This window comes from Ambystoma mexicanum, chromosome 4p (genome assembly GCF_040938575.1).
Source record: "Ambystoma mexicanum isolate Mex_15411 chromosome 4p, UKY_AmexF1_1, whole genome shotgun sequence".
NCBI classification, from domain to species: domain Eukaryota; kingdom Metazoa; phylum Chordata; class Amphibia; order Caudata; family Ambystomatidae; genus Ambystoma; species Ambystoma mexicanum.
In genome coordinates, this window is record NC_090927.1 from 149,364,916 (window position 1) to 149,437,004 (window position 72,089).

Consider the following 72,089-nt stretch of genomic DNA (forward strand, 5'->3'; position numbering starts at 1 on the left):
CATACGATTCTAATACGGGAGGTGGTCAAAAAAATTAGATACACGAAACAGAGATACTACGAAAAGGGAGATAGGGTCGGTACCCTCTTGGTACACAGGTTGAGGGGAAACAGAGCGGGTAGGACAATAGAGAAGATCAGAGACGATACTGGTAATACCCAAACAAAAACAAAGCCGATAGCCGAAGCCTTCGCAAACTTCTATAAGGCATTCTATACCAAACAGGAAGGCGAATCTTTGGATAGTATAAAAAGCTACCTAAAGGACCACCCACTCCCAAGGCTCACGGATCTAGAGAGGGAAACACTGGAAAAAGAGATAACCAGGGAAGAGGTGGAAGAGGCCATTAAGAAACTGAAGGTAGGCAAAACCCCGGGGGGTGATGGCTACACGGCTGATTTCTACAAACAGTACCAATCAGTGTTGATACAGCTGCTCACCAAACTCTTTAACCACATTAAATCTTCAGACACTATCCCCCCGACATTCCTGCAGGCCATAATCACGGTGATCCCTACGCCCGGTAAGGACCCAGCGGAGTGCGGCTTGTATAGGCCCATATCGCTACTAAATACGGACGCAAAGATCTTTACTAGGATCCTTGCAACCCGCTTAGAAAAATATCTTCCTCGATTGATCCACCCAGATCAAGTCGGTTTTGTGATGCATAGACAGGGGGCCGATAGCATGCACAAAACCCTACACATATTAAGTTCAAAGGAAGTTAGGGTGAAGGGCGCACTTCTTCTGTCCCTAGACGCAGAAAAGGCTTTCGATAGGGTAAGCTGGACTTTCATGGAAAATACCCTATCATCTCTGGGAATGGGACCCAAATGGCTAGGATGGATGAGAGCCCTTTACTCGCACCCCTCAGCAAAAATCACAGTGAACGGATGTGAATCCGAAGCCATCCCATTGGAAAGGGGCACAAGACAGGGGTGTCCACTCTCCCACCTTATATACACCCTAGTAATGGAGCCTTGGGCCATAGCCATCAGGGGAAACGATAAAATCCAGGGCGTTATTATGGGTAAAGCCAACTGTAAAATAACCCTCTTCGCGGACGATGTCCTGCTCTATCTCTGCAACCCCTCACAATCAGTTCCCGAGGTACTAGATAGCTTAGAACAATATGGGTCCCTCGCAGGTTACAAGATAAACCTAGATAAATCAGTGGCGTTTCCAGTGGGCCAACTTAACGACAAAGAGAAACAATATGTTGAGGGCCTCCCGTTTTGTAGGCAACCTGAGGGATTCTGCCACCTGGGGATCCAAATACCTTCGGATCTGACCGATCTTTTTAATGCAAACTACCCTCCCCTCTGGTTGGCGGTTAAGCGAGATTTGGAACGCTGGACGAAATCTGGCCTCTCGTGGATGGCGCGCCTTAACTCCATCAAGATGGTCATCCTCCCCAAATTTGTATACTTATTCCAAATGCTGCCGACTCAGATACCGAAGCCGTTCCTCCTAGAGATCAAGCGTACTCTTTTCCGCTACCTTTGGGCGGGAATATCCCACAGAATTGCATACGACACTCTGATAAGGCCCAAAGACGAGGGCGGAGTTAACTTTCCTGACCTGGACACGTACTATAAAGCCTCCCAGCTGCGAGTCCTAGTAGATCACTTGACAACGGGCCCTAAGAAACAGTGGGTAGAGCTGGACAATCTGCTCTTTTCCCCGGTCACGCTAGATGAATGGCTCTGGGTCCCGAAAGTTAGGATTCCAAAAAGGGTATTGAGACACCCAGTCCTAGAGGTGATATGGACTATATGGAAGGAAGGGGGCTATCTTAGGTGGCTCACAACGTGGCCTTCGCCCCTGAGTTGCATCTGGGCTCCCCCACTCTGGGAGGGTATCAATGAGCCACTGGCCTTCCAGCAGTGGTACGAGGCAGGTCTTTGTAGAGCCGGTCCGCTCTGGACGGATGGGGCGTTCATATCCTTGGAGGATCTGAAGGATGCCCTTGGCCTTCCCAATCTCTCCCCCTTTTGATACCTACAACTAAAGGGTGCCCTTACCAAAGGTAGATGGGGAGACACTCTCAGGAGGGAGCTAACAGACTTCGAGAAATGTATTATTACACACAAGGGAACGAAGGGGGCTATATCACGGCTCTACGGCTTTTTGCTGTTCTCCACCCCGCGAGACCCCCCATCCTCCCAGACACAGAAGGATCTAGGCACTCCCATAACGGAGAAAAGATGGACCAAGATATGTAGACAGGCCAGCCGCTCCACAGCCGCCCCCCAATACCGTCACCAGGCTCTAAAGCTAATCCATAGATGGAACTACCTCCCGCAAAGAATAGCCAGAATGAGAGCAGGTTATGATCCTCATTGTTGGAAATGCCACACAGAAATGGGGGACTATGTACACATGTGGTGGAAATGTCACGCTGCACAAACCTATTGGAGAGAAGTCCTCTCTTGGATAAAAGAGGTAGATGGAATGGATAGGACCTATCCCCCTGGCTAATATTGTTCGGCATCGAAGTTGAGGGGGGTCCAAAGGTGAAACACGACCACATGCTACACGTCATGCTAGTGGCGGCCAGATGTTGTTGGGCCCAAAAGAGGAAGTCGCCTCGAGCTCCGGGGGAGGGGGAATGGATTTCTAAAGTACGGGCGATTTATGATATGGAATTCTTGACCCACTTGATAGACGAATCCAAGTCCAACATTGAAGGCCTGTGGCTTCCATTCTTCGACAGATATGGGAGAACGGCCTGATAGACTATAACGAGCCCTGGACCGTCTATTAGATCTGGACACCGAGAGTTTGATCATCGTGAAATGACATGCTGAACCCTGCTGATATCGCTAATTAATGTATCATGGTGTGGGAGAGGGTGGGGGGTGGGAACGACGGGAGGGGGATGAAAAGTTGTGAACATTAATCTTTTGTTCTTTTTTTCTAAATGATGTAGCACTGTTTTATTCATGACATGATTATACAAACTCAATAAAACCAAATTTAAAAAAAGGACACGTTGCACAGTGCTGCCACAACTTTACTCACAAGAGTGTGAAAGAGATTGAGCAGGAGGGTGAAAGCTCTGAAGAGGTCCGCGATGAGGAGTGCTAGGGGGTGTGTTGGTCAGTCAGTGAGGTTGGGGCTCAAACCCTGATGGGTGGTAAACCTCATGCTGAGGTGCAGGTCAATGATGTGGGGCTGTTTAAGCTAATTGATTCAGGGTCAGATAACACCAGGATTGACAAGGACACCTGGCTTGTGAGGTTTTGTGGCATGCAACTACTTGAACACAAGGTCAGGGCCAATGTCTATGGTGCTACTAGGATTGGCCACTTTAGAGTTTAGACACTGACTGAGAAAATTGTAAAGAGAGGTGAGATTCCGGATTCTTGGCGATTTGCACATCTTATTCCTGTGTTCAGAAAGGTCAAAAGCGAGAACCCTGAGAACTACAGGCTTTTGTCATTGTGAGACGCTAATAACCAAATATGTTCGACTATTCTGTTGCGCAAGATTAACAGATGGGTGTTAAATAAGCAGATTATGAGCCAATTTTAAACTGGCTTCAGAATAGGGCTTTCTATGTCTATTACCATTCTAATAATCAACTCTCTAGTTAAAAGAGCAAGGAAAAATGCGCTACCCCTCTATATGCCCTTTCTGTTGACTTCTCAGTCACACTGACACCGCAGACATGTAAACTGTAGAGGAAATAAAAAGAAATGGGGGCACTTGTAATATATTGTATCCTTTTCAGCTACTTCAGCGAGAATGTGGCTAGAATTAATCTCAATGGAACAGGCAAATAATCTAGCCCTATCCCCATCAGAAGTGGAGTCAGACAAGGGTGCGTGTTGGCCCCTCTTCTGTTTAATCTGCCCCTGGCTGATATCCCTTTGGCGCTAACAGAGATCAACAATGTGCCCCCTAAATTGGGCCAAATGAAAATGGAATGGGTTGGATACGCTGACGACACTGTTATATTTGACCACACCTTCATATGTATTAGTCGCAGCACCCAGGCCACCCTGGATTATGCGGGAAAAAATGGCCTTACGGCAAATATGTCAAAGACAAAATGTCAAAACCAAGGGCAATGCGAATACCATACAGTGTAGGGAGGGAATGATTGAGAAGGGCAGGAGTACTGCTATTTCGGCTATGAGCTACAGAAGAAAAGACAAAAGGAGAGGAGATATTGTGATTCCTTGTACACAGTAGGAATTAATAAAGTTTTTATACAAAGGAAGCAATTGTCACCGTGAGACTTATGAAGCACAGAAACTTAATAACCCTACACATTGTTTTAGTCCCTCAATGAACACAAATACCTGACACCCTTTGGAGAGAAGAATCTACCAGAAGGATCCAGAACATGGGCATTTGCCACAATTCGGAAAGATACCAGGCACATGCACATTACATGTTTGGCAGAAACAGCCTGCAGAGATACAGTTACATTATCAGCCAATCACTGAATGAGTATAAAACAAAACTCACATTCCAAAGACAAGAATGTTTTGAAGAAGGAGAAGATGAATTCTGAGTGCAAGTTGCATAACAAGTATATTCCACAATGGGAAAACCATTAACCAAAGGATGCCTAGAACACATTTCCAACCTGTAAATATTGCCACCCAGGATAGTTTTACAGCTAGATAAGCTGTAAAGATGACCTCCTGCTTTAACTCTGTATGAAAGGGACTGGACATCCTCCAGACTGCCTTATGGAGCTCAAAGATTATGGGAGCCCAAGACACTGATAACAACCAAGGAAACAACGGCAGCATTCGGTTGAGAATCATAGACTACAGCTGGAAAGGGGGATCCATTAACAGGTCTTTGAAAACTGAAAGTAGGGATAGAGCCTACTGACATTTCCAGGGCCAACAAATAGCAGTAGAATTGTTGTGCCTTGCAACTTAGCCTGGAAAGAATGCTTGCTTTCAACTAGAAAGGATACATGATATTGCCTTCCCTGTACCAGTCGTGACAAAAGGCATACATCCTCTTGGCAACAAGGTCTCCTCTCCAAATGAATAGTGTTACGTTGGGACACAAAAAGTATCTGAAAAAAAGCCTCAAAGCCTCTGGGGCATGTTCAACTGTGACTGATGGAGCCTCCAGTTGCTTTTGACAACCCACTGTCAAGAGCACCTATATGTCACCAGAATCTGAGAGCACGGCATATACTCTCTATGCACCATTATGCAGTATTAAAGATAGAATTTCAAAACCAATATTGGTTAGGCCTACCAGAGAATGTGACTGTCCTTCCAGCTTGGTAATGTACCTGACTGCCTTCCTGTTGTCCATCACCACCACACAGTGAGAGAACTGATTTGAAAAGTACTTGATCCCAAAAAAACCTGCAAAGCATCCCCTGCCAATGTATGTGTTATTGCACACCTGACCGCCATTCCCTCAGACTTGTGTCTGAATATCATTGAAGATTAAGGGAGGAAGAGAACATTGTTCTTCCATTCCCTGTCTCCATGTGATTTATTATTATTCTCCTGCTTCTGTGGACAGTGGGACCCAGCTTTCATAAACCCAAGCTCTTTAATTTTGAACCTCTGAAGGACACTGTGATGGAGAGGTACCTGGATAAACCGCTTGAACGGAGACTGACAGAAGGCCTATATTACTGGCTAAGTGCCTGAGCAAAACCACTAACAGACAGGACACCCCCTGAGCTCTTTACATATGGAACTCAACATGCTTTGGTGTAGGCTAAGGAAGCATGGCTTGCAGTGTACCAAAAACAACAGAACCTGCATGCTTTGAGATGGAATCAGACCCGGTGTCTGCCATCTTAAGATAAAACCCAGGAACTGCAGAACCCTGATCATGAATTAAGCATGAACCTTAGAGATCTGCGCCGAATATATCTTCCACCGGCTATATCTATGGCCTTTTGCCCTTGACCATACGAAAGACTTCTGCTTGTCTGTTGGTAAAGCACCAATGAGCATATGAAAGACCTGATCAATATATGGTCTACCATATAGAACTTTAATTTCCCCAGATATATTGCTGGGTGATAACCTATGCCCTTTTTCACAAAGAAACTGTTGGTTTGACCCTCCCCCAGGTTTCTGACCACCTTTTACACTGATTTCATCAGAGGTAAGTCTTTGACCTCCCAGGACACCAGATGATGGTTTTCCCAGAAGAAAGAAGCAACAGTTTCAGTGTCCTACTAAACAGGAGTAGCTACACACTCCATCATGAACCCCCGAACTGCCTGGAGAACTCAGGAGTCCCAGCAAGGATATCAGTTTTTATTTTTTATAAAGAACTGTAATATCCGTTACCAAACCCTGCAAAGAAAGCTGAGGGAAACCACCTACCTTGGTTAAATCCTGTTGCATCTCCTGCACCTCTAAAGCCATGTGGTCTGTCGCCATGTGCACTTTGTGAGAGGAAGGATTGCCTGGGCTTTGTCACTGAGGGGTTGGTTGGCAGTCAATTCACCTCTGACTGGAGAGGCATAAAAGTGTTAATTATGGCAGCAACACGACCACTGCTGTGGCCGGCCCTGGAAGAGGGACATGTGATAAACATTAAACAAACTGATGGACTCTTGCTAAGGTGAACATGTTTCCTGGGCAATATATGTATTATTATTAAACAACCCTGCCTCCATCTCCATTTGCACTCTGCTGCTCATTTCTTCTGGATCTAAAGATTTGAAAAGGTAGGTGCTGGTCATGTGAGTCGAAGGATATCATTTAGAATAATATTTTAGGTGCTCTCATGCCTTCATGGGTTGCTGCAAAAGATATGAACGCCAAGGAAGAAGGGACGATGTACATCCTGTCATGCACCGTTCTCAATAGGGCTAAATACTAGACAAACACTGGCAGTGCTCATTACTAAAACAAAGACCATGGACATCATTATCAGAAAATCAGAACAGCTCTTGGAGGAGTATCTGCCCGGAATCCGATGTCTGAAACTCACATGTTCCTCATCAATGCCAAGAAACAGGTGTTGTAAAAACACAGCCGAAAGCGGTAAGTCCCTCCAGCTTCTGTTCTGAATAATGCAGAGGCAAGGAACAATACAACGCCTTTGAAACCTTATAAAAGTACTTGCGGGAAAATGTTCCCCTGAAGACCTATGGAAGAGCCCTCAACGAAGAAGTGACCGGTAAAGTAAAAGCAGTTAATGCAGCGGTGTGAACGGTGCCACGGTGCAGCACGTTCAGTTCCCTGAAGGAGACATCTGCACAAGGAGAGTGGTGTGCAAAGCAAACGCATTTAATGCTGCATTGTGAACAGTGTCCTAGTGCAGCCAGTTTTAATTCCCTTATGGAGATGCCTGACCTACCCAGAAGTCTAGTATAGCGATGCACCATTCGCCCAAAGTGACCTGGAAGTGAAAAGAGTTAATGCAGTTGGTGCAAATTGGTGGAAGTGACAATAGTGCAGTGTTGAGTGATATAGTATTTTGTCTCCTATCTTCCTGTGCAATGACTGAGTAAACAGAGCCAGATGGACGGTGGATGGGTAATGAATTCGGCACTCCATCAACTAACAATTTTCTTCAGCACTTGACAATTGAGGTTGCACTGCACTGCTTAGGACGACCTTTGGAATTACAGCAGCAAGGTTTTGCCTACATAGTCCATGCTCTGAATATTCTTGGAACTGCACATCTCCTGTTCACTGCCCATTTGATGTATGTGGCATTATTCTGGTCAATGTGAAAGATCGGCATAGACCAAAGATTGAGCATTATATAGTTGGCTATGACTTAAGAAGAAAATTACAAATAGGCCGGAAAAATCATCTAACATTACAAAGATCATAAATGCTGATAGAATGTTAGTTAAAATCCCAATTTCTAGAACCTGCAGCCCAAGGGGATGGATGCCTGAAGGCTGAGCTCCTGTACCTGCCTTCATCTTCCATCATTTTACTATAATGGCTGAAGATACTTCAGGACAATTACAACCATCTAAGAGACAGAAAGGAGAAGAGATCAGCTCTGAAAGCAGAGAAGATAAAATAATGGAAATGCTGATCAGAATGACTACAGGCATTGTTAACATTAAAACTTCTCTTGTGGCGTCTGAAGAAAGGGACAATATTGATGGAAAATGTGCTAACATAGTAAATCATCTAACAGTGGTGAGTGATGACTCCCAGAAAATGACTATTCAGATAAGGCAATTACAATCTCAAGTTGAAAAGCTGTCTCTCAAGTTCTATGAACAGAAACATTTCTTCAGGAGAAATAACATACGGGTTGCTGGATTTCCAGAAAATATTGAGCAAGGGTGCCCTGCAGAGTTCCTCGAGAGAGCATTGATTAAATTGCTCAATCTTGATCATAAGACCCCTCTGGAGATTGAAAGGGCACATCGTTCCTTGGGACCTAAACCGGCATCTGGACAAAGACCTTGTCACTTAATCATTATGTTTTCAAGGTTGCCGATTTGAGAATTGGTGCTGAGGAGGGCGAGAGAGAAAGGCGATTTATCACGGGGAACCCATAAAATTATGATTTTCGGGGATCTGAGTCGTGATGTCATGGAAAAAAGAAAGCTTTTACAGTTTCCAAAGAAAAAGCAAGGGGGAAGCATTTAAAGTATTACATGATCTACCCAGCTATATTGAGAGTTGTTCTTAATGGCACAGTGCACTCTTTCTCTGACCACAAAGGAGCTGAGGCATTCCACACAGACTTGGATCATCAACCTATGGAGGAGGGACCTAATCCAGCAACAGGATCAGTACCTATGGAAGAGCCCTCAACGAAGTGACCGGTAAAGTAAAAGCAGTTAATGCAGCGGTGTGAACGGTGCCACGGTGCAGCACGTTCAGTATAGTCAAAATACCGAAAACATAATCTCGAACTACCAAAATCTCGAAAAAAAAATATCGAAAATTAAAATATCGAAAATATATAAATCTCAATAAAAGGGTCAATATCTCGAATACTTATATGTCGAAAAAAAAAACCGAACGTGCATAAATAGAAATAAAGAAAAAATGAAATTAGCATTTTATGATGGGGGGGGTTCCCCCCCCAACCCACCCTCTGTCGACCACCCCCTTACTGTCAGGTACTGTTAGGATACAGTGACATATTCTGAGACATTAGGTCTGGGGAAAATTAGTATAGAAAGGTTTTTGGAAGTTATTATGAGTTTAATTTTAAAACAGCCAATTCTGCCCTTAACATTCATTGCAGTCTATGGAGAATGCCCCAAGCCAAGATGGAGGTCCTCAGTCTAAGTTCTGATTGGCTGGTGATTGTTTATAGGGAAGACAATGAACATTCTAAACTGCCTTTCATCGTCTTTGCCCAGCTGAGAGGTCGCGTATTAAGCTGCTCCTGCTTAACTTGTTCAGGGGTTTCAAGTTTCAAGCGGTCGAGCGGCTTATTTGGAAAAGCAAACAGGAATCTTTCGGAGATTCATTTTGGCACTGAACAGGAGTAAGAAGATTTCGAGTTATCCAAGAAGAAAAAGGTTTCAAAGACTCTTCACAAGATAAGTCCTTTTAAAACTCAAGACTCTTTCTATAATGTCATGGTAGAAGATTTAATCTGATTTTCAAGTTCATATGAAAAATATTTACTAAGAACTTTATTGCTGTTGCATGTTTGGCTTTGCTACGCTATGTTTTCTATCAAGCGCGTGGTTTTTCTGTTAACAGAAGCCTGCGCGTGAGAGTCTTCGCTTGAGTATCTAGCGCGAGCTCTTTGGTGTCGCGTGATACTCTTGTGCGTGTGTTTTTTCTACCCGCGGTTGGATTTCCGCGCGTGTGCATCTTGTTTTAAGCGCGTGTGGATTTTTCCCGCTTTTCCGACTTTAGCGCGTGTGCGTGTGATCGCATCTTGGACTAAGCGCGTGTGGATTTTTACCCGCGGTTTGTCGTCAGCGCGTGTGCTCGCATCTTGGACTAAGCGCGTGTGAATTTTTACCCGCGGTTTGTCGTCAGCGCGTGTGCTCGCATCTTGGACTAAGCGCGTGTGGATTTTTACCCGCGGTTTGTCGTCAGCGCGTGTGCTCGCATCTTGGACTAAGCGCGTGTGGATTTTTACCCGCAGTTTGTCGTCAGCGCGTGTGCTCGCATCTTGGACTAAGCGCGTGTGAATTTTTACCCGCGGTTTGTCGTCAGCGCGTGTGCTCGCATCTTGGACTAAGCGCGTGTGGATTTTTACCCGCGGTTTGTCGTCAGCGCGTGTGCTCGCATCTTGGACTAAGCGCGTGTGGATTTTTACCCGCGGTTTGTCGTCAGCGCGTGTGCTCGCATCTTGGACTAAGCGCGTGTGAATTTTTACCCGCGGTTTGTCGTCAGCGCGTGTGCTCGCATCTTGGACTAAGCGCGTGTGGATATTTCCCGCGGTTGAACTTCAGCGCGTGTGCGTGTTTTCGTTTAATCGCGTGTGGATTTTTTCCCGTGGTTTCGACTTAGCGCGTGTGAGTGTTTTCGCATTTTGGAAAAAGCGCGTGTGGTTTTTTCTCCTGCGGTTTAATCTACAGCGCTTCAACGATCTTCACTCAGTTTGGATCCCTATGCGAGTTCAAGAGATTTCCACGTGAGATTTTTGACGCAAGTTTCAAGAACTGTTTATTTAAGTAAAAACACTCTAAAAAGAAATTTATAAGAAGAAATATAAATACTTTCCAGAAACACTAGAACTTCCATTTACTTTTAATGAACTTAAGACTTTGTTCAAGCTTCTTGAGTTTAAAGAAGATTACCTGCAAAGTTAATTTCACATTCATGGACCTACTAAGAAGGCTGAATGATCGTTGAGATTCAAGTCAACTAGTAAGGAAGTCTAGTCAGCTTATCACTTCTCTGGGCATTTTGTAGAGAAGTTCCAGGTATGGTTTTTACTTTATTTGGTAAAGGATATTGATACTTAAGGTTAGTATAGTGCCTCATGAATAACAAGGTGTATTATATGTTTATGTTTTACCACAGGTGAAGAACCAGCTAGTCTTAGCTTCCAGCCTGGTGTTTGTTAATTTGTCCCTTCCCCCTTTCCCCTGGAAGTGAGGTAAACTGAGCAGTTTATAGTATCAGCTCAGAGTGCCACATTTTGGGTGGATTGTCGGGGGCTCAGCAGCTTCTGCAGACACCAGGATCTCAGCCTGACACTTACCCGGCACCCCTCTACCCCCACGCGCCCCCCCCACTGTACTGTCAACATACGTATTAGAATCAAAAGTTTAGAAGGGGTTAAATGATAGGTGAAAAGCAAGAGTAAAGAACCTTGTTCGGGAACCACGATTGGAATAACGATATTGCCAAACCGTCATTACCTGACAGGACGAGATTTGATGCTGTACTGCAGGAAATCGCTTGAGTTTACTTCGCAAAACACCAGGTAATATTTATAAAAAATTGAAGTGGAATAACAGTAAAAACAATGTTTACTTAGAGATATATGACAGAAAATGTTTCTTCTGTTTTTTTTTAGAATACAAAATGGAATTTATGACAACCCAAAAGGGAGGAAAACAGCTGGCATTAAATGGATACGTTTACCATAAGGAATATGAGAAGAATGAGCGTGTATACTGGAAATGCGCCGAATATAAAAGAAATAAATGCAGCGCTCGAGCTATTACTGAGGGAACAAATGTGCGCAGTAAAAACGAACATAATCATCTACCGGACCAATCTAATATAATAATAAAAAAACCCTCTCAGAGCTGAAAAGAAAGGCTGAAGAGAGTCTTGGGGAAACAAGTGGCTTTGTTGTGTCAAAGGTATGTGACCATTTACCAGCACATATCGCTGCACAGTTACCAGGTGAGAGGTTAATGCAACGGACAGTAAACAGAGCTAGACTACAAAAAGAAAATATGCCACCTGTACCAAGGCTTTTTGAAGACATTACAATCCCTGATGTATTTAAAACAACAAAAAATGGAGACATTTTTCACCAAGCAACAATTGATTTAAACCGCGAAAAAATATTAATATTTGCCACTGCAAGTAATTTCCACCATCTGACTAACAGTGAAAAATGGCAGAGTGATGCAACTTTTAAAATATGCCCACAGCCATTCCTCCAGTTTTATACTATTCATGGCACAGTAAAGGGCAAGACAATTCCACTTGTGTATACATTAATGCCGAAAAAGACTGAAGAGGCGTACAAAATCATTTTTAATAAAATAAAACAAACGATCCCTGAGGCAAACTCATGGATTACGAGACAGCACAAATCAACGGTTTTAAAACAATTTTCGAAAATACACGAATTCAAGGATGTTTTTTCCACTTCACACAGAGTGTATGGCGCAAAATGCAGAAGTTAGGTCTAAACACAAAATACACGGAGGACAGTTGCTACCAGTTTAATATTAAAAAACTTTTTGCATTAGCTTTTGTACAAATAGATTATGTAACAGAATTTTATGAACATTTAATTGACAGTACTTTTTACAAAAATCATGAGAAAGAATTTAGTGATCTTTTAGACTATTTTGAAAAATCATGGATTGGACAATTAACAAGAAGTGGCACCAGAAGAAGGCCAAAATACCCATTAAATTATTGGAATTGTTATCAGGCAACCCTAGAAAAAAATAACGCCCTGGAAGGATGGCACAGCAGGTTAAACAAACAATTTAACATCAATAACCCCACGTTGTGGCATTTTTTACGCGACTTGCAAGATGAAGAACAACACCAACAGTTTAAATTGGCACAAACCGTTTCCTTAACTAACCAGACACAAACGAGAAAAATATACAGAGACTATGATGGAAAACTGATACAATTAATAGAAGCTTTTGCCCCCCAAAATAAAGAAACCTTCTTAGACTCTATAGCGTTCAACTTGAAATGTTAAAAAATATCACTCACGTTTCAGATGAAGGTGCAGTCCATTGTGCCATGGCGGTATTGATTGCGAATAACACATCCTGGTGAAGCAAAATACAGGAACTGGAACGGCAATCCATTGGAAAAACACCCAAAAAAAACCATCAAATAAAGCAAAATACACAGCCAGGAAAAAATAACCAAGAAAAGAAAGTCCTCATGCGATTCAAAAAAGCTGATGCAAATCCAGAAAAAAAACACGTTGAGGGCATAATCCATAATCCAGCGACTGCAAGTAAATCCACTGCAAATCCATAATTCAACAAAAACGGGAAATCCTGTAGAAATCCACAGTCCATGTAATCCGCGTAAATCCAATTAAACAAAGTCAATCCAAGGAAAAATAAAAGAAAAATCCACGAAAATCCAGGAACAGCTTGAAGGAGACGTGACGTCCATCGAATCCAGGAAATCCTGTAGAAATCCACAGTCCATGTAATCGGAGTAAATCCAGTGAAAAAAAAGGCAATCCAAGTTAAAAAAAAAAAAAAAAATCCACGAATATCCAGGAACAGCTTGCAGGAGACGCGACCGCAGCAGAAACCGATTGAATATGAGCTTTAAAAATGGCGCTTACGTTTTACGTAGGACTACGTAACGTGGATTTAAATAAGTAAACATACACAAAGTTACAATATATACAACTGTTATTATTGATGCAATACCACCATCAAGCGGAAAGAAGATGTATTACATGTTGAAATTAAGTTTAACAAGAACTATCTGTAAGCTTATATTAATACATTTATATAAAAATATATTAAATACTGTTATATTACAATATTTTTCATATGGTGTATATTAAAAAAGTTATCGTTATTAATAAAATAACATGATTAATAAGTGTGGTTTTTAGCTACCTTTGTTAAAAATATGATTTTTACTTACCTTTGTAATTGAAATAAATTCGAGATTGCTTGAAAAATTTCGAGATTTTGACTTTCGAGATTTTTTATTTTCGGTATTATAAATTCGAGATTATATTTTTCGATATTTGGAAATTCGAGATTTTCACTGACCACCGTTACAAATCCAGGGACAATTGTATACATGTTTGTACAACCCCTCACTTCATGCTGTGCTAAAACTTTATGCAGCAAAATGAAAACTCTCTGATATCTGTGTAGAACTACTGGAAAGGATATCAAGAGAGATGGGATTTTATCAAAAACTGAATAGACAGAGAGATACATTCATGGTCTGGTTTGACGCCAGCTGAGCAAAGTAATCATATTGTATGTTGGTGCTGAATAGATATAATTATCTAATGTTCTACTTTGATTATACTACATTTCAATCCAACATACAAATGAACGCATTACGTGTTTCTGCTATTGGAGGGAGGGGGTGCTTTGATTATATACTTGAAATGTTTAGAAGATGGTACTATTAGTATTTTAGCTGTTGCCAATGCTAAATAAGCATGGATGTCATTTCATTGAGTAATTGTGTTAAGGCAGAGACAAATGTGCCTTCTTTAAATATGCTTTTGTACTCAAAGAGGTCTTGTTTTTCCTTGGTTGGAATTTGTAGCTGATTGGCATTGTTGTCTGGTGGAGCATATAGTGTGGGAGTGTTGGTATTTATAAACAATTTGGATATTTTCAAAATGTTCTCCGATTCATGAGGATATAATACATTGGACAGATCATTAGGTTCTGGGGGGTATTCTCTCAAGGGTAATGGCCCAGCTGGGGGACTTGTTGGATTTGAGAGTGCATGTTGTAAGGTTGCAAAGTTGGCAAAGTGGATTATCGACTTGGGGGTGCGGAGGGTATTGGGTTTTACTTATTTGGGTTATTCTGTGGGTGCTATTTGACTCTGTATAATGTCATGGATTTGTAATGGATGCTACATAGTATACTAATTATTGATATGTTGTGGGTTGATGTTGAAGAGGGTGGAGGAAGATGGATTAATGGGTATAGGCTTGTACATAAGTAGATATTGTTGGGGGTAATTAGAACGGGTTGAAGTTTATTTAACTTCTGATAGTTAGTGTTGTATCTATAGTTAGCCTTATTATTTTTGAACCTCACATTAGGGGATTACAGTACTTGAAGTATTTATAGTAATTATGGCAGGTACGACCAGTGCTTTAAGTGGGCCAGGGCCTGCCGGGGCCAGGCCCCGGCAGTCTCCAAAAAGTGAGGCTGAGCCGGGGCCCCCCAGCCCCACCACGCCATGGTAGGACGCATTATCCCGCTGCGGCCGCAGCCGCAACGAGAGATGCGCCCGCCAGTTTAACTCAGGCAAGCTGACAGAAGTGCCAGCCAGCCACAGCGTCGCTGTGATTGGCTGGCACATCCGTCAGTCTCTGTAACTTTCTCTGATGACCCCTCATCTGAGGGGCCATCAGAGGAAGCTACAGTCCCTTAGTTCCCCTCGCCAGGTCGCTGACCCTCAGCGAACCCGTGGGCTCCATGATCTAATATGTAGATTAGATCTCGGAGCCCGCGGGTTCGCAGAGAGTGAAAGACGCCTCGGGGTCAGTGCTCTGAGCAGAGATCACTGAGCCCGAGGCGCCTTTCTCCTTTGGCAAGGCTTTATAAAAGATGCCTTCAACTGTGTACGTTTAAGCCATCTTTTATACACGTAGAAATATTTCTATGTTTATAACAGATGGCTTGAATCGTACACAATTCAAAGCAACTTTTATAAAGCTTTGTCGACGGACAAAGCCACCTTGGGTTTTGTCCGTCCTCAACGCTTTATAAAAGATGCCTACGTTTCAAGCCGTCTTTTATAAACATAGACATATGTTACAAATGTCTATGTTTATAAAAGGCAGCTTGAAAAGTACACAAACCATAGTAAGGTAAGCACACAAGTGTGCGTAACTTACTATGGTGTGTGCACTTTCAAGCCACCTTTTATAAACATAGAAATATGTAACATTGCTATGAATATAAAAGAAGGCTTGAAAAGTACACACACCATAGTAGTACGCAAACAAATATATAAATGCTCAAATACATTTATATATTTGTTTGCGCACCTTACTATGATTTGTGCACTTTTAGGCCACGCCCACAATTTAGGCCAGGCCCACAATGGAGGCCACGCCTCCAAACGAGGGCCCCCCCTCAATTTCTTACCCCACTTAAAGCACTGGGTACGACCTTGGAGAGATTGTGTTGGAATGCCAGGTGTGTAAAGAAGTTTGGTGCTCATTATTACCTGAGGGATCACTTCAGGTTACAATTTGCTTTTATTATTTGTTTGATGTTCGTTTGTCTTGTCTTGTGGAAGTGTGTTTTGTATCTTTGTGTTTGTGTTGTATACTTGTGTTGACGGTTAACTTAGAGTTATTTGGATGGCGTTGTCATGTTTTCAAGTGCAGTAGTAGTTTATATTCTTGTAAAAGAGGTTGCAATGCTCATAAGTGAAGATTGGGATAGTTTTATGATTGTCAACTAATTCCGTTAGGTGTTATTGAATACTTGAGATAGACTGCGATGGGATTGAACGCCTTGACGGTAGTTACATGAAATGTTAAGGGTTTAAATTGTCCAAGGAAAAGAAGGAAATTAATGGCGAGATTGTGGAGGGCCAAGGTTCATATAATCCTTTTACACGAAACGCATTTGGAACATGACACCAGGCAGGGGTTGAATAATGCCAGATAAAATAAAGATCTTTCAAATTGCTATTCTACCAATTCTAAGGGAGTTAGATTTAATTCAGGAAAGGATTGCAATATAAAATTACAAAGGTGGGGATGGATGGAGATGATTTTTGCTGATGTGCTATATAAGGAAAAATGTATCACCTTAGGATGTGTGTATGGACCGTGCACGTCTGGCAAAAGCTTTTTATAATGTTTCAGAACTCTTGAACAGCATTAATGGTGAGACAGTTATTCTGGGAGGAGATTTTAATTGTGTTCGGGATTAGAAACTCGATAAGATTAGTTTGTGTAGGTACACTAATGGGAACACTTGTAAAGAATTGCATTTTTTCTTGAAAAATTCAGATTGGTTGATATATGGAGGGAACTGCATCCTTCGGAAAAGGAGTTTACATTCTTTTCTCCTGCACTTGACTCCTACTCTAGACTACATCATATACTGATCACAGAGACGTTAATGGACAGGACACTAGATGTCAATATTAGAGAGAGGGAAATCTCTGATCATGCGCTGGTTGATCTTTGTTTACAGCTGGATATGGAGGGTCCATCCTTTAGAAAATGGAGATTAAAGATGGGGATATTGGAAGAAAAAGATGTCTTAGAGGATCTAATTTTGCATATGACCCAGTTCTTTGAGATTGATGAGGGTTCTGCTAGCCAGAAGAATATATCGGACAGTTTTAAAGCCACAATAAGGGGTCATATGATTGATTGGACCTCCTGCCTTCGGAAGAAATCGATGAATGATCTGAATTTATTGGAGGCAGAATTGTCAAATGTACAGCAAACATATGCCCGATCAGGGAGAACTAGTGACAGGTCTGCAATGAATCTGGTACGGGAAAAATTTACAAACACTACCAACTTGATGACAGAACAGGGTTTATTTTTTACGCGACAAAAATATTGGGAGAATGGTGACAAGAGTGGCCAACTGTTGGCAAATAGGCTGAAGGATTTGAATGGGAGAACCTATGTAGAGAGTATTGAAGATGAGAATGATCGATTAGTATGGAAGAACGCTGAGATGTGTTCAGGATTCAGGAATTATTATAGGACTCTACATACGGAAGAGGAATCTATATCAAGGCAGGATTTGGAGTGTCTGTTTGAAAATGTTGATATTGCAAAATTAACATTGTTTGTTTATTTTACTTGTATAGCGCGCCTGACCCAGGAGTATTTGGGTGCTAGTTGATAAGAAGACGTTTACATGTTGCAAATCATACAGAATGGTACATACGACATGATACAGGCAGGAAATTCAATTAATGCAGTAGTCTGAGCATCAGTACAGTCAAGAAAGAGAATTTGGAACATGTATGCGCAGTCCGGGTGCATGGCTGAGAATACTAGAATGATACTAGAATTCTGGAAGTGGATATTGAGATTGAGGAGGTTTTATCGGCAATTGGGCAACTCTAGTTGAGAAAATCTCTTCGTTTAGATGGATTGCCTATAGAGTTTTATAGGTATATAAAGTTTGACACTTTTTTGGCCTCAATTTTATGTAGATTATTTAACTGTTTTTGCAAGGGAAGGGTTTGTGTCATTCGATGACTGAGGCCATGATCACAGTGATACCAAAAGAAGGGAGAGATGGTAAAAAAGGTACAAATTCTAGACCAATTTCTTTGTTAAATGTGGATGTCAAACTTTTTACAAAAATAATGGCAGATAGGCTAAGTGACAGTAATGGTAAAATCATACATAAATCTCAGGAGGGGTTTATGGAGGGAAGATTCGGATATGATAATATAAGGACGTTAGTGGATTTAATAAGTATTCACAGTAATGAATCGATTAACACTGCCTTGGTTTTTATGGATGCTGAGAAGGCATTCGACAGAGTGAATTGGGATTTTTGGGATTTTACAATGGAGGAAATGGGGTTTGGCAATAGATTTAGGAGAATGGTTCATTGTCTTCAGAGTTCAGCTAAGGCACGTGTTTGGGTTAATGGTGAATTATCGGATCCTTTTAGTCTTACTAGGGGGACGAGGCAGGGCTGTCCTTTGTCACCTTTTTTATTCAACATTGCCTTGGAAACCTTGGTAGCACTGATAAGGAATGAGCAGAGAATTTGTGGGCTAAAAATTGGGGCAAAAGAAGTGAAAGTACTCTCTTGCGATGATGATATGGTAGTGGTTCTCTCGGACCCTGAGAGTGGTAGCGCTGTTCTTGGGGAAGTACTTGAGGGAGTGGGTGCATTTTCAGGTTATAAAAACAACTGGGAAAAAACAGAGGTGTTCCCACTTTCGGCAGCCGTTAGGAGGGGTGACTTTGCAGACTGGAATTGTAATTGGTCTGAAAGGCATGTGAAATATTTGGGGATCTTCCTTACAAGAGATATAAGAATGATGGTTCATTTTAATTTGACGAAATTGTTAGAAACTCTCCGGAGGGATGTAAGAAAATGGTCGAGATTAGATGTGGGGATATGGGCAAGGATTAATACGATTAAGATGTTGCTTCTGCCAAAGGCTTTATATATTATGCAATCAATACCTCTTGCATTCTCTAAGAGACAACTTAAGGAAATTGATCGGGTTTTCTTAGATTTTCTCTGGGGTGAGAAAAAGGCTCCTAAGATTCCAAAGTTAATTTTACAAAGGGATACTAAAGAAGGGGGTTTTGGTTATCCAAATTTGGAAAAGTATTACAGGGATTTTATCTTGAAGAAGGCAGCCTTGTAAGTGATGGCAGAGACTGAACAGGAGCCAATCTAGTTAGCAATTGAGAGGGATGCTTTGTTACAATTTCGATTGGAAAATATGTTTTTTCTGTGGGGAAACTACCGAGGGGGTCTGCTAAGTTATTGACAGTTAAAATTAATAAAAGCATGATGTTATGGTGGTTGCTTAATTTTGATGGAAATGTGTTTTTGAACTATAAGTCATCTATTTGTAATAATCCTGCATTACAGATTGATAACAAGACATTGGGCTTCATTACGAGGTGTGCGGTAAGCGGTTAACTGCGACGGTAAGGATGCCGGTGCCGTTAACCCCTTACCACCGCATTACGAGGTCCATTAGAGGGAGCCACTATAGGACCAGGGAGCTAATAACGGGCCAGTTTTAACGGGCCCGTTATTAGCCCCCTCCACATTCCCATTGAGCCCTATCGGGGCTCGAATGGGGATGGGTATTTTGAATGAGGAATTACTGGGTCCTCCAAGGTTGGAATGACCCGGTAATTCCTCATTCAAGGAACCGGGACCCGAGTTTGGAGGCAGCCATGGCGCTAATAGCACCATGGCTACCTCCAAACTGGTAATGAGGCCCATGGTGTTGGCGTAGTTGGATTTCAAGGGGGATTTTGTCATTGGGGGATTTGATGCAGGACGGGAATTTCATGACTTTTCGGGAACTTTATACACTGTTCAGACTGGATGGAAAGGAGCAAAGTAGATATAAGGAACTAGTATGTCTTTTGGTCAGGGTATTTGGTATGTTGTCCAATCCGGTAGAGCAAGAGCCAACAGGATGGACCATATTTTGTCTATTACCACAAAATGTTTCTACGTATTTGATGCTTATGCAAGAGAATGATTCTCTTTTAGAATCATGGAATGTCCTGAAACGGAAATGGGATTCAGATTTGGGTTGTGCTATTACTGGTGAAGTCTGGAAATATGTATGGTGAACTGGACATAGTAGCAAAATGGATCTTAAACTACGAATTATCCATCAGAAAGTTTTGGGATGACTAGATTGGACGCCTGAATGCATGTGTGCCTTAGGGTTAGCAACTGATGATTTATGTTCGAGATGTGGGAAGGAAAAGGGGAGTTTACTAGATCAACCCAAACACACTGTCTAATTTTTCCCTAGATTTAAGCTCCAAAAAGCAGGCAACACAAGCTTCCCTGTGCTTGCCGCTAAACTTTGGAACTCACTACCAGCCGATCTCAGATCCAAACCCTCCTATCACAGATCCAGACATAGTGCCAAAACCTGGCTACTAGCCAAAGAAGACTAAACGCCAACCTATTACCGCACAAATGTATTTATTGCCTGCATAACCTGTACAACTTCAAATCTTGTAAATATGTTATAATGTGTTTATTATCAGCAACTGTGTTATAATGTCAAGACGTCTAGTATTGCTTACCTATTGACCTTGCATTACCTTGGCTACTTTGTAACCTTGCCAAGCGCCTGGATGCCCCAGGGCCAGGCGGCGCTATATAAATAATAAACTAAACTAAACTAAACATGTTATGGTATTGTGCCAGAGTAGTCACCTTCTGGTGTGAAGTACTTGACAAGTTAAATATGACCCTTTCCATTAAATTCCCAAAAAGGCTCTTACAGGTCTTGCTTTTAGCAAATATTGGGCGTTGTTTGATGGCTCGTTTATATGGTTCTTGGATAGATAGAATTTTGGTGATAGCAGTGAAGCAGATTAGGAAAGTATGGAAGACCAGAAAGAAGCCAACGGTGGAAGAATGGATTAATGATGTGGTGATACTATCTGATTTTGAATTAGTCATGTATAGGAGAAAGGGTAAAGAGGGGGCTTATTGGATTCTATGGAAATCTTTTATTGATTTATATGCTAATGGTGCATTAGATATATGACCGATTATTCTAAGTGATTGAATATTTGCACTAGTACTTATCGTATTTGTTGTAGTTAGTGTGTATGTTTAGAAGTTTGGATATATCTATTGTATAAGACTGGTTATTATTAGAATATGTGTTATGACTCCAATGCTTATATGTTTCTTTAATTTATGAATATCTCTTTATTGATTTTCTTGGGGTATGGTGATTTCTAATAGATGTATATGATCAGATATACTGTATTCTATGTTGATTTGGGTTTGTATTATATCTTACATCTACTTGTTTGAATAAGATAAATAACGATAACAACAAAACTAAGCCCGGTTTCTAAGAGGTATGCAGCAAATGATGTAGAAGAAAATGTTAGTGAGAATATAACACAGAAGTACCTCCAGCTATTGGAAACACTACAAATCATAGATAAAAGGGGAGCAATCATAGATAAAAGAGGAGCTTGGACTAAAATGAAGTCTCCATTGGCACATTGAAACACTTCATGAACTGGTGTCTCCCAACGAATAGAGAGAATAATCACATCAGTCTCTAAATTGGACAAAGAAGTCCTTTGGCACGCCTCCTCGAGACACACATACATTGTTTAGTGCTGAGCCACAAAATGGTGTGAGCACATTGGACAAATCAGCCACAACCCCACTCTGAGCCCTATACTTGGTGCTCCTATCATTAGTGAGGCTCTACGATAATATGAGTTCTGACCCAAAAACACAGCTACGCCATATGCAAAAGATCTATGACCATACTGGCTGCATCAAATTCTTTTGAGAGCTTTCACACAGGGACATGACCAAGAGAGTAAAGACTGCATTGTGGCTGAGAGAAGGGATCTGATATCTGATCGTTTCCTGATCGCCATATCCCAATAAGGTACATCTAAACAGAAGATAGGCCCTATTTTATCAATGGAGTCTATATCCATTGAGAACATTATTAGTCCACCTTGAGATGATTAGACTGTATGGATGTATGGGTTAACACTTAAGATCCAGGAATATATCAAGAATATTCAGGGATTGCTAAAAGCACCAAACCAGAAATTGTACATGAAGATAGTGTGATCCGAGAAGATGAAACTGATTCCTTTGGAATGCAGCAGCTCATGATCAGATAAGACAAGAGTGATAGGCTGTCAAAAATTCTATGCAAGGTCGGGAAAAAAGAAATAACATACCAGTTGATTTTAAAATAATAGCAATCATAAAATAATCTTAGAAGAATTCAATAAGGCCCTAAAAACCAGTTTGGTAAAAAACGGAAAAAGTATTAAGTACATAGAAGAAATATTAAAAACAAGAAAATTACTGAGGGAGGGTTAACACATGATATTCTCAAAGCAGACCCTGAGATATGGTCAACCTTGTTAGACGCAGGGCTTAAAAAGAAAATCCTGGCTCATGGAAATAGCCAACATTGTACCAATTTTAAAAAAAAAGAAATCGGAACAATCCATAGAACGTTCCCACACTAGCACCCTTGGATGTAGTTAGCAAATGTGGCGATTAAATCTGAGATACTTGCTAAATCCCTGACTAACTTCAGGAAGGGCACGGGACACAAATAAATCACCTGTAAATACATTTATTTAAGAATCAAGTGCTGAGTAGAGCTCTGTCTTCGCTATATGTAGCATACATGAATTTGTCTGTGGCCTTTGATATGGTTGACAGAAACTGGTTATGGAAAAAACTGTGTAGTTGGGGAAAAGACCAGGGACTTTTGAAATGAATCATATGGTATGGTATGATATGGTATTGTTTATTTATAAAGTGCTACACAGGCCTATATACACAGGCAGTTTCAAAGTGCTCAAGGAGGGTGGGAACACGGGGAAAAAACAACAGTCGCTCAGAGCCCTTGAAATTCTGAGACGATAACGGTCTTGACAGGCACAGTAGGTATCAAGAGACTGCAGCTATAACCCAGCCTGATGGGAGAAAGTGGGAAGCCAGTGTTTTGCCCGGGGAACCAACTGAAAGAGAGAAACATGGGGAGAGAAAGGGGATGGATAAAAAGGGGCATGGAAATCAAGGCAGTGTGGTTTGTTCGGGTGAGGTCAAGGGAGGAGAGCAAAGATCATCAGACCAGGCAGAGATAGAGCAGTGCAGAGGAGAGTGAGGGATGATTGATGAAAGAGTATGCAAGGTGAGGTATTCATTGGTGGGGGAAAGTGGTACTTAGGTGTGAGAGTATGTACAGGGTGAATGGGTGAGACTAACAGAGAGAGATTAGAGATGACTTACTCCATTACGGCATGCATATTGAACACATCATGGTTTTATCGCTATATCACCATGTTCAAGCACAGGAGCAATGAACAAAATGCGGCTTAAAAAGGAATATGATCTTTGGGATACACTTTGTCTGATAACAAAAAGGACAGACTATGCTTGCTCTCACGTTTAATATCAATGCATTGAATAGAGTGCATATCACCCCATCAAGTTCAGGGCACTTTACCAATGGTGTCAAGGTTAGATTACATATTTTGAGGAGGTGCAGTTGTTTACTTGCCCACCGATTAAGGACTGGGAGATATATGCCACAGAGAAAATATCTGGGGGATTGATGTACGAACCAGATGCAATCAAACAACAATCTGTGCATATTTTGTGCCACAGAGGAAAACAACGATGTTGGGGACTTTTCAGAATTCCTGGGCACTTTGACCTTACCAAAGCAAACAGAGGCTGAAAAGATAGCAATGGATGGAGAGATTTCGGCAGAAGGACTCAAGAGAGCTACCCACAGTCTAACGCGCAAGCCTGGAAAGTTTGCTATGCACAACCGTATATGCTTGATAGCATCTTTAAAGTATTGGCAGATAAATCGTCTAAGGATGAGGCCTGCTCCCGACGTCTTTGCAACATGCCACTATAGCGCTCCTGCTGAAAAAGGAGAAGATTCCTATGGGACTAGGCAGCAACAGACCTACTACTTTTATTAATACAGAGGGCAAGATTCTTGCAAAGACCATGGCAAGATATCTACAGCCGATTCTACAGAGGCTGGTGCACCCAAACCAGGCAGAGGATCTTGAAAGGAATACACTCAGCTGTTAACAGGAGGAGAATGATCCTGACGTTAACAGAATGATGGAAACTGGACACTGAGATAGCAGTTCTGTCATTCGACAGCAAAAAATGCATCTGATGGCATTAATAAGGGATTCCTGTTCCAAATGTTTAAAAGGATAGATTTTGGAAGCGGGTCCATGAAATGAGTCAAACTGCTATATGTGAATCCTATGACATCACTTCTGATGAATTGTGCGCGCTCTGAAAGACAGGAACTGGAGCGAGGAACTAGACAAATGTGCCCTCTTCCACCACTACCCTTTGTGTTGGCATTGGAACCCTTGGCAATCTCAATTAGGAATGATGACAGAATACTTGGAGTAAAGTTTGGCGGAATGGAACAGAAACTGTGGCTATTTGTGGATGATCACTTGCTGATTTTGTAAAATCTAGGTATTTCTATTCTAGCTTTGATAGTGAAGATTGAGCGTTTTGGGAGAGTCACAGGATTTACAGGCTATTTGTGGTTCGGTAACCTGTAACAAATCAAATCCTGTAGAGGACAGATTTTGATGGTGTCCATTGAAAATGAAATTTCTAGGGGTTTGGTTAACCAACAACCCAGAGCAAATGATGAAGGAAAACATGAAGATTGCAATGAAAGGATTGAAAGTAGACCTGGAAAGATGGACTGCATTGAACCTATAATTATGGGGCCAGGCTAATGCTCTGAAAATGATAACTGCACTTAGGATTAACTACATATTGAGCATGAGCCGCTCCCCCTGTTAAGAGCTCATTTAAAAGCATAGATACATTGATTCAGGAATTCATTTGGAAACACAAAACCCCGCCAGGATGAATCTATGGAAGCTACAGCTACCTTGTGACTAAGGAGGGATATATGTGCCGAAATTTGCCATATAACATTTGACATTCACGGCACGCGATATGCAGCCTTCTTTGGAATACTCCCCCGATGAATGGGCGAGAACAGAAGCAAACATGAGTGGCCCCCTGGAACCTGACAGCAAGGAAAGGGCATGGGAGTGAGACTTTCCCAGCGGGTGAATTTTTAAGAAACTGTTGCTTGAAAATATCCAAACTACTAGGACAAGATCTGTTTTGCCCTAGGAATACATTTCTAAGGTTCAACCCAGAAGTGAGGGTTAAGAATGAAATGCTGTTCTGGCCCGCCTGGTATTTAGAAGCTATGAAATGGATTTGTGATCTGATGGAAAATGAGGACTGAGTTCCCGTTAAAGGAATTTAAATCAGTCAACTCAGAGAGTGTAAATATGGTGAATACCAGGTTTTCAAAGCTGCTATGGACACAACGACCCCCATCATGGGAAGTGAGTTAGTGGACACTATACTAAAGTTAGGTCAAATGGCCTCAGCAGTATACAACCTCTTATGAAGAGAGTTGGGAGACCACATGCAGGAACATCTTCCAGAGGTCTTTGAGTTGGGGTGAATGGGCCAGACAGATTAATTACTAAACATAGTATATTGGACCATTGAGAGAATGCATAAGAGAGGATTACGTAAGTATGGTGTATATTGGGGATGCAGACATAGAGAAGGCACATTGGAATATATGTTGCTAGAATGTAGTGAGATATCTGGGGTGAGGTGGTGCAGGTGATGAATGAGGTGCTAAGGACCGATGTAGAGTATGAATGGTTATTTAGGGCAGCCTTGCTAGCTAAAAGGTTGATTCGGAGAGACTGGAAATCTAACCAAGAGAAGCTTAGTTTGTCCCAGACTGAGAGTCATACTGAAGCAACAAAAGACATGTACATTGTAGGAGGATATTTTGAGAAGATTCTTAGGTCTGGAGTAAGGTCACTCATTAACTTACAGGTGAACGTCATGGGAGATGCTGAGGAAGGAGGCGGAAGGGGCATGGTCTTAATATGGACTATTGTCTGTCTCAGAAGATTTTATCTTGTATTGGTTGTAAACTGATAAAAAATGCTGTCCAGGCGTCGCGTCCTGGATGCAGGAATGCAGACGCTGGATTCTTCCATTCGTTTCAGTTATGCCAGAGAGTGGTGGATTTATGGATGCATGATCTTCTAGATGTCCTCTACTGCTCTAATCAAACTATTGTACAGCCCTTTAGCACATTAACAAGGGCTCTTATAAAAATGTACCTAAGGACATTTATATACTGGTATCTGTGGCGTTACTATGAACCACGAAAAGTGTTAACCATGTGAAAGGGTCACTCTCCAGTGGAAGTGGCTTCAAGAACTAGTATGCAGCAACACGTGTGAAGAGACATATTATAAATATATTCCACTTTGCAATGGCCTTTTTCGTAAATGTAGGCTTTGTCGTTATTGGATGGTCTTTTCTGCACAATATCATCCCTATATGTTGCAAATTTGTATTGTTTAAAGCGACCAATAAAACGATTCCCCAATCCCACAACAAGGAAATTATTGAAGCTGCACAGTTTTTAGTTTTAGTTTATCCTTTGACCGACTACCATGCTGTGAACATTGTAAGTTGGTGTTGGTGTAAAAATAAAGAGACACAGTTCGAACTTTAAGTCTATGGGCCTCATTACGACCCTGGCGCTAATGGGTTAACGGCGCCGTAAAAGACTGCGGCGCCGTTAACCCATTAGCGCCTAATTACGAGATCCCTTTGCGGGACCCAACCTTAATGGCTGGTGTAGACCAGCCGTTAAAGTAGAGTCCTGCAAAGGGACTCTTGAGGTAAGTACGGTACCGCTATTTGCGGTACCGTACTTACCGCCGTCCCCATTCCCATTATGCCCTATGGGGCAAAAATGGGAATGGGGAAGGGCCATGGGGAAATGGGGAAATACCGCCCCGCCAACCTTGGAATGGGGCGGTATTTCCCCATTTCACCATGGCGGACACGTTACGATACCGGCACCAACCATGGTGCTAATAGCGCCATGGTTTAGCGCCGGTATCGTAATGAGGGCCAATGACTAAATAATCGTAATCTGCACAAAGAGAAAACCAGGCTTCCCCACTTAAACAAATGATGCCACTGTATGCAAATTACTCAAAGAAAGCGGGTTCTCATTTTCTTGAATGACAAAATTTATCATACATAAATCATTCTGTTAAGTGCGCACTGCACAGCAGCCCTCACTATGTATGGTTTAATAGACTACACTGCTTTTTCTGTTTTTATTTTAATGAATGTTACTTTACACTGCAGTGTGCTTCATAAACAATGAGAATATTGATAATGTATACAGTGCGCACACACAGGGTTATATTTCTCTTATCTTGCTCATGTTGTTGGAAATGGTGAGCCATGGTTCTCCCCTAACAGAAAAGTCAAATAAAGAACATACTCAGATGTTTTGTAGGTAAGGGGCTAGCCTCAGACAAAGGCATTAATCGCTTAAGGAGTCAGCCAGCACTATGTATTAAATACGCTTCCCACTCCCTGATAAGGAGCTGTAGCTATGGGGGCTCAGCAGGCTACCTAGCTCGTCAGTGGGCCAATGTGGCTGGGAACATTGATCTTGGTAGTGGGGGACACTTGCCTAGACCTGAGTCTTCCCAGCACTCTCTCTAACCATCCAAGATGTGCAGGTGCTGCTGGGTGCTCCCGCATATTTCTGCTAGAGGACTGTGGAAAGCTTACCAGTGCTTACATCAGGAGTTGTATTGATTTGTGGCTGCAGTTCTGGAGTGCATTAGCATGTGCCCTATACAAATGTAACACTTGCTTTCTAAAATATACAATACCGCCACAATTCTAGCGTGCACCACAAGTGCCTGTGCTATAAATGGTGGCGTGCTCTATGCACTAATATAGTGCCGCCTTGTGAGTGCCACACAAATGATCTCTGCTATGACATGCTGTTGTGGTGTATAACCAGTTGGCATAGACATATAACCAGTTGGCATACAACCAGTTGGAATCATCTGGCACATAACCAGTGGGGATTACTTTGTCCCAATATAAAGTAATTGATAGCTCTAAGATTACTGGATCAATTTAGGAATTTGTTTCAACGCAAACACTCATGAAGATCATACGTTGTTGATCAGTATCGATCTTTCTGTTCTATGTCCAATTTTTAGGATTTCTCTTTATTACACTATGTTTAAGTTGCATCATTGTTTTTTGGAAACATTATGGTCTGTCTTTGTTTGTAATTAATGTAAAATGTTTTGCACAAATTCGTAAATAGGTGTGTTCAATACAAGTTATTTATTTTCACAACCCCTCGTGTGTATGTGGGTTTTCCTTCTGGACTTGTTCCTTTTTGGGTTAAATATCTTTTCAAGATACATTCGATTAGTAAAACCAGTGAAGGTTCCTTGATTTTACAAATTGGTCATGCGTTATTCAATGACACACAATCAAGATGAACCCTTCCCAGTAGCAGTACTAGTTTCTGTGTATTATTATGCTGTTGTGGTGTAAACACTAGCGTAATGATGCCTTGTGAGTGCCCTGAGGGTGCACCAATTAAGTTTGTAGCAGGTAGGCTAGAGTAACGAATGGGTGCCCAGGTTTTTTCCTCACAGCAATCTCATTTAGTGCTGCCACGCGCTATAGAGTGTAAGACGCTTTACACAAGCCTTATGCAAAATGGCATTGTTGCTGTTCCACCCAGCAACATGAAGTTGGGCTAAGGGTCAGTGAGAGTATTTGAGAATGTTGGAATGGGTTGTTACCCTAATAGCAGTGCTGGCATTTCATGTATATAGTTGGTTCTCATGTTTAAAAGACTCATGTCTTTTCCGCTTTATGAACAATAAAGCAGCTGCTGCCACACAGGTTACGCTGTTTGTCATCTCTGTGGTAGAGTGTGTTCATTGCGTTATTTCCCTGCCCCCTCCATCTTGTGTGGGTTATTATCAGTGGGGTCATTGTTAGATGTTCTAACCCGTCTTTCAAAATGGTAGGTGGAGGCATTTTATTCACTTCATGTCCAAGAACTCAGGTGAGAGTTTCTTGTGCCCTTCTCTTGATCACCACCAGGCAAAGCTCCTCAATGGTCATGTGGCAACAACTATTGATATATCCAAAAGGAGCTATGCAAAATGGAGGCAGCGACTGACCTATCATGTTAGTAAAAACATCATTCTGGCATATTGTAAATGGTGCTGGTCATTAAGGGGAATGTAATACCCACTCCTGTCTACTGGTCGAGAGCTCAGAGAATATTAGGGAGCAAAGTCCCAGCCTTTATATCTGGCACCGTGAATAGCAGGGAGCGTTGAGCCCATTTCATATGACCACTGACTACCTACTGACAAGCAGTGCATGTGGAGTAGGGGTGACCCGGGCCAGATGGTAAGCCTGGCTATCATTAAATAGAAACCTGCAAAAGAAAGGTTTGTTGCCGAAAGAGAGCTTAAAGTGAGAAATGGAGATTAGCTCCAGTTTTCAAAGACACGTCCAGTTTTGATGAAGGTTCCCAAATTGTTAATTTCTTAAGCTGATAGTGGAGGGTGTCATCGGCAGTAGCAACAGAGGCCATCTCTGGGATTTCCTGGGCTGAGGCTCGGGGGACAGCGGGCAGAGGAGCTATTCCTGTTACATTCCATTATAAACGTCAAGCCTCATAGACCAGATGCTTTTTACGAATTAAACCGCAGACCTAGACGGAGGAACGTGCCACCTTTGAACATGGGCCCACCGAGTGGTGATGTACAGCTGTGTCTTCTGGCTGCAGTCAAGACATGTCAGGAAGAGAATGTCTGAACCTGTGACCCCAATGCCTGAGATTTAGGAGCCTAGTGCATTTGAACACCTTGTGTAGCAGGAGCTTGGATATCTCAACCTGGGATGTTTTTACCCAAGATTTTAGAGGAATTTGTGTTATCAGATTACTCGCAGAAAGCAACACCTGTGCCTGACATGCTGGAAGGAGAGCTTCTGGGAGCCCAGTTGAGTTGGCGACTGAGACGCACAATGTTTCCTGGACCCAGGTGGTGAAGGGAAAGGATCCCAAGTGTTGGGAGGCCACCCATTCTTCTTGAAGATGTATCCTTTGCGGCATGATAGCCATGCCCCCTGCAGTTGGTCACCATCTTTCTCAGCTCAGAACCTGCCCGTCTGGCACTACTGCCACTCCCTGAGCACTAGTGAGGGGCCCATGTATTTTAAGGTTTCTATGGATTTTGATGGTTTTGGATCTGGGTATCCACATATATTCCAGTTACGCTGAATATTGAATGTTGTTTACTAATGTGTGTTGTTTGGTGAGAAACAAACACTCCTAATATTGACCCCAGTTACCTTTGGAACCCATAGAATGTGGTTCAGATGTGCATTTAATTGGATAATGGATAAACGCCCCCCTCCAAAGACCTTTCACATGTTTTTTTGAAATAATTATGTATATATATTAATAAATATTTATATTTAAACGGGTAGTGTTGGAAACGTGAGGTGGCTTGGTATTCCATAAAAAAGTGCCAATTTCTGAAATGCAGAGTAAACATTTGCTTGCCAATTTGATGATCAATAAAGGCATGTTATTTGACTTAATGAACTCTAGTAACACACTAGTGTTACTTGTAATGATGGGAATTTTAAATAAAACTATATTATAGGTGTTTTAAAAGGGGTAATATAGAATGCTTTAATATATGGACAGTTTAAGAAGGGTGGCTTAAGGGAAGGGGCCATATGGTTTTGACTGGGAAAAAAAACAGAGGAGCAAAATGATGTAATACATGCAGTAGGATATGCTGACTTGGGCAATGAAAACTCATTGCTCAGGTTTATTCTGGTGATAATAAATGTACAACTGATGTTTTATGTCCTTCAATAACTTGAATGCATATATCCCCCATTGCAGCTAAAAGACTTTGCGACCAGGAAAAAGCTGTAGAAGGTTGGACTGCCCCAAACGGTACCTGGGAGGATTATTTATGATATGATAGGGCAGGGGTGGTTTCGAGATGAATCCCTTTGTGTAACCCCTTTTTGCAGATCATTGCTAGCTGTCATGTTGCAGGCTGCACTGTGACCATGAGATGAGCACAACAAAGGTCACCTACGCTCTTAATTAAATGAATGAAACGCCTCCACTTGTCAAGTTGCATGAGTGGGCGCAGACTTAAATAACTTCACACTATATAATGGGATCCCATATCTGCTGCTTGATTAACACCATTCGGAAGAGAATTCAGAAATAATGTCACCTTCCCGTCTTCCAGGAATGTCCTCTTCCCGCCTTCCAGGGCATGCTAAAAGGGACCATCACAACACTATTTTCTCAACAGGCTCACATAAAGCGCATTCCATACTTCAGTGCTTGATTGTGCCAAAAAGTGGATTGAGGAAAATCACCTGACCACTGACTTCCTCCTGTAGCCGGTATGTCACAAACCTCCATGGAGTGGCTGAGGAGAACTCACTAAGGGACACTACGATAGCGCTTAGAAGTTCAACACCATTCATGGAAGAGAGCATGTGAACGGCTCACACAAGGCTGCGCAATGAAATCATTTTTAAAACTACAATTCCCACCAAAGGGGACATGTTTGGCAGTCACAAGGATACAATGCTGACTATCAGACACATAAAAATCTATCTAGGCTCTCAACTTGAGCGGATAAAAACACAGCTGCTGAATAAATGCAGTTTGAGTCTGCTGTGTCTCATGAGTCAGCGGTAAGAAAAGCTCAAGTTACGGACCCCCTGAGAAAACAGAATATGGAGGATGGTTTTTTGGGGCACACAGACACCCAGCTCATTTAAAGGCAACAGAAACCTACTATTCATACCTTTTACACAGTTTAGATCTCTCCTAGACAGTTATGTGTCCAGTCAGCCTGTACAGTCATCACCTACAGTGCACTGGTGCCAGAGCTTCGCCAGGGGCTATACATGGGCTAAACCCCAAGCATTCTCCCTCTTGAAAGGCTACCAGGTGAACTGTAAGCCATACAATTCAGGTGTCTACCTGTATTGTATGTTAGAGGCTCTCTCCCACCTGGGGGAGGAAGCCTCAGGAGTCTTTCAAAGGAAAGCCCCTTAGTCCTGGTATAGATCAAATTTCCCCTTAACAGCAACTGTCTGTTGTCTTCAGCCTGCAGCCACCAACTGTCATCACAAGTGTTCTCTCAGCTCCAACTGTCAAATTCTGTCAATTCCAGTCCTCTGATTGGCTCCTAAGCCTGTCAATCACTCTGGAACCACCTCTATTACACAATTTCCTAGTACCACACTGCCCTCTTTGGTGGTGGTGCCTCACTGCAGTGCAGACAAGCTGACCAATGAAACCCCACTGATGTCACAGCCCAAGTCCAGGAAGTCAGGAATATTAACCCCATGTGAACCAGCCCACAGTTGCAAAAAGGAAAACATGCAGGAAAACTCATTTAAAACAGGCTGTGGTTGGCCCCAAAAGGTACTGGTGTATATGTGTCTGGCGATGAATCCTGCTTGGCTTAGTCTCTTTGGCTTGGAAGTAGGCCTGCATTACCCAATGATGCAACTTACACATTCCATCTGTAGCTATTAAGATCCAGGCTGTCAACCTTTCTGTGTATTGGGTGGAAGAGATTGTGTGTTTGCATGCATGTGAAACAGAAAGATAGACTGAGGGTGCTGTCATTTTAACATGTGAGGGGGCATGTACTTGCAGGAGAGTGAGAATGTATAATTGAAAGGTTGTGAGGTCAGGGATGCAACATGCCAGGTATGTCGAGAAGAAGTAGTGGAACAACATATCTTTTTATCAGTACATCAAGAATGCAAACCAGTCTATTCCAAACCTATTCATTCGGTTTCATAAAAGAGATCATGTTTTGCAATGTCATGCATATCTGAATATTCTTTCAGATCATTTAATGCTGAATAGAGACAGGTACCTTTAGGTCTGTTGTTCCCAATTTAAATTAATCAGTTCAACTAATAACCAAAAACAGCAACTATATTATTATTAATTGCTACATGTTCTAATTTATCTGCACAGTGTAATTTGTAAATAATAATGAAAAAACGTGAAAGAATGCATGGTGGACAAACAATATGCAACTGATTTTAATACTTTGAGGAACTTGACCTTCTTCCCAGGAGGAATGTACTAAGGGGCAATTCGAAACCACTGTGCTTCTTTTCGGCACCATTAGAAAATCGTATTTTGCAAGTGATTTTTAATTATACAATTGGTCATGCATTCATTGCTTGTTGGTGGAACCTGTGAGCTCTAATCTATGACAATCATGGTTTACTTCTTATAGAACTAGGCTGGGATCACGGAATCTGCAATGTTACCAGCCACTGCGGCTTTCTAGCACGTTAAAAAGCGAACACACGTTTTCTGCAAAAGCAAGCTTCTAAGACCGATTAACCACGTTTCAGCCTACCACTAAGTTAATTATTCTTACCTGTGCTCTTGTATTTCTAAACTAGTTTTGTTTCATTATGGGCTTTATTTCATAGCCATTGAAAGGAGGCCCCTCCCCTTTTAAAGTGCTACTCTCGCAGCTGATAAGTGCATCCCTTTTTACCGCGTTGAACTTGCATTTCTATTCCAGTTTCATCCTCTGCAATCATGGATATCATTCCATCCATATCGCAGAATCTTTTTTAACAGAAAGATGGCTTTCCCCCTCTTCCATTGTTCTCTTAAGTGTGATTGTGGTAGATGGCTACTCTATTTTTCAAATCACTCAATCTGGGATACAAGGAACTTGAATGGCATGCACTTTTGGCAGCCATGTATTACAATTACTGTGCAGTGCCTATCATTTGTTGGCAATACCAACACGACAGAAAGCAGCAGTCTGAATGAGCTCCATGCAAGCTGAATTCATGTAAGTATTTTTTCCCAATATATCCTCTACAGTCATCTCCCCCATTGTCTTAGCCATAGTGGTCATAGCAGTAATGGTACTGGCCCATAAAAAGCCTGACAATGAACAGAGCGGGAAAGAAGTGCATCATGGCCTACAACGCCGACGAAAACACCCATGGTAGGAGTGGAGTGCTGGAGAGAAGAAACCGCTGCAGATCTGACACGGAGAGACAGGAGGCAGGCGGGGGGCCTGCAGGGAGCTCAGGAGAAGCAATGACCACATGACATCACAAGTCCCTGGCCTACACAACTGACAGCAAGGAGGTTGGTGAGACCCAGAAACCGTTGTATAAAAATATAAGTACCAAACAAGTGGGAATGTGCATGCCATTTTGTGCAATCGGAGCTCGAAAAAGAGTAGATGATGCTCCCAAGGCAGAAATTACAAGAGAACACTCCAGGCTACAGGCCCTGATATATATTACATTTTCCACTCCACAGAGGTCACAATGACCAGAGATAATAGCATGGCCAAAATGCTATTTTTAGGATCTCACACAGGCTACAATGAAGATGGATTGTAATGATTTCCCAAAGTAGAGAAGTTCATAAGTGTCCACACAATCATATAACCAAATTATACGAACAGAAAAAAGAGACACTGCATAAACAAAAAACAATTAAAGACTTGCTTTCCGACGCATACATCATGGGTAAACCTGAGATACAAAGAGCTTACCAATACGAGGCGATGTTGATAAATAAGGCTCTCAAGAAAGCTAGAAAGCGCAATCTTGGCACATTACTCCATTGCCAAAAACCACCAGAAACGCAAACCACAATGCCTCACCTAAGACGATGAAACATTAGATAAACCGGCAGACAAACCCAAATGCTCCATGATGGGAGAAAGGGACCCGAGACCTAATTCAATGTTCGCCCTCATGAAGTCAATTACCAGGAATGTTTTAGCAATCAAAACAGAATTACAAGATATATGAGGAGACCTTGTCACCATCCATACAAGGCTAGATGAAGCATAAACAAAATCTCATGAGTGGAGGACAAAGCTAGTGTGAACAAAGATGGCAACCCTCCATTGCGTTAGCAGACTGTTTGGATGACCAAGAGTCTAAGGAACACAGGAACAACGTAAATATTCTTGTGATTCTCGAATGGGCCGAAGAGCAAAATATGAAACCTTTTGCACTTAAATTCATAACCTCAACGCAACAAATATAAATCAGTGGACATACAGAAATAGACAACGGCCACAGGCCTTAGCGCTACATCCAGATGCAGATAAACCGCCTGGGCCAGTTAATAGTTGTTTCCTAAGTTTCTCAGGTCAAAGAAAGTGTGTCGTAGTTGATGAGAGACCAAGGGGACATGGGGCATGGGACATAAGACTATATATCTTTCAAGACTTTGCCCCAGGTGTAATGGAAAAGAGACGAAAATCTGCACAGGTCAAGAAAATTCAATTTCAGAGAAAAATATGATTCTCTTGGGGATTTGCCACTGTACCCCTCAGATTTGGGCTACAATATAAAAGCATCACCAGTTCCTGACAGAGATCTTCCTGGAGAATATGAGAAAACCAAAAAAAAAAAGCAAAGTTAGGGCAATGGAACCATTAGACTACCACAGTGAGAATCTCACTGTTGCCTACCAACATTAAAAAAAAATTCAGGATGGGGAATGTGTATTCTCGCCAAAAGTGACAGCCACCTGATTGGGTGAGCGCCCTTCGCAGGGTGCAAAAAATTGATATCGCTCTCTTACAGGAAATGCATCTGTCAGAGATGCAAAGAACAGTTGGAGGGCAATCCCTATTTCCAAAAGAATGAGGTGGTGATCATGGTGAGCAGCTGCATAAACCTTCAAACGGAAAGAATAACCCAAGATCCTGAAGGGAGATACAACTTGGCTGAAGGCAAGAAAGCCTAAAAGTCAGTAAGACAATAACAATAATGTCAGCCTGTGGCCCAAATACAGAAAATGACACATTTTGTCAACTGTCACAGATAGCTTAATAACTTTGGGAGACTACAGAAAGTTCAAGGATCTTTTTAAAAATAACAACTATGGGTGTACCGAAATTCATCTACGAATTCTGGCGGAACATTAGATATTCGATTTTGCCCGAACACTTTCTTAATCATCACTTGATGATATGATATGGCATTTATAACCGCCTGTACACAAGTGTTTCGAGGCGCAACGAGGCAAGGGAGGGGGAACAAAGGGAAGACAGAAAAAACGATCCTACTAGGCCAGGTATCATTCAGATCGCACAAGTGCATGGGGAAGGAAAAAGGGAAAAAATGGGGAAGGAGAGGGGAAAGTGCAGTACATGGGATAGTAGATAACAAAGATAAATAAAAGGCCACTGGTGGCAAGTGCAAGGAAGTGCAGACATAAGTGCTAGTAGTGGGACAGTAGGGATACAAAAATCAGTCCCCAGTGCAGGGGTTGCCAGGGAGGCAGTGCAGGTGGGCAACTGGTGGGGCCTGGGCCAGAGAGTCAGAGGTGTGGCCAGGTACCCAGTGCCGTTTCAGCCAGGAATTTAGCAGGTGAGAGGGGGAGAGAAAGCAGAGGCAAAGAGGAAGGTTTTGAGGTGCTTCCGGAACCGAAGATGGTTCTCCTCAAGTTTCAGGGGAGCAGGAAGGCTGTTCCAGAGGGAGGCCCCGGCCGAATAGAGAGATCTACCACAACTCATTGCTTGGAGAAGCAACTGACCCTGAGGGAGTTGGATGCGGATGAGCGGAGTGCTCAAGAAGGAAGATATTTAGGAAGAGATAGTGGAGGGTATTGTGGCCCCAAGCCCCAGAAGGCGTTGTGGACAATACACAGGGTTTTGAACTTAATCCTCCTAGCCACTGGGAGCCAGTGAAGAGATTTCAGTCCTGGAGAGATACAATCCCTGGGCTTGAGGCCAAGGACAAGTCCGCAGTCCTGTTCTGGATCAGTTGCAGAGGGCAGAGAGTAGAGGCAGGCAGATTTAGATAGAGGCTGTTACAATAGTCCAGCTTAGAAAGAACCAGGGCTATGGAGACAGCAAGCTTCTGGGGGAAGGAAAGGAAAGGAAGTATACCTCTGAGGAGGTGCAGCTTGTAGTGTGACTTTTTAGAGACGTCAGAGATGTGAGGAGAGAAGGAGAGTGTGGAGTCGAAGATGACTGAGGTTTTTTGCTGTGCAGGTGGGAGCAGGAAGAGGGCCAAGAGAGGCCGGCCAGAGAGCTGCAGGGAAGGAGGGAGCGGGTGCGCCGATGAGTAGAATCTCATTCTTACTGGCATTAATGCAGATGTCATTGGCGGCACACCACTCATGGATGGCAGCCAGACAATCAGAGATGAGGGAAGGAGAGGAGGAGGCCGAGGGTAGCCTGGAAATGAGCTGGGTGTCATCCGCATAGCACTGAAAGTTGGGGCAAAGAGCGGCGATGCGGTGGGCAAGGAGTGCCAGGTATTGGTTGAAAAGCAAGGGAGAGAGGTTAGACCCCTGGGGGACACCACAGGTAGAGATAAAGATATTGGAGAGGAAGGACCCAAGTTGGACCTGGGAGGATCGGTCAGAGAGGAAAGAAGTCAGCCACGCCAGAGCCTGACAATTGATACCCAGGTTATCACGGAGACGGTTGAGCAGGATGGCATGATTGACCGTGTCAAAGGCAGAAAAGAGATCGAGCAGACGCAAGGGGTGTTGGAGTCAAGGTTGGAGAGCAGGTCTTCACGGATGTTCAGGAGATCAGTTTCCGTGCTTCTGGCAGCTCTGAAGCCAGACAGATGGTCATGAAGACAACCAAAAGATTCAGTGTGGAGATTAAGCTGGGTGATGGCCAGTTTCTCCAGGAGCTTGCCCAGAAAGGGAGTGATCGAGATTGGGCTCTAGTTAGCCGGGCCGGAGGGGTCGGCAGAGGGTTTTTTAAGAAGAGGGTGCACAAGGGAGTGCTTCAGGGGGATGGGAAGACTCCAGTGGCAAAGGACTGATTGCAGAAATCAGCCAGGGCAGGAGCAAGGGAGTTGATGTGGTCCTTGATAGTTTTGGAGGAACAGGGGTGAATCTGTTTCGACAAAACTTTCATAGATCGGACTTGTCTAGAAACCTCGTCTGCAGAGAAAAGGGGAAAGGCAGAGAAGGACAGAAGGGGGTGGCTGCAGAAGGGCCAGCGGAAGAGCAGGGAATGGAGGGAGGGAGGGGATAGGAGGAGAGTGAGTACAGGATGTCCTGAGTTTTAGAAATAAAGTGAGAAGCCAGTGCAGTGCAGAGGGCCTGGGAAGGGACAGGAGAGGTAGAGACTGCAGCAGGGTTGGCCAGTTCCTTGCAGATTTTAAAGAGTTCGGCCGAGTTGTTAGATGCCGCAGAGACGCGGGCTTCGATATGAGCTCTCTTCTTGGTGAGGACGGAGAGCCGGTATTGCCTTTGAAGCAGGCGGCAGGTCAGTTTGTCAGAGGATGAACATGAAGCACGCCATTTCCTTTTGGCCACCCTGCACTTGCGTTTTAGGGTGACAAGGTCTGAGTCATACCAGGAGTTACACTTGGCTTTGGGCGGATTCTCATGACATGGCAAGGATATCAAAAGTATCAGATATAGAAGAGTGGAGCGTGGATAGGGCTGTGTCAGGGTGAGAGTCAGCCAAAGGGGAAGGTGGGGGAGGGAAAGTGGCGGCGAAAGCCTCAACTGACACGCGTTTCATGGGTCGATGACCAAGAAGGTGGGTGGCAGTGATGGAGGTGGCTTGGCCTGAGGGGTAGGGAGTGTGAGGTGGGAAGATAGGAGAAAGTGATCCCTCCAGGAGAGAGGAGTGGAGAGAGGGTCGGAGAGGGGAAGGTCAGAGGAGATCAGAAAATCGAGAGTGTGCCCTGCAGAGTGAGTCGGGACAGATGCTGAATAGGTTCCCCTACAAAATACATTAAGTGCTGCTTTTACTGCATGCCTGGAATCATTCAGGCATGTCATGTTTATCCTATTAAAGGGTCATTAAACAAATGCTGCTGTCACTTTTTTTGATTGAGTACAGGCAGAGTAGAGGTGTGAAAGTGCAAAGAAAGTTGCTGCCCTTCATGTGCTGGTCAGACTTCCATCTGGTGGTTTACTGGGGAGGGGTGAGCTGAAGCAAAACTCTCAATATTTTGAATGTATTTATGGTCTTCCCTATATTTTGTAGTTGATAACCACTGCGACCAGCAGTTCATGAAATCCGTAATGTAAATATTTTCTGTAGGCACTTATTGATTTGCTCATGACCTGTGTGAGGAATCTGAAAGTTACAGGATCAAATCCAAAGAATATAGTTTAGTGGATTCAAATAGCTGTTGTAGAAATCTCAGTAAGTTTGAGACCCTCATGAAAAAAGGTCATGAGACAGTGTGCCTGCAGCAAAGAACGGTATTCAGCCTGCAGGCCAAGTTTAAAAAGCAAGTAAGACAGCTCAGTGGGAAGAGTGCCTGCGGCAGAGATCTGCGTATTATATCGAATCAAAGATGTGCATATTATATCGAAGCATAGGTTACAAATCCTGCACTCCAACTTATATTATACTCCAACAAATAAATAAATCCAACAAAAATGGTTTCTCCAAAAGAGAAGTTCTTGGATCCAGAGGGTCATTCCCTTCCCGTCTTATTTCATGAAGGATGGCAAAATGTCATCTCAAATAATGTTTCTTTGAAGGTGGGCAAGACTGTAACACCATCTCAAGTCTATCAAAAGTGTCTCTTTTACACAAATTGTGTTTCAAGGATGGCACAAGTTTCTTTCAGTTTCCTCTGATTCCCTGGTATACTCTCCTGCCAGGTATATCCATACAATGTCTCTTTCTTTCATACTCTTTGAGTGGACTCCCTGGTATACTTTCCTGCCAGGTATCCCTGTCTGGGTTCCACAGATCCCCTGGTGTATTCTCCTGGCAGGTATCTTTGCCCCAAAAGGCTCATTTCTGATATATGCCTTTTTGTCAGGTCTTCTTTCAATGGTCTCTTTATTTCTTAGTATAGCACAGTGGTACTCCTCTACTGTCTATACTTCATTGACTCTGAGTTTTAACTTAGCCCAAGCTTCCCTATATGCGCCTCTCACATATGAAGACATATTCAAGTTCTGTTTCTCAATTCAACTTCTTCACCAGTACTTATTTGATTATGACAATGCTTGCTTCAGCTTTCCCCATATGAACTTCTCATATATGGAGACTTGCACACTTCTTGTCTTTCAGCTTCTTCATTAACTTTCATCTGCTTATAATTACATTTGCTCCAGCTTTCCCCATACTGACATTTCAGGCATGAGGAATTGTCTCATGGTGTTCCCGTCCTCCTGCATGCGGCTGCAGCAAAGTCACAATGCGGGAATGGCATCCCCCGCTTGACAGGCTCGCTTTCAGCTCTTCCCCAGTCTCAATTCCACTCACCGGTTAAGTTGTTGTTTTTCTGTTCGACCGCATCCTGCACATCTTCTCCTCTGCTGCTGGTCCCCTTGCAGCTTCACCTTGGAGCCTGCCATGCTCCTCTGGGTCTCTCGCCACTCCGATGCGAGTTGCATAAAAGCAGCAGCATGGCAGCACCTGCCTGCTTCAGCCCGGTCTTTTCCCAAGCGTCTGCCTTCACCGGCTAATCTGCCTCTCGCTTTGCCCAAGCTGCGTCTCCTCTCTCCACACTTCTGATTGCCAGTAAAAACATCTTTAATGTCCCACACAGCTGATTCACCTTGCAACAAGAAGTCTGTACGTTTCGCTTAGGGTTTCTTTCAATACACTGTGACAATGCCTGCTTACATGCCGTGTCAGGGAAGCGAGGGAGTCCCTGGTGCTCACTCAAGTGTGTACAGACCCCCTCTTCAACCTATGATGATGAAGGTGAACACTGATGGGGGAAAGCTGCAGCAGGAGGCAGCAGAGGAAAGCCAACACGCATCAGCGGTTTGTACTTTGTCACAGCAACCAGCAGCCTAACACTGGCCCGAGAGAAATGCGTGCTGCAAAGTCTCCAGGGGTCTAAACGCCATTCAGAAAAAAGAGGCCTTATTAATGAGTCTCCCACCAGCATACCAGAGACTTTAAAATTGAAATGCCCATCAGAAGGCCTTATAAAACCTGAGAAAGTCTTTCACTTTCCTTACCAGAGATGTTTCCAGAAAAAGGGGCAGCGCTTACACACCCTTTTTGGAGACTCCCTAAGCACTTCCCCTGTCACACCCCATTGAAACAGGTAAGTGATTGTACAGGGTGAGTACCCAATCCTGGGACGGGGTGGGGTATTTAAGAAGGTGCATGTGACTGGTGTGGTGTGGGTTAGTTGTGTGAAGACAGGCAGTGGAGAAGGACGTCCAAGTACATGTAGTAATAGGAATAGGAGTGAGAAAGGAAGTCAGATTGAAGGGTGGAGGCCCCATGCTTAGAGACTGGCCTCAAGTGTTAAGTGCGTTATACAAAAATTAATTTGTTTCTTAATTGTATTAAAAAACGCGCATTTGTGTTGGTTATTCCTTGAGGACTGGAGAAGTGGCTAGGTTTGCTTGGTTGCTAACTGGAGAATATGAAAGCATCTTTAGTGAGGTCATAGCATCTTCATTTTGTTGCATTGAAGTCAATCTACTGACAGTGTGGTAAAATCAGCTGATAAGGGGATGGTCTAACACAGTTTTGGATTTCTTGGGACTGGTGTTATGTACTTATCTGTGTTTACCGTGCAGTTCTGCTAGTAAAAGTTTGCCAAACTAATCTCACCTTAAATTCGAATGCTGCATCTGTTTTCTCCTTACATCCAAGCCAGGGTGGGACCACTTAACCCCCCCTTCCCCTATCACAGACCAGCTGCAAGTAGAGGGGAGCTAGGCAAACTGCAAAAGAAAACTGATGTTATCCCTGTCTGCAACAGAAGAAAGACTAACCCTAGAGTGCTAACCTTTCATCGTTGTAACCCTCACATGGACAACAGACACTAATGTGATTTTTTAGTGACCCCTTTATATTTCAAACAGACACTTTGAACTTGAACTTTGCTTCTACAAAACTCCCTTTATTTTTGATATATCCTGGTGTGATTTTCTTCCCAGCGATCTGCACCGCCAGCCCACCCTCCTTGGACAGGATCATGGAGGTACCCTTAGGATGGAGTAATAGATCAGACCTCTTCCGCCCTTCCCAGTGCTAACTGCCCAGGAAGTGGGCCAGATGATGGCCCCGGTGGGTAGCCCATTCTCTCGGGTGGCTTTTGGCAATCTGCCACTTCTACTTCCCCTCTCACATATTACCTCTCACATCTCACATAGACGAATACATATATAATATATATAACTAAACATTCACACACAAATAAATACATAAGTGATGACATACATTTCATAACTATTTACTGTGGCAGTCAGTCACCCCCTGCATATTACCCCTATTGTTTCTCTTTAATAGAATGGGGGTGGGGCTTGCCACTCCTTGCTGTATCCCAGGGCTAGCTTGCCCCCTGGCAGTGTTCTCTCCACAGCAGGAACCTATGCACCACATAGGTGCAACAATCACTGCTGCCCAGCCCACGCATATTCGAATGTTCAATGACGTCCCCATGTCCTGGAGGGGAGTCGTACCCCCAAGCGAGCAGACTCCATGCTTTACAATATCTTCACTGCAGTCAGCCTGGCAGTTCAATATTTTGTTTTGCAGTGCTCTAGTGTTCTAGGGGGTGCTGCACTCACTGTTGTGCCCTGGACGCATCAGAATACTTCCTATGTGGAAAGTATTATGAGTGGGCCTCACCCAATGCATGACTGCATGTGTGGTGCAGGGGGATGGGCCTGCCACTATCCTCCCCTTGCTCTTGTGCACAGTCAAGCCTTCACCTAGGCCACCTTGATGTTGCAGTCCAAGGCTTCCAGATCTTCACCACCCTGCTCACCTGCCACTTGGTGGGGCAGACTATGACCAGCCCCCCAGTCAGCAACCTAAATAAGAAAATACATAAATATATAGGGTTTGCTGCGACCACTGCTGCTGGCCTGGTCAGTCAATATTTAGTGTGGGTGCTGCTACACTAGCCAGTGATGCATCACTCCGCTCCTTACAGGAAATGACTCTGAGACAGGATATTCCAGTTCAGGGTTTGCTCGATCAATATTTAGTGTGGGTGCCGCCACACTAACAAGTGGTGCATCGCCCTGCTCCTTATGGGACTCTGAGACAGGATATTCAAGTTCAGGGTCTACTCTTCAGGCACAGACGATCTGTTGCAGAATACTTGGTCCTGGTCCACAGCACTGGTCACTCCCGATGTTCCCTAGGAGTAGTTAGGGTAAAGAACTTCCTTCTCTCTTGGACAGCTCCTTCTTCACCTCCAGAAGGGGTCTTTGCAACTGTCACAAGGGAAGTCCAGGCAAGAATGTTCAGAATGTCTCTTCGGCCTTAAAGGATCCTTGAAGAACTGAGGGAATTCTAACAAAGGAGTCCGAGACTCTTACTTTTATGGGCACAAGTCATCAGGTGATTGGTCTAAAGCTAGCCTTCGTTATGAGATCAATTCCTGCTCCCGGCTGTAGTGGACTTTTACCTGTTGCACCCAAAGTGCTTTCCTCCAGAGGAAGTGGAGGAGATAGTAAAGGGAAAGAGAGACAGTGAGAAAAAAGATGGTGGAAGGCTTCTTCCACTGTCCAAAGCGCTCATGCCTATCCTACTCTCACTCCCTTCCCGCCTCCTGACACGAAATACGTTTGGATATGCAGCACCCTGGTGTGAGGCTTCTCCTTCTGAATGGATGTTCTCCTTTGAAACCTGGGCCCAGGACAGCTGCCTGCTGTCTCTGGAGGCAAGTACCTGCTCTACATCGCGCCTGAACACCAAAACTCCCAGCTTTCACATTGTGGTAACCATGTGATTGGTACTTTCTTTCTGAGGAGCTCCATCATGTGGACCGTTTTTTCAGCATAATTCTGACTATATTTTAAATATTCAGTCATGATAAGGTACTTAAGCTGATCCTTACAAGATGGGGACAGTGTTTACCTTGTGATCTCTACCAAGCTCTCTATCGGGCCTGATAAACATGCTGTCAATTGTTTGCCCGAGGTGTCCCTGCACCTTTATTTAACACTTGTTTTGTAGGACTCTCAATGCTGCATGTACCCGCACATCGTGTTCTTTTTTTCTCGTGTACCCCTCTAAAATGTCATCCTGAAAACCACTTACCTGTGGCACACCACCAAATAATCACTCAAGGGTTCTGTCTCCTCCATCACACATGCTTATTTCAACATATCTAGTTTTATCTTCTAAGCATCCTTGGCTAAAATAAGCACATTCCAAACTTTGGGCACTTTGAGCATGGCCCCTCACGTTAAATCGTTTTGTGGTAGAACCCCTTCAACTTGCCTAACTTATCACTGAATACCTGCATCTATGCCACCTTCCAAGACTCAGGGGACATACCCTTCATTTTACCAATACACAATATCGGTTCTCGCTTCCACCTGTGTAGTTTTACATTTCCAAAGCATGTTGTCCCTTCAATCCCAACACGCACGCACCCTTGAGAACCACGTACAATGTATCCCCTTAATAACGGGACTGGTGCATTATTTGAGCCCACTCTTAGCCAACCCACCTTATGGGAACCTGACCTTATTCACTGGGGTTTATGTTCGGGCCAGTACGGTGGAAACTGATTTATTACAGCTGCTTTCGTATAATTCTGGAGAAATCAGAATATATAGTGATGCTGAGCCAGAATCAATCAGCATGTACAGCTCCACTCACCCTCATGGTGTCCCGTGTGTGGGTTTTCTTAGGCTCCCCCACCATATGTGACCTCTTGCACACTTTTGAAGGACTATTCTATTGCTCTGACCCTCTCCAGCGCTTTTTCTAGCATGAGGTCCTTGTCAATTCAAAGACAAGACATTCCATTATTCTAGCATTGACAGTTTACATCATATTTATATTGTATTTGTCGCTAACACCAGTAAATCTACAGGAGGTGCTCAACAATCTTAAGGGCGTCACATATGAGTCTATTGATCCACCAGGCCTTTTCTCTCTCAGCAGAAGTGATATTGCTCAAGTTCTACATTAGCGCTTTGCCAAACCGCCTTTGCAGCTGGGTCAATGCTGCCACCAAAATAGCCCCACAAAATGTTGCTTGTTGCAGCTGAGGGAGCACTAGTAGGCTGGCTTCTTGATCTTAAACCTGAGCACACGTCTAATGGCCATGCAGGGCTGGCGTGTTTTGCTTCCCCAGCCTTGCATGACCCATTTGGGATGTGTCGGAACATATGGTGGGGAAAATCTTCATGAAAATGCGTTGGGAAATGCTTCTGTGCACTGTTGGTGACATTCATTATAATTTTACAAAATAACCAACAAGTACCTAATACATGCATTCATGTAATATCAGAGTTACAATTCCTTTCTGAACAATCAATGAATACACTAACACAACTTAGGAATTCTATGATACAGGCTTGTGCTATAATAACTCTAATATGGCACAATCCCCACTAACATACATTGTCCTTGGGCATAATACCCACAGAATACATTGAACAGTGAAACAACATTAAAAAAAAGAATAATCTGCTGTCTAATGCATCATTTTATCACATTATTCAAAATGTTTTTGTGGAGTGGGAACCCTTTTGGTTGGTTGGGACTCCCTCGCTATGTTCGGTCAGTCATGCATATTTGTGGAACACATTTACGCCCTTCCAATTAAAAATGTCACTAGACGCCACTGAAAACACCCACAGTCGCTGCCGCCTTGCAACAACTGACATATGTGAACTCACAGGGTTCTCTGATCAGAAGGCCAGTGATGTAACAAGGCCCGAGCAAACAATGGGGTCAGACGTTTGGCCCATGGTGACATTGCCCCAGCATGCCACTACAATACAAATGCACTGAAGGAATAACCTTGATGACTGGAGGAGGGATAACGTGAGAGGAGGAGTGGAAAATCCAAGAGGGAGAGTGAAGAGACATGTAGTCACAGAGGTATTTGAGGCAAAACCATGGATAGGTCTAAAGATAAGAAGCTTGGAGACTCATCTAGAGCTTAGAGACCATTCAATTGATAATGAATCCCATGAACTGTAATTTCTTTTGGGGTATAACGCTGATTCCTCCCAGTTTTTCAGAAGACAAAATGTTCAAATATATATTGCACAGTCCACACATGGTAGGTTGCATTGTATGTTTTGTAGGTGATTTATTTTTGTACTTATTTATTTATTTGGTAGGGTACTTGATCTGATGAATCCTTCGGAGCATGATATCCCAGAAAAGGCAACTGAAGAATAGGTCAATAAAATGTCTACAAGAAAAGATATGTGAGGGAATGTTGAAACCTAACTTAATTGTCTTCATGACAAAGATGGGATAAAAAGAATCACTCTTTTGCATATGTGTGTCTCCTTTACACCACCACCTCAGCAACATAAACAGCTTTGTATATAACCACATTGACAACTGCTTAGAGGTAAACCACCTAGAGGGGCCATGTAACCCCCTCTACGTCTCTAACCTTTTATACCACTGTTCACAAGTTCCACCTCTCCTCCATTCTTTATTTTTGTATTACTTTTTTAAAAATTATTATTAGCATTTGGTTTTACATTAGAAAACCTTAAGCTTTTATCATATCATCATGAACACAAAGAAAAGTAAAAAGATAAAAATTATACAGATTAAGAGATAACATTCCAACAATGGAAGAAAGTAGTAGACATCTAATAAGTACAAAAAACAACTTTCAAAAAGGCCAGACGGGCAAGTATAAGGGATACCCAATCCCCTAGTAGCAGTTCTAACCACCAATTCTCTAATGTTCTTGTTGTGTATTTCGCAAAAAATGTGCCCGGACATTTATTGCGATCTTGTTGTAGGTTAGAACAATGCATAGTTAGATGGACTAAGGTCTCTTTCTGGCCTTTACATAGCCTGCAAGTATAGTCTCTTAAATGTAATGCTTTCCTTGCTTCCAGCAGTTCTTTTGTTAACATTAAATTAATACGGAATCTCATGAAGTCCATTCTACATTTTGGACATGGAAATCGTTTTAAATAGCCTTGCAAGCAGCCTCTCGGACCATAGGCAAGATCTTTTTGGCCATGTATTTTGAACGTTCTTACCTTTTCTGTTGTTAAGATCCAATCTAAGTCAAAAACCTTTTTCTTAGTCTTTTCGGGTTGCATAATTAGCATTTCTTCTATCGTGCCCAGCTCTTCCAAAATTAATCTACAGGATGTACTCCAACGCATTAGAACCTTATTAGTTTGATCCAGGAGGGCTTTCTTCAAGACCTTAAACCCTCGATCTAACTAACCAAGGAGGCATTTACGGAAGAAGGCCAGCATTTTCCATTTGACAGAAGCATAAAGCGATGTTAAACCTATCTCCTCCCGTATTAGCTCAATGGGAGTAGAGTTCGGGAGTGATAACACCTGCCTCCAGTATACTCCCTCCAATTTGACCCAAACATCTTTAGGAACAAGAAAAGTACTTTCCGATCCATAGGTTATCGTTGGTACAACTTTCATTTTATAGAAGTCTACTGCAGGTTGTTAGGTAAATCTGCAGTATTTTCTTATGATTATTATCCCTTGCGGAGTAAGGTTCCTCATCTTCAGTTTTAGTCTTGTTCCTTGTGGAGCCTCGGCAATGCTGTTGTTAATGCAGGATCCACTGGTTACTTCAGATATGTTAACGAACCAAAGGTTTCCAGGAATTTTCCACAGTCCGCAGTAATATTCGAAGTCTCTGCATCTCTCTGTGGCAGCCGCAGCATTTCTTCTCTCAGCAGGCTTTGACCGCGGTCGCAGCATAGTCTTCTGAAAGTTTCCACAGCAGTTCTCCGCATCGTCCTAAGGTATTTTCTCCGAACACCTGCAAAACAAAGGTATTTAATGAATGAATGAACTTGATAAAAGAAAAGAAAGGAGAAGTTTTATACGTGCTCACCTGAAGTAGCAACAAGGCTTTTCTTGTTTATTTTTATGCGCTTGTTTCTGAAGGCAGCTATTACTCCGTTTCTTTTTGACGAACTGACGTAATTTAATATTCCCTTAAAAACAATTATAGCTGCAGCCTTACCACAGCCTAAGCCCTTGTTAGGGAACCACAAACCTGCAAAGGATAAAAGAGAATTCTAGCAAGAGAGATCTCTCCAACGTAGGCACCATTTCTAATTTCATGAACTATACACAATTATTATTCTTACCAAGAGACTTTCCCTTGATACTTAAAAGAAGTATTGGACACTATACAGATAAAAGGCTTTCAAGACCATTACCCCCTCAGAATAAGTCACCTACCCAATGCGCCCCTGTAGAATACAGGATGGAGAGCTCCACAACACAAAAGCACAGGTGGGAAGCGAGGGTCATTTACAAAGTATACCGCATCACAGTTATCAATTTGTAAATGGGAATTATAATAGTGGTTTTGTTATACTAGTTGTTTCCACAGAACTAGTGCCCAGACCACAGGTCCTCAGCTGAAAAGGCATTACGCTCCCGTAAGTGTTACATTAATCATGTTGCACTCAAACTTGAACTCCCATCGGCAATGAAAATTCCCCCAGTCTTTCATTTATCGCTGCTCAAGCCTGTGTACCCAGGCACCCGAAATTCCTTGACTAACCCTCCTCCTAGGTGGGGAAAAGGAATATGAAGTAAAAGACATCTTACATTCCAAAATGACCAGACAGCGTTTCTATTACCTAGTGGATTGGAGGGGAGTGCTGTCACAATTCCATTGCAGGCCGAGCGCGGTCACTTTCTCATCTTTCTTTGATAGTACAGCACACATCCCAGTGTCAGAGGCATCTGCTGCACAACAAAATCACGTTTGTAGTCAGGGGCCTTGAGGACAAGGGCCAGGCACAGGGAGCCTTTTAAGCCATTGAAAGCCTTCTCACACTCCTCAGACCAAGAAAACATTTTAGGCTTTTTTGGAGTGGTGAGAGCAGTCAGAGGGGCAGCTATTGTGCCATAGTCTGCCATGAAATCTCACTAGTACCCAGTGAGTACTAAGAAGGCTCTCACTTGGGTCTGTGTAGTGGGGGTAGGCCAGTCTTGTACTGTGTGTTCTTTACTGGGTAGAGGCTGAATCCTCCCTCCACCTACTTCATGCCCAAGGTAGACCACGGATGTTTGACCAATCTGGCTCTTGCTGGCCTGTATGGTTAAGTGGGCCTTCTGAAGAGCCTGTAAAACAATTCTAAGGTGCTCAACATGTTCCTGCAAGGTGGCACTGAAGACTGCTATATCTTTCAGATATGCTAAGCAGAATTCGTCCATCCCATTTAGAACATGGTTAATAAGCCTCTGAAAAGTGGCAGGTGCATTTCTTAATCCAAAGGGCATTACCCTGAACTGGTAAATGCTGTCTTCTCCATGGCATGCTCTGCTAGGGCTATTTGCCAATAGGCTGCAGTGAGGTCAAATGTGATGAGGTACTTGGAGGCACCCCAAGTATACACAGCTCATCAGTTATTGGTAGGGGGTGAGCATCTGTCCTGGTGACAGCATTCAGAGCCCTGTAATCCACACAGAACCAGAGTTCAGAGGTACCAGCTTTTGGCACCAAGACCACTGGACTGGACCATGGATTACTGAAAGGCTCAATCACCCCAAGGTCCACCATGTTGTTGACCTCAGCCTTGATGTAGGACCTCACCTTTTCCGACATTCTGTAACCCCTGATTTTGGTAGGTACACTATCCCCTGTGGCTATCTCATGTTTGCACCAAGGTGTCAAAAACTGGAGTTAGTGAGAATAAGGAGAACTGCCTCAGAAAAGTTCTTACTTACCCTTGTTTGTCAGAAGTCAGGTGAGGGTCCACTTGGACACCCTCAATGGGGCCATCTCAAGGACCATTCTGGAATAAGTCAGGGAGAGGTTCTGATTCCTCCTCTTCCATATCTGATGCCAGTAGCAGTGCAGGTATTTCAACCCCAGGGATGAAAGCCTTCCGCATATTTTTGGAAACACTTTTGGGACCTGTCCAGGCCTTCTAAGGTCCATCAAATAGTTGACCTCATTCAGCTGCTCCACAATTGTGTAAGGGCCTGGCCATTTATTTTGTAGGGCTGATAAAAGCTTGAGTGCGTGCTGTGCTCTGGAATCCCACCTTGTCCCGTGCAAAAATCGTGGGGAAGTGAGACTCCCGGCTACTACATCTTGACTTATCATTTGTGAACACTTCTTTCTTTCTCAAGAACCTTATCCCACACTCTTTCTGTATTTCATTGTAAGGATTGCCGATATGTCTTTTAGTATAGGACCTTTTATTTGAGAAGACGCCACTACGACTGCCTTATATTTATTGTGATGGTCGTAGCTTGCTCCCATCTTAGATTTAGGTTTAGATTAGGCATTTTTCCAACCCATTTTTACAGTTTAATAAACACCCTTGAACTGTGATCACTTTTGTCTGTCTTTACTGTTACCACCTTGCGTTCCTTACATTTCCCAGCAGGACCTTTCCATGGATTGCCTCTGTATGCTCACAGAAATCACTACAGTACAATTCATAGATTTACAGGCATTACTGGGAACTTGAGAAGGGGGCCATCAGCTGACTGGTTGACCAGTGTGGCATCCACCACAGTTCTGCTGGTTCCACTATCCCTAGGGGCAGGAGTGTCTACTCCATTGATCAGCACACTGTCTTTAAAGCAGTGCTTGGTGTTGTCAGGTATCCTAGCATAAGCTTCCTAAACTCTTGACTCCCAGGAACCCAGGGAAACTAACACTACCTCAGATTCTATACCATTTGTAAAGGAATCTGAGGAGAAGGATGCCCCTGTGAAAATGTGTTCCTCCTCATAGGAGGGGAAGTCCATACTCACAGAGTGGACCCCCAAGGTTTTGACCTTACATCTGGGGTCCCCCTTCATATGGTCACTTGCTCCACAGGCCACACAAGATGCACTGGGTCTGTGTACATAGGGAGGCTTACCGTAAACCGAGCTATGCTTGGGAGGGTTACTCCCACTACTCTGACTGTTCTCAGGTGACTTACCCATTTCAAACCTTTTGTGGCCCTTCTGAGAGGAAGATTTTCCAGATCCCCCACCCTCCTTATCTTTGTGCTTTTTACCCTCCTCCTGTTTACCAGAAGCAGGCTTGTCATTATGGGACACTCTGTGTGACACCCTAAAATCAGTTGCGATTAATAACTTCTTAGGATCTTTCTCCTTGGGGTCAGCCAAGTGCTGCTTAAACTCAGGGGAACAAGAAGCAAAAATATGTTCAAGCGTGACCAAATACATCATACCCTCAAAGGTGGTGACCTTGTATCCTTCCACCAAACCAGTCATGTTTTTAAAGGAATCAACAACATAAGAAACCGAAGTATTACCTTCATATCCATAATAGCACTTCATCCAGAATGGGGTAGTCAACTGAGCAACCATGCAATCTTATCAGGTTTCACTACTTCTTGTACCTCACAAGCATACTCAAATGCAGTGAGCCAGTCCATAATGTCATACTTGTCATTATATACACTAAGCATATCAGTGAGAACTCAGGTGATCGACTTGAAATGGATGCAAAGCCCCTTCTCTTATCCAAGATTAGCTTCGCTGCAATCATGGTCCACGGTCGTCTCAGTCATTCAGGCAATCCAGACATCCTGGCACAAGTAGTGTGGATTGGGACCATACACGTGACAGGCAGAAGCCTGCGAAAGAGATTGTTTTCACGAGAGGCTGCCTGCCCAAATAAGGAAAACTCAAGATTACTCGACCTGGGTGAAGGCAAGGGACATGATGGCCATGGGACAGAACAAAAGACTTTGTGGTTCAGCCATTTTCGGACCTGGCCACAGTCTTGAACCAAACGCTGTAAACGCGATGTGTTTCAGTAAAAAGAAGTAAAACATTTATAAAAAGTAACTGCTGCCACCAGTTCGTCCCAGGCACACTCGTACAATCACCAAAAAATCTTTTGAGGGTGTCTAGGGCCATAAAACAAAAAAGGACCCGGTGCACTGTTCTGGAAGGTACATTGTGCACTGATACAAAAATTACCAAGAAATGGCAACATAGTCAAAGACTGATGAAATATAGTTTCCCAATACTGACAGTATGAAGGATGTGTCTGTTTCAACATAACAAGTGAGCAAAAGCCGGGGGATTACAGCCAAAGGCTGGTCTCCACTGGTAAGAGTTCAAGATAGGATAGCCAAACAAAAGCAAAATGCTTGGGGGGACCATGAACGGAAGGAAAATTACACAAAATTGAAATCTTTCCAAACACCCCTTGCGAGCGCATGGTCACAGGTGCAAACTTTAATTGATAGCGCAGCAGGGATGGATGTGGATGTGGCGAGCGCAGAAGGACCAGAACAATGTTCAAGGGACACAGGTATATGTTGAGTGCAGGGATGTGGTCTTCAAAGGGGAGTCTGCAGACACCGGGTCTGGGGTGGCCATATGGACAATGGTCCCTGTGCGAGAGAACCCTTTGTGGTGAACATGGTCTTTGCCATCTTGAGCGTTCCCATTCTCCCAGCACCCTTGCGAGCAGAGGTGCGAACTGCCATTGATACTGCAGCGGAATGGATGAGGATGGGGTGAACGCGATAGGCCAATACACGTGTTACTGCACAACAATATCTTACAATATGCTTATTAGATGTTTGGACGTGTAGTGGACTTACAAAATATTTCTCACAACTGTTCTGCTTGAATTATTATTTTTTTATTTTGTTTGGTAAAGTGGATGTCAATGTCATTACAAATTATACTGTTTCGGTCGAAGTACTAGCTGCATAAATCAACGGTATTGTCTGCTGTCGCCGGGGAATTCATCACAAATGGCTCGAAGCACACAGGCAGGTATTACTCTTCGGATGCGAAATGCCAGTCTTGCATGAATCCACCATGTAAATGCGCGATATGCCACAAGCCTTTACCACATGTGTAAGAGATAGAGACATAGTTTACTTGCATGAACCCAATAATTACATTTTTTTATTTGTAATACCTTGTAAAATGTACAGAATTGTTTTGATTTAAAAAGTACCATTTAATTGTAATTTAAAATATGGATCAGTTACAAATGTGAACGCACATTAAAGAAAGAACATTTTTGGAAATATTTCAAACTAAACATTTATTTTATTGTTCGGACGATAAATCTACAGTCGAACACTTTGGCTTCATTTCACAATGAGTAAATTATAACATTTACAGAAACATTCTCATGTCAGTAATCCATTGAATTTATATTGAACAAGGGGAACACCATATTATGTTACCCCTCTATATTGTGAAACAAATAAGACATATAGAGTGAACTTACTTGTTACTTGCATTACGAGGGCACACAGTAGCTTGAAGTTCGTGCATAAGGACCATCATCATTCGCAGCACGGATCTTGAAAGGCAGGCTGCCCTAAAGTCATGCAGCTCGCTAACACATAGTGGTGGTGTCTCTTCTTCGGCAATGTAGGCCAAGCAGCCAGAGTTTTCTCTGCAACAGCAGTTCTCCACCAGAGTAGGCAAAAGCTCACAATGAATGCAGGTACACCAGGTGGAAATGTCTTTCATGCGACTGGGTTCAGGCTCCAGCGATTGATCCTCATGACTTTCATCCGATTCCACATCGTCTCCACTTTTTTCTCTTTCAAGGATCTCCTCTTCTGAGTATTCAGAGTCGTACATGTAGGGCTGAATTGTTGCCATTGTTCCTGAATAGTGAAGAAGAACAGAATCAATAGAGAGAGAAAATAAACACCTTTTTGTTTGCATAAAGCAATGAAAAGAGTTTTCTCATTAACATTGAATGTTAAAAAAAGACAAGCAAAGAAACTACCAATGTCACAAAAGCACATCGTAAAAAACCAAGATTAGTAGTCTCAAAATGTAAAAACTCCCATGGACATATTTTTAAATATGGTTTGGAAAAGACCTCTGTGCAGAATATAAGAAATGAAAAGCGACTACTTGGTTAATTGATTTTAGGCTGTATAAGTACCTGTTCTCAGTGTGTCGTCCTTGGCAGAGAGCTGAACAGAGCAGAAACAAGTCAGGGAGGCTCGAAATGAAATACACTGACACAAAGAGAAAATAAACTCCAACGATGTGTGATCAGAAAGGATTTGTTTATACTTGAAGACACGTCAATAGATTGGGCACAGAGGACGTTGACATGAGACGTGCATTGGCATTGTGAAATCGGGCGTGAGCATCTAGTGATGTCAGCGCTAGGGGGGAGATCCGAATCAGTGCTGCAAGGGCACTTGAACTTAGGGTGATAGATCAACAGATAAGAATAGCACAAGATGCTAGTACCCGAGCCATCGTTTTCACATGTATTAAAGTGAGAAAAACTCGGGTAAGTTGCATTCGAAATGTATTTAACAACGATCGATGTATGCGATGAAATACATGCCCGATCCATTAGGCCAATAACATTTCTGACCAAACGAGCCCTTTAACAACTACTGTTAACCACAACCAGCCCAAAGTGATAAGTGGTGTACAATTCTTCACCAGGGCGAAGCACCAGAATGCTGCCCTCCTCTCACTCAATCTCTTCTATGTAACAAGGCTGAAGCAACATCTGTTTCGTCCATGTCAAGCCGACGTCCGTCCCAACTCAGAAGCAGCAAGAACTCCTTCCTCTGCTTGACGGTCTTGGCGCCTGGATTAGAGTACACTCAGGTCACCGCGACCCCCACGGGGAAAGAGGGTTAGGGTCCACAGGTTGGATGGGTTTCGGGGTGGTAGGGTAACCGGATTGAGGGTTAGGAAGAGGTTAAGGATGGGACAAGGGGTGTTAGGGTTGAGATGCACCTTGACTCTGACCTTTGAGTCTGAGCCCTTTCTTTCCGTTTTGTGGTTGAACTTTTATGTTTAAGCATTCATTCATGCGTTCATATCTCATGCATGATTTACCCTTAGACTGGGACCCAACACTCTGTTGGCTCCATTCACCAAGTTTGCTCCACCTTAGGGTTTCAATAGACACAGTATTCTGGTTAGGCTTTAGCACTCAGTTTTAGCTTGACACTGAGTGTTTGCCCCTTTTACACATAAGATCACAACGTAATTACAACATGAATTCGAGCACCATACTTTTGATCACTTTAATACACTTAGCTCTGGTTTTCCAATGCGCTTCTTAGCTCTGGTTTTCCAATGCGCTTCGTTCCGCCCGCCGGCTCCGCAGACTGCGAGCTGAGGAATCTGTTCACTGAAGGTGACAGTAAACTCCTGACACAAAAAGGAGATAATTAGCTCAGCTCTGGCGAGTAACAGTTCTCCATGACCCACAACAGGCGAGTACAATGTTACGTTCACACCCGCAACTGGCGAGTGAACATCACATGCAGTTTTAGTGTGTTATTAGTTAGTTCGCGCAACATTCGCGTATCCTCCCCGGAGTTAGACAGGCTTCCTGATTGTCACTGGCAACCGGAGCCTCATTGCAGCGTTAGTTCCCTCAGGCAAGGTTTAAATGAAAATCAGTGTACTTATCTTTTGCATCGTGGGGCCTGATGATGTATCCGGCAGCGAGGGGTGGCCCCGCGAGTAGCTTTAGCTGGAGCTCTGTCCGATGCGTCCTCTCGGCAGCAGCGACGAACACGGACAAACATTCCGGGTTCGTGCATGCGCAGTAGCCTCCTTGCGCATGCACGTTGCGTTGGGCGTTGTCCTGGGCGTTTCCCTGGGCCGGCTGGGCTGTAGTCCTAGGCCCAGGGCTGCTGGGAAGTGTAGTCTTCCTTTGGTCTTGCCTCTCGAGCTCCTTTTTCCCCCACACCATGTACATCTGCACAGGGGACAAAGGTGACACCGGCTTAGAGAGGTTCCCCCCACAACCCCTGCCCTTGTTTTGTCCTCGGGTTCATAGTTTTGGCCGTGGCTTATTGACAGTCCACTCTTTCTTCCTCTAAATCTTTCACTTCTATAATGACAATTGTTCTGTTCCACGGCAATATGCAATTTAATTTCAAGTAATTGTCTTCCAATTTTTGCGCTATTAAATGTTCTACTCTTATTTCTTTGCACTATATGTAAAACGTGACTCTCTAATCCATTACCTTAATGCAATTTATCGATAGCACTAATGTTTTTGCTTACCATGTTGGGCATTAAGCCTGTACAATATTTTTTTCCAAATTCTTTTTTAAGGGTTAAATAATGATTTTATTTGGAAATTATTTTCACTACCATTAACACTTTTTAAACATCTTTTTTGGTCTCCTAATAGCACTATTGTTATTGCTTGTCAAATTATGCATTAAGTCTCTTTAAAAAGTTAATTTCCGACTCCGATACACTGTTTGCACAGATGCAGAGCGCAGCCCATGCCACCTCAATGACTCTGCTGCTGGCTGCTGAGATGAGGTGAGCTGGAGCAGCGTGTTAGGTCAGCGCATAAAGCCAAAGCCATTTGATTTTCAGGCACTCCTGAATGGGTAGAGACCGTTCACATGAATCATCCATGAGGCACAGGGAGTCCTCCTCCAGCCCATCTGCCTCTAAGCGCAAGTCCAGAGTGCCAAAGAAAGTGCTGGACCCCCGCAACAGCCTGCACCACATCCTCATGACCCAGGCCTCTACTAGACCCCCAGACTTCCCCACGGAGCAGCATTGTTATTGCTTGTCATATTATGTATTAAGTCTCTTTAAAAAGTTAATTTCCGACTCCGATGCACTGTTTGCACAGCGGCAGAGCGCAGCCCGTGCGACCTCACTGGCTCTGCTGCTGGCTGCTGAGATGAGGTGAGCTGGAGCAGCGTGTTAGGTCAGCGCATAAAGCCAAAGCCATTTGATTTTCAGGCACTCCTGAATGGGACGAGACCGTTCACATGAATCATCCATGAGGCACAGGGAGTCCTCCTCCAGCCCATCTGCCTCTAAGCGCAAGTCCAGAGTGTCAAAGAAAGTACTGGACCCCCGCAACAGCCTGCACCACATCCTCATGACCCAGGCCTCTACTAGACCCCCAGACTTCCCCACGCAGGCGCACCGCACGGTGAAACGTTTCAGAGCAGCTTCAAGAATGAGGTAATATTTGCCAGGTACTCTGCTGCTAAAGGCTATCCGGATGTACCAGAACATGCCTACCTATCCAAAAGCTTCCGTTCTCACGACTGGTCCGGGAAATCTGCTTTCGGTACACAAGGGGGTGGATTTCCGCTGGCAGACACAGGCACTTGTTGCACTTCAAGAGTCCAGTGATCTGCTGCTTTTTGTATTCAATAAAATGACTCCTCCAGTAAAAAAAAAGAAAACGTTAATTTCTTTATTTTTTTGGGGTCCAATAATGTTTTTCATGTCATATTCATCTCACTGCTGTTATTTTTGAAATATCTTAAATTGTTTTCATTAAACCGTTGTTATTATCATTTAAAAACAATTTGTATGTGTTTTTTCTACTAAGGTTTGCACTCAAACAGGCCCTTCCTTTTTAAAGTGCCTTGTGGCAGTGTAATCCAAAAATACAGAACACTAAAAATGGCTTTATTAAGACCATTAATATGGAGGGGCACGGAGCATTACTTCCAACATGGCTCCCTTCCACTCCCATCAATAGACCTGAATGCACTGTCTAGGCTTTCGAGACTAATGCGCACTCCAACTGCTGCGTTCGTGGTAGAAGATGAAAGCCAACCTGGCAAACCTGTGAACGCCTGTGAAAACTATTAGTATCCCGGGGCATTTCACACCGGAATGCTTATGTCAATAAGCCCCTTGCCGGAGGGGCATTACCGCATCAGGTAATGCCCCCCGGGGCTTCATTAAGGTCCTTGCTGTGCTTGGGCCTGTAATTGGGCCTGTAACGATGGGCTCCAAGGCATTACCTGACGCAGTCATGCCCAGCACTACACGGGGCTTATTGCCTATGTATGACCATGAGCTCTGATACAGGATGGCCTCCATTTTAGAATTCCTGCAAGATGACAAGAAGTGTGAGACCTTTGCTCTACTACACAAAGATGAAGCGAAAGTGTGTCACATTAAGCTTTACTTTGCCATGGGGTTGGCACAAACGATTCACGACTGCATGGAAAACGTTTACAAGAAGTGTCCATATATAAATACGTGGGCATGCCAAGCTAGCAGTTAGCCCATTAAGACACCCATCACTTTTTATGTTTGGGAGAGCTACAAGTTGTATGCACATTTTTTCCAAATAACACACTAAGAAAGACTGTTTTACAGGACCTACTAGTAACTGCTTTGGTATTCATATTTAGGTGGACTTCTAGTTCACACAGAGAGATGTAAAAGGAGATAGAGAGACTTTGAGAGCAAGAGAGAGTGAGAGTGAAAAGCCCAACAAACTGGAGACATCTTAGAGATGTGTAAACAGATAGGACCCTGGGAGCAAAGCTATAATAGAACAATATGTTGTAACGATCTTGCAACAGCCAGAACCGTCACAACTTAAGCCATTTACTGCTTAGGAACGTAGCATAAAGTAAATCAACATCTCATTTTTTAAAAATAATTTTTATTAGGTCAATTCATAAACAGATAATATAAATATATGGTGTACACTTTTTAACATTTATGCTCTCTTGGAGCATTATAGCCATAAGGTTTGATAAGACGAGTTAATAAAACAAATATGATACGATTATTTTACTAAATAGATATTGAGACAAACTGGGTGACAAAGAAAAGACAGAAGACAATAGAAAGGAGGGGGGAGGGCATCAGTGATCAGGAATTGATTATACTTATTCATGATTGTTAAGTTAATGAATAAACACATTACATTTTTTGTTAAATTTGAGTCAATAGTCAACAGAAAATGCATGAGTGGAGCCAACAGAATTCCACCAGATATTATAAGATACATTGTATGTGTTCTTCCAGTTATAAGTAATGTTATGAAAAGCAATACTGATGAATACATTATATAATGCAGGAGATTCAACTTGTCGTATAAACGGTTTAACAATAGAGCCAATCATAAGATTAGAGAGTGACAAAGGTTCTGTAAAATGCAAGATCACTTGCAGACATGAACAGATCTTTGTCCAAAAAGCATAAACATATTTACAATTAAAAATTCAATGAAGAAAATCTGCATTTGGTACATGACACGACCAGCAAATCGTTGTGTGAGTTATCTGCTACTTTGGCAATTCTCAGGGGTGTAGAATAAAGAAGTGGGTTTGGGTAATGTTGGCAGCTTTAGACGTAGAATGACACAGTTTCCAAATTTGAGCCCACAAGTCTGAGGTAGGTTGAAAGTTCTAGTCGCTCTCCCATTGCCTGATAATACTAGAATGTAATAGATTGGGAGAAGGGGTATCATTTATGAACGCATATAATATGGGTGCTGTTTAAAAAAGTCAGAAATGGGGTAGGGGATTTTTGAGTCAGTGAGGGCAATCGTTTAGTTAGTGATTTGAGGAGGGATGTGTGAAAGGGGAGTTCAGATTTAGGGATATTGTATTGTGCACAAATCTGTGCAAAGGGGATTTCTACGGAACTGTGGAGTAATTGTTTGATATATTTGATGCCTGATGAGCACCATCTATAAATATTAGTTGGGTTAATTTTGGTATAGTTGTGTTTATTGAACCAGAAGAAGATGTCACCCAGATTGGTTTCATAGAAAGAGTTTGTAGGGAGTTTATTCCAAGTGCATTTGAAAAAATGCAGTGAAGGAAATGAAGTAATATTAGGCCATGAGGACGTAGTTAAGAAGTGGGAAAGGGAACGCAGGGAAATATTACTGGCTTCTACATTGAACCATAAAGGAGCGTTTTAAGAATGGGTTTCATAGTGTTTAAAGATATTTAATTGCTTTAGGATGAAGGCTTTATGATACAATTGAAAGTTGGGAAATGTAACTCCACCTAAAAGCTTAGGGAGTCGAAGTTTGTTGATGGCAATTCTCAGTGTTTTATGGTTCCATAAGAAACTAAGAAGTAGGGAATCAAGTTTTTTGTAAAATTTGGTATGAATTGCTAAGGGGATCATAGATAATGAGTAGAGGATAAAGGGGCTGATCATCATTTTTTTGGAATCAAGACGACCCTACCAAGATGAGAAGAGGGGTGACCATCCCAAGATAATTTCTGTTACTTTTTCTATTATGTGGTTATGGAGGGTAATTGTGGTGTGAATATCTTTAGCAATATGAAGCCCTAAATATTTAATATGCGTGGGTTGCCAAGACATACCAAATAATGGGGTATTGCTTTACTTATAAGTTTAATAAAGGTATTGAAGCATGTCCTCAGTGTGTTACATTTCTTCCGACCCGCCACTGTAGATAAGCGTGTTTGGATGGCAGTGTCTTGGGCTGCTCTAGTTTTGTTAAGTTTGTCATTATACCTATACTTCTTGAGTCTCGTAAAGGTCCAAAGTAAGGTCTAGATAGTTGAGTTTATTTTATTTCTTGAAAAGATGCCAGCGTTTTTGTCTTATGATGAGTTTCAGGTTTACTATGTTCTTCGTTCTTCTATCAGCATTATGCAGGATTCATCATGACAATTACGTGTTTTTTAGAACAAATATTGGGGTTATTAAAAGAAATGTGGATAATCCATATCTATGGATTTACTTTTTAGAAACAATGAAGAACCAAAAACATACAGAGGGAACTACTAGTAAGATGTCTCATGCCATTGGTGTAATATTTTGTTTTATATATGTGCTCGCTTCGGCAGCACATATACTAAGATTGGAATATTTTGTTTTATGTACAAGTTTAGAGTATAGTCGATGGTTCAGAGTTTGAGTATTTATGAGGCTAAACTAAAGGCAAACGCATCATACAAGGTTGCAATTTTTGTGTATTGCAATTCAGATGCTATTCAGTTGCAGGAGAATCAGTTCCTAAAATGCATATTACAGCTTTCATCCCCATTCAACCTTAAGGAAAATTGAAACTTTGTCTTCACATTTTATATTTCAATATAAGCAAATGACTTAACAAAGAAGGGACAGTTCAAAATAAAGAAAACAAATACAATTAACAATTTAAATGTTGTCACATGGGCAAACACCAATAGCCTCAATAGACTCAAAATGATCACACCTTCCCAGCTCCCCTGAATTTTCAAAGAGACGTCTCATGATTTTTGGGCGAAACAGCATATGTTATTTCTCCTGGACAAAATCTAAGAAGAGGGTCCAGGTGCAGGAAAACCTTGCCATGCGATCTGATAGATGAGCCGTGCACAGCGCCAATCTTTGGTATTCACAAGGAAGTGTATATGGGTATATGGGGTCCACCTGCTTTATGCAACTGACCTGAGGTCTGATACATCCATTGAGCGGGGAGCTTCCTGTAGTGCTTTGACCTTTTCCGGGTCCGGCCGCATCCCGTGGTCCGAAAATATGTGGCCAAAGAATTTGAGAGTTCGCTTGCCAAACTCACACTTGTCCTTGTTGAGTGTAACATTTGAATCCTCTAGGGCCCTGCACACCATGTGAAGATTGTCATTGGGTTCTTGGGTGAACTTGCCAAACACCAGGACGTCGCCGCTGTATTTCAGACACCCTGGGATGTGCTTGGATCTCCTCCTGGAAGATCTCCGCCACTGAAGATATGCCAAAGTTCAGGCGCTTGTAACGATATAGCCCCCTGTGAGTCACAAACGTACCCTGGACTCCCGGGCTCGTTCCAGGTGATGGTAGCCCTTGCTGAGGCTGAGCTTTGAGAATACAGTCGCCCCATTGAGGAGGTGGATCATGTCCACTATTCTCGGGGCTTGATGACGTTCCCGTTGGATGGCCAAGTTGAGCCGGCGCATATCTACGCAAAGGCGGATGGAGCCCTCTGCCGATTACTTGGGAACTGGTACAATCGTGGGGACCGAAGAGGTGGGTCCCACAGCTGGCTCGATAATGTGGAGGTCTAGTAGGCGCCTTAGTTCTTCTTCCACCTGTTTTTGAATATTGATCAGGATGCCTCTGTAATGCTGGGCAACTGGCTTGACTTCTGGGTCGATGTGTAGTATTACGTTGCACAGTTTACCCAAGCCCTTGAAGAGGTTTGGATATGTTTTAGTGGCATCCCCTTCTGGGGCCAGATATTTGTGGCCCATCAGGTTGTACAGGATATGGATGAGGCCCATGCCGACGGCTGTTTTGAAGCTCAGAACACATCCGCTGTTGGCTTCTGCAGAGAGGACATATAGCCTTATACGGACCATATGCGATATATGTGCACAGACTGTGGTTAAGGTACCCTTGCACGGCAGGGGATTGTTCAAGCCATACGGGAAATTGGCGACCTGCGAAGGCCGCAGTTTTGGCGGGTGTGGGAGGCGATTATATGCCTATTCGCTCAGTACTTTGACCGTAGCCCCAGTATCAATGAGAAATTCTATTGGTATGTTGTTTACCTGAAGTTTCAGAATGGGACTGTGTTCGTTCGCCGTCCCATTTCCAAGCGCCCACACGTATCCTTTTCTCCTCTGGCTGTCGTGTGATGACGATGGATCACTTTGTGATGACGAGGGATCACTGTCTGATGGCGAGCGTATCTCCACATAGCGGATGCTTCTTCAGGTTCTGCAGGTAGGTCTCCTGTCCAGGGACCAAATCGATCTCCTGGGCTGCTGACAGCCGCTCTCACCTTCTGTAGGGCGGTATCTCATGCATTCACGGCTAGATCTTCGGTTGTCAGGTCGGTGATTGGGATGGCATCTGCTGTTCCCTGGAGAGGCAGCCTGGACGGTGAGCACGGGGCATTTCTGCAGACCTCTCTGAAGTGGTTGTCACCAGCGCATGCTGCGCTATTCTGGCCGACTGCCGGGCACGTGCCCTTGTGGGGAAATTCATAGCCGCACCTGTAGCATGAATTCCCTGACTGGCTGTGTTTGTTGGGTGTGGTTGGCATTAGTTTCCTGATGACCTCCTGGTCCCTGGCGTCTGACGAATCTTTACCTGTCCTAAGCCGACCACTTGTAGTGTGACTGCGGGCCATCGCCAGGATTTTGTCGAGGGTCTTCTGTTTCTGGAGCAATTTCTGTATGAAGTCTGCGGATTTGCACCCCACTATGACTTGGGAGCGTAGGGCTTTGTCATTTGAGTACTGATGGAAGGTACAATGTTTCATGCGGATGTGTAGCCGCATGACATAGTTTGTTTGTTTGTTTGTTTGTTTGTTTATTCACTTTTTGTGCGCGCCAGACCCAGGGGTAGCAGGGCGCAATGGCAAGAAAATGCAGAGCTTGCAGGTTACATCAAAGCATAGCATACAATATAAAATACAGTGATTACAGAATATACAAATTTGCGAAGGTCATTCCAGTTACAGGTTACATCCTGGCAGAATGTACAGTAGAAAAACCGTGGGGTCATGGGACACAGATAATTACAAAATATACATCGGACACAGATAATTACAAATATACAAGGTTCAAATGCGGGCAGTCAAGGTTGCGGGTGACATAGGTCATGTGAGATTGTCCATGTGAGTTGTCCATGGTTTCCTCTTTCTTGCATGGTCGTATGAAAAATATGTCTCTCGTAGTCCATGTTGGTGTGTGGGGAAAAGAAGTTGTGTAAAGCACCTCTCGAATTTCCTGGTACATTGGCTTTTCCTCGTCGAACAACTCATAGATAATGTCTCCCACAGCGGCCCCTACTGCTAAGGTAAAAATGTTCTTTCTTCTTTCTTCATCAATGGGGCCCATCGCCCCTACATACACCTTGAAGTCGTTCATCCATCTGGCCCACAGGGGTCCTAGGTTAGCTGTCTCTCTGAGGTCAAATGCCTGGGGTAGTTGCCACAGGGTAATGTCATCCTGGTCTTGAGGAAAAGTCTCCAAAAGTCTTACAGGCACAGTAGCCGGGATGTCCTCCTCTGACATTGTTGGTCGAACTGCGAATCTCCCTGCTGTCTGGAGTGTCGATCTGTGTTGGTAGCACGTGTGGGTGGGTCTCACCCCAATGACCCAGACAGGAGGGCCTCTCCTTGATCTGCTGAACGTGCTCTAAAATGCGCGCTCTCCAGGTTCTTCAGGCCCCTGGCTCTACCCACCAAGTGTATTGTGATCACATGCTTATCCCTGCGTGACCCCCGGGTGGAGCCCTACGGGCCATGGTGCCTCAGGAAGCCACAGCCTTGGCCGAGGCTGAAGGCCTGTTGCACAGACCGCTTCTAGCTGCGGCCGCAGCCTGGGAGCGGAATCACCATGCTGTTCTGGGTGGAGGCAGTACCGAGCGGGGAAAAGAATACTTGGGAGGGCTGCGTCAGGTCAGTCACCTTTGTTGCCAATGTTTAGCGGTAGTAAGCGCTCACAGATACATGGCTTATAACTGATGCAGCATTCATACGGCATGCATATAAATGAGGAGGCCCATACAGCGTTACCAGTCTCAAACTCCTTTATTTTCTAACTGCCATTCCGCTTATCCCGTCTCGCCACTTCCCCTCTCTCAAGTCCCCCCCAAACCCCACCTTCCACATAACAATGTGGAAGAAACATAAACCAAGCTAATCAATGTAAAAACCTGACAACATGTATGCCAAACCACGTTTTTAAGCTTTTTTAAGTTGTTCACATAAGTTAATTTGTTATGTGCCTCAGTCAGTATGTGTGCTTGTTACCTGAGATTCAACCCAAATACCAAAAAAAGGGACGTTTCTAGCTTATTTTCCAGAAAATATATAATTATTGGCCATGGATTGCAATACAAATAAATGTGTAAAGCATACTTCACAGTTTCATAACTTTTTATTCATTTAACTAAACTGACCGACTATGAAGGATATAAACAAAGTGGTAAAACAGCAGACAGGCCGTCACTCCCTAATCAGACAGAAAGCTGAGACTGGGCAAGAAGCAGAGCATCAGGAGTCTACATTCTACAGACTGGGTCAGAAAACACAACAAGATTGCTGCTAAGGCTTAGCACAACATCTAGAATTGAAATACTATTAGCACAACATAAATATGTGCACAGTGCCAGCAGAGACATCCCTCGCCTGTGACACCTATTGACTGCCATTGCTCTTAAAGTAAAATATATACCCCATTCCAGATTCAAAAACCGACTTTAAAAGACAGTAAGATCAGGAAAGAGATTAGCATATATGATTTAAAGAAAATGCCATGAATAATAAAAACACCGTACTACTAGAATTTAGGGTTTAGGATTCTTTTAAAAGGAAATCCAACTATACATTTATAACATATTCTGAAAAAACAGACGAGCTGCAAACACCACGGTCTCAGGATGTTTCTAAAAGGGAGATTCATGTTTTAAGTGATCATTTCAATGATAGATTACAGAAATAAAATAAAAAAATAAAAATCAGGTGAATGTTTAAGGATTGAAGCAAATTATAAAGCACAGCATCCAAACAACCAAACACACTCTTAACCATTCATTAACAGGAAGTGCCATACCCTTTAGCTTTCCCTATTACATCATTTCCCTGGTTACAGACATGCATGTCAATCACCTTGTTCAGAATGAGATTCACTGCCATCTAGTGGCCAGTTCGGTTAATTATACTTTCTCCAGCATGGGGTCTGGCATGGATTCACATGCTCATGAATATTCCCTGTTGTCAGGCCGGGAATCTGGGGTAAAAGGTCTACGGCCCAGTGCAACAAGTCCTGTTACTCTCTTGAGAGCGCTGGGGATCGGGTGCCCATTGCTTCCTGATGTAAAACATCCTGGTGGTGTTGTCCATGAAGATCCTTGCCACTTTGCCCTACAGGGACAGAAGGAATGACTTGAGGGCCCAGAACACTGCCCGCAGATCCAGGATATTGATGTGTAGCTCCTTCTCCTCCTGCAACCACAGGCCTCTGGTGTGCAGATATCCGGTGTGGGCTCCCCAGCCCTCCAGGGAATCGTCTGTGGTGACCGTCTCCTGGTATGGGGGTTTTGAAACCCTTTGCTCCGGGCGACGGAGTGGGCGCCCAACCACCTTATCGCCCGATGCAACTCCTCGTCGATTGGGATCTTTTCTGTGAAGCTTCCGTACACCTGTATCCAGCGAGCGTTAAGGAACTCCTGAAGAGGTTGCATCCGTAACCTGCAGAGCTGGATAAGGTAGATGCACAACAACATCATGCCGAGCAGTGACTTGAGGGTCCTCACCAAGGCGGCCTTCAGTGACAACAGCCGTTGCACCTTCCCCAGTATGGCCGCTACCCTCTCCCCTGAGGGCGACACCAGGCAGGCAAACGTGTTGAGCCTGGCTCCCAGAAAAAGTGCATTCTGTGATGGTGTCAAGCAGGACTTTCGATAATTGACGCAGAACCCCAGATCTGTCAGCAGCCGGACTGTCTCCTTGATGTGTTTGACGGCTACTTCCCTTGACCTGGCCCGGATGAGCCACTCGTCGAGGTACACGTGTATCGCCTGTAGACGTAGATCAGCCGGCACTGGTGCCAGGCACTTCGTAAACACCCTGGGTGCCGACTTCAGGCCGAAAGGGAGGGCCTTGAATTGGTAGTGTTTACCTGCACTACGAAGCGCAGGAACTTCCAATGATTCCTGTGAATGGGGCAGTGGAAGTTTGCGTCCTCCAGATCCAGCAACGTCAAGAAGTCTCCTTCCTCCAGTTGGCCCAGCACATGCTGCAGCGTGACCATCCTGCATGTTTGGGACTTGATGTGCTTGTTGAGACGCCGCAGGTCTAGAATGGGCCTCCAGCCCCCGGTCTTCTTCTTGACTAAGAAGTATCAGGAGTAGACTCGGGATCCCCAGAGTCATCTTGAAACTAGCTCTATCACCCCTTTTCTTAGCATAGCCTGTACCTCCTGCAGGAGCTGATGGATGTGCTGCTCCTGCCGGGTCACTGGTGGGATCCGCAGACACTTTTGTTGAAACTCCAGTGTATGTCCGACCCATCTGTCGGTGGAGATCTTCTTCCACTCACTGACCAATCCCGCCAGCCGGCCTCCTACTGGGGTGCACGGGTGGGGGTCCGACATCCTGCTTTGGCACCTGCGTTCCGCCTTGGGGTTGACGAGGGCACTGGCCACCTCCACCGAAAGCCTTGGAACGGCCACTGTAGGTCTCCTGGGTCGTGGACCGGGAGGGCTGATGGTACAAAGAGGAACCTCCATCGAAACCCTTTGTCGATCTAACAGACTTTCCACTGGAGATGCGAAAGGAAGAGCGGTGCTGTTGGAGAGTGCCCAGGCCACAAACCGTCCCTGCATCAGTTTTGATGGCCTGTAAGGGCAGTAGTGATGGCCTGTAAGGACTCGTAGACTGCCTTCCCGAAGAGGTTGCCCCAGTCGAAGGGCATGTCCAGTACTCTCGTTTGGACCTTCTGGTGGAAATTGGTAGCCTTCAGCCAGCCTCGACGACGGAGGCAGACACCATTCCTCATCGGTCGCAACCCTGTGCCGGCGATGTCCAGGGCCACTGTGTTGGCATGGTCCGATGCCACTTCCCCTTCCTGGAGGAGCGAGATCACCTCCACCGCTTTTCATCGGGTATGAACTCAAGAACCGGGGCCAGTTTGCACCACAGTTCCCTGTCATACCTATCCAGGATCGCCAGTGCGTTGGTCGCCTTGACGGTCGAAGCCGCAGAGTAGATGACTCATATCCCCCAAAATAATGAATTTTCTCTGGGAGAAGAAATTATAACTTTATATGTATGATCTGTCGCTTCTATGCCAAGCTCTCATTCTTACACAATAATAATTTCACATATATTTATAGCACATCATGATACATTCCTCCCACCTGTAAGCACTATTTTTACACATGTTAATGGTACTCAGTTTATGTATGTTTGATGGATGAAGGGCCAAGACAGTCCTGCTGGTATTCAAACATTGCATCTCACAGTCTGAGCACAGATGCTTTACTCAAGCGCTTAGCTCGCAGAGCGATCTTTGTAGCTGTATACTCTAATGAACTTTGATTATAGATTAATTTCCCTAACTCCTGCTGGGCGACTGAGCGACTGAGCACTCCCCTAGTTGCTCCTAATGTCACTGATCATACTGTATGTGCCTGATACTAAGATATTATGTGGGGAGGGCCGCAGTGAGGCTGGGCCGCACTGGTGCCAACTGCTGAACCAACCTCTGGGTGCAAGGAGTACATCTAGGGGATGGGGCTAAAATGATGAACCATACAATGTCACATTTTTTATTTCTATAAATGATATAAATGAAATTATTACAGCAGCATTTCTCAACCACACAAGTATAAACGGGTTACTGTATGGTTTGTTCAGTATTTCTAGACATTTGCTGTGATGTGTGGGCCCCACTTCCCAGCATGCACTTTGGCATTGGGTCCATATGATGTATCACTCTTTTAGATTGATGCTGGGCACTTGAACCAGATTTACCCAGAGTAAAACTCATTCTTCTCTAGTCTTTCAGTCTGTCTTAGATTGGTGTTTGTTTTGGAACTACACTTCCCAGGATTCAGTTCAAGTTATTTCTCCTTCTCTCTTGGAATGTTGCTGGTTCTTTTTGTCAACATTTACCAGTGTGCAACACAAATATCTATTCCCTCTGTCAGTCCTTCTTAAAATATTGCTGGATCTTTTGCAGTGTTTTCCATCATGAAATTAATCGGCTTGTCATTTTCTCTTGGATAGTTACTCTGTCATTGGACACATTAGTTGGTGTGCCACTCAACTACTTCTTCGATCTTTCAATTATTTTTAGGTGTTGACTTTGTTTTGGGCTAGCTTTCATAACACTTCACTCTTTTTTGCACATCTAACCTTCTGACCTGGCTGCCATCTACAGGACGGCTGACCTGCTTTGCATTCCCTTTGACCCTTTTACCTCACGAACCATCAAGGATCTTTCATTAGTAGCCTGCTTTTATGTATTTTCCCTCTCCAAACTCTCTTTACTGGAAACGTTTTCTTCTTGCTTCAAGCTTGGCACAGTACTACCGATTCTCAAGACGCTGATCTCTACCCCTCTGCTGTAAATTCCAGGAGTAAACACTCTTCAAGAGGACCACCACTACCTTGAAAGTAATAATTATTGCAACATTCTTCATGAGAAACCTGCAGCAAAAAGGAAATAAATCCTGTCAATATGATTTACAACGCATTTACTTAATTTTCACGTTTTGGCCTTTTGTGAAAAAAAAACAATGACAAATGTGAAATACTTTGTTGGAAATAACATATTTGAATCTTGTGAAAATGAGAAAGGTAACATTGCAGACTGTTATATCCTGATCTTCCCTCTCAGTATCAACCATGCTACTGCAGAATGGAACTTCTGACGTCATGGAACGTTCACCTGCTGGCCACAGGAACAGTTCAGACAGAGGCCTGACTACAGTAAGGCTGGATGACCGGTGGTTGTCGTTGCTTATCTTGATGAGCTCCACAAATAAGTTTGCTGTACTTAATAAACAGCCCTACATGAAAGACACTACACAGGAGTCATCGCTGCGTGCAATCCTTGAATATATCAGATACCATTTTAAGGGCCACTCTCCACTCCCATGAGGCTGAGGACCCTGTAATGGCCGCACCTGGTATACACTGCAGCGGGTAGCACACTGGCCATGTGGCCATTCTAGCCTGCATGGACTAGGCACCCATAGTCATAAATGGACCATTGGGGGCCCCATTAATAGTAAATGCCCGCCAAGCAGAATGGAGGAGCTGGGGGAGAGGAGTGCCCTCAAGGACCAACCTCTTCGGGAGTCCACTGAGGGACTTTAAGGCCGTTCCCAGGCCTTCCCTGTGCCTCATCCTTGGAGTCAAATAATAGATGAAATAGAAAGAACACAGCCCCTCTGCCGCTTGCGAGATAAAGCTGTTCCAGACTGTCCCGGAGGCTGTACTTTCGCCCAGGGAACGCACAACATTCTGGCTATGCAACAGAACTTGCAGGCAGTGGATCTGTACCTGGGACAGGTTAACACCTGTCTGAAGATATGGCAAACAGTACCTCACGTTAGTTACTAGCTTTGGATGTACAATTTGAGAGAAGTTCTTGATCTGGTATTACAGCTTTCAGAATGCTTTTATACAGATTAACTCCATTAGCTGTTTCAAAAACTGCAGCACCCTGAAGGAAAGGATTTTAGTGCTAGTTCCATTAATGGCTGGGACATACAATTGTCAGACCTCTGCCCACCAACAACCGCTATCTGCACTCATAAAGTGCACATTTGCCATAACATTAAGTGCATTGATAACATGTTCTCACATTTCAATTACATGGCAGCTTTGACATGCCAGATTTTCATAAGACAGACAGGAGCTCTTCAAATATGGACTCTGACGATTTAATTCTTGTTTATTTAAGTTTGCTTGGGCCATACTAAACAGATACTACACCTAAAAATATCAAACCCAAGCATTTCTAAATACAAAATGTACAATATATTCCTTTACACAAAGAACAAAGTAGAGAATGACATCTTACATTTCATCTAAAAACATTTGTTTCTTTATCCAGAATGTCATGAAGAGTAAAATGAATGATTTTTGTCATGTTGCTAGACAGTGCGTCCAAAATAAATCAGATTGTAGAATGCTAAAATGATGTACCAGTTTATCCAAAACATTATATTTCAATACACGTAGGTCTATCACACTATTAATAAGCGGTGTGTACTTTCTTGTATACAGTGGTCATTACAATGGTTCTATGTTAGAGCACTGCATGTTTTGCTTGCAGGTAAAAACACATTTTCTTCCACAAAATGCGAGTTGGGGGCACTCTCACCAACCCACTGTTCCCCTTTGTGTTTACCTTACCCCAACCTCATATCAATCTGTTCACAGCAACACATGCTGTAAAAAGAAATCAGTAAAATAGTTGATACTTTTTACTCATGAGCAACATGGTAGTATCCTCTGTAAGATTAGAAAAAACGCTTGCCCCTCGGGATGTCATGAAGTTGTAGCAGAGTACAAAAGGAGGTATCCAACTCGTTCCTGGAATTTGGTTTTAAGATTCTCAGGTTCAGAAACTATGGGCCTCATTATGAGGTTGTCTGTAACCCTGATCCAGTCCCACTGGCGTGTTGCCATCGCCCCCGAAACACTGTTTCCGGCGCCTGACTTCCCGGTGCCACCGGGACATTACAAGTCCTGGCAGCATGGGAAGTCAGGCATATGATTCCATGAAGATCAAGACTTGGAAGCACATGCAACGTTGCTAACAGTGCCGGTGCTTCCGTCACAACTCTGCCTGCAGGGCTGTTGCCACCTGCAAGGTCAGACGTTCCAGGCACAACGGCCCCTGCGGGCAGATTTATAGTGTGGCGGCCCGGAAACAAGGGTGCCAATAAGATTACCTGCACCCTTGTTTCTGGACCGCCACACTCGTAATGAGGCCCTATATGTTGAAGGGATAAACACTGACTATATGGAAGACTGTCCATCATTGATCTCGGTTGGAAGCAGCATGTTATTAACATATGTATTTTTTATGTATACATTTGTGTCAACCTTCCCTTCTGCACTACAATTGTCTAATGTGAGAAATCTGAGGGTATTCTCAGTCCTACTCCCCTTGGATCCTCTGCACAGGTGGCCAGGGAAAGGCCATCGCTCTTGGATCCTGACCCCGGGGGTGGAAAAGCGAGGGAGGATCACCTGGGGAAGGGTCCCTGAGAATTGGGAGTGGGGTACCCTGTGTGAGACATGCTATTCCCGTTTCTCTTGTGACAGTCACTCTAACCGCGGAAATAACAGTGATGTACAATTACAAAGCTTAATAAATATTGCATGAAAAAATATTGAAATGCCTTTTACGGTGCACATTGTAAAAATACCTATTTTTTGGGGGAACAAGCCCCCCTTACCCCTCCTACTCCTAAACTCTTATCCCAATTCTAACCTACATCTGTGTTCTTACACCTAAAACTCACCCTATCATAACAATTTATTTTCTTTATTTCAATATTTTCTCAGCTTTTAGGTGTTTTATACCCACTCTGTTGTTTCTTGTAATATTCCTGGATACCCCTTTATGGGTTATTACAAACCAGTTTGCTTGGTGTTGGTCATTAGAGATTTGTCTTGATTTGGACTTTTACATAGAAATGCAATTCTCTTCTGTTTAGGAAATATGTTTATAGTAATGAAATACAATTAAAAAAAGCTACATTTAAAAAAAGAAATAAAATGTTTTCACATACAACACCCGACAGTACTGAGATGAAGAAGAAGCAACCGAGAGTGATGAAGATTATTTTCACCACTTTGGTACTGGGACGATGAAGATGCATGCAAAGTACTGTGAGGGTCAGTCATGACCCTCTAATTATGGTCAGGCAGGGCCAGTCAATCAGTTTTTCACACCTGCCGCCTGTCAAGGGGCTACAGGTGTATAAAAGGAGA